This window comes from Brachionichthys hirsutus, unplaced genomic scaffold, assembly GCF_040956055.1.
Source record: "Brachionichthys hirsutus isolate HB-005 unplaced genomic scaffold, CSIRO-AGI_Bhir_v1 contig_1096, whole genome shotgun sequence".
Classification (NCBI taxonomy): Eukaryota; Metazoa; Chordata; class Actinopteri; order Lophiiformes; family Brachionichthyidae; genus Brachionichthys; species Brachionichthys hirsutus.
In genome coordinates this window covers 12461-65209 of record NW_027180502.1, presented here as the reverse complement: position 1 = coordinate 65209, position 52749 = coordinate 12461, and the positions used below count along the sequence as shown (strand labels likewise).

Here is a 52749-nt window from a genome sequence, read left to right as displayed (position 1 = left end):
GCCGCTGGGAGTCTGACCCAAACAGTTAATGAGTTAGAAAGTTCCGAGTCCTGTGAATGAGGCGCGGTAACTGTTCTCCGTGTTCGCGTCTCCCCGGTGCGGTGGCTGGGGCGCACTGCAGGCGCGCACGGCACGGAAATGACAGAAGCGCGCAGAACGCAACGCCAAACACTTTTCATTCAGGGAGTTGAACAACGGAGAGACGCACCTGTACGGATTGAGGAAACGCGTTTTACCCCCGCTGCATTAACAGTTAACTTTGCAGACTGCATTCAAGCAAATTCTGCTTCCGTGTTCATACGGCAAGCAGGAGCCCATTCTTCATCATGGGGAACATTAACCTTTGATCAAAGCTACTGTATTATATAGACGAAAATGCTAATCAATAAAATTGGGATGATTTTTCATCACATTCCTTGAAGTTTGCGGACTTGTATTTTCAGAGGACTTGTTTCACAAGAGAGAACTCTATTTCTTGGTTTCCTTTCCATTACTGACATTCTTCACTGATGAGGTAGATCTATTTCTCTTATGATCCTCTCGGCCTCAGATGTAAATATCTTTAAATAACCCAGTTTATAAAAGGGGACAGAAAAAAACACGAGACAATGTTTCATAAATGTGTCTTTTATTTGATGTTTTTGGTAATTACAAAATGCAGGCACCTTGCAGTCGGCGTTTTTCATTGTCTACTTTTTGACAAGCTTTTTGTAACACCGCTTGCTGCATGCAACAAACAGGGCTAGGCCTACCGGTTCCTTCAAAGCAACCTTTGCAGAACACGCTTCTTCAACTAGTTTTAATCACAACACTAAACATGTGACCAAAATTAACACTGAATCAAGAGGGGAACAAAAAAAGATGTGGAACGTTTGTTAAATGATTCCTGAACTGGAAACTGAACATGCTATGTAAACAATCTTCAGTGCAGTGTGGTTAGTTTTACAAACACAGGATATGATGTTACCCAAAATGCACTGGACTCTGCACGGCAGGGGCATCCTCATCCCTGAGCCAAACTTGTCTGACTGCATACCGGAATGGGACTGGATGTTACAATCCTTTTTACCTTGATAAATGGGTAGTGATTATAGTCATCACAGGGCTGGATAAAAGGGGCTAAGGGTTTCATTGGGGTCATCAGGTGGGCACCCTCCATCATAGGTGTTTCACTGAACAGGCCCACGACACCTCAAGAGGGTTCAGCAGCAACACCTGGCGTCCCGGGTGTGCCCCCCTCTGCCTTACCCCCTTCTATACCCCCTGATGTTGTCTCTGTCATTTTGGAGCCCAGCTGTTGTCTCTCCTCCCGATCCAGAGCCACTGACTTGCTCGTTCAGCAGCACTGGACAGGGCTTTGATGATTTGCAGTTGGGCCTGGCCCCGGATTCCCATGCCCCTGAGGAGACTAGTAGCAATCCTGCCCACAAAGCCTCTGCAGCCCACTTCTACAGGGAGGACTGTGGTCTTCCAGCCCCGTTGTTCAGCATCCGCTGCCAGCTCAACATACCGAAGCTTCTTCCGCTCAAAGGCCTCGCCTATATTATCCTCCCATGGCACTGTGAGCTCTATGATGTAAACGCTTCGAATTAAGGTAGACCACAACACAAGATCTGGCCTGAGGTTGGTCGTGGCAATCTCCACTGGAAAGCAGAGTCTCTGCTCCAGATCAACAAGGAGCCTCCAGTCCCGTGCTGCTCCCATCTGTCCTACCTCTGATTTTGGAATACATCTCTTTTGTTGTTTCTCCCCTTCACGGACAAAATATCCTAATGATGTAAGATGGGAGGAAAGGGGGGGCAGGGCATTGACGACCATTCTTCTATTCTCCAGTGCAGCTGCCAGACACTTCAGGACATGATTGTGCCGCCAGGTGTAATGGCCTTGTGTAAGGCTTGTCTTGCAGCCAACTAGAATGTGCTTCAAGTTTGCTGGAGATAGACAGAGGGGTCATGTAGGATCTTCTCCGTACCATCGGTTGAGGTTCTGTGGTGATGGTAGCACATCATATGTCGCTCGCAGGATGAAGCTGGTTCGATAAGCTTCCATGTCCCACATCTCTCTCCAAGAGAGCTTGCGCTTCTCAACATCTTCCCAACGCATCCATTGACCTTGCTTTCCTTGTGAGACAGCCTTTGCACACCTTGCAGCCTGCTCCTCTCGGCGAACCTCCTCGACCACCAGCCCACGTCACTGAGCTGGAGATGCCTTGCACCAGGATGGTTTACTTTCCTCTAGGCCAGACATGGGCAAACCCAGGCCCGGGTCCATATGCGGCCCGTTGGTCTTTTTAATCCGGCCCGCCGAACTTGTCCAAATTGTATCATTAAATATAATTGTTTATAATTAAACCTTATTCATTTGACCTTTTCTCTGTAATGCTACCTGTAAAAGGCCAACTCCTTTAATGCAATAGCTTTCATGTGTCATTTATATACGCTCACACAAATACTCCATCCATATGTTCTTGGTCCGGCCCCTCTGTCAAATTTTAGAACCTATTGTGGCCCGCGAGTCAAAAAGTTTGCCCACCCCTGCTCTAGGCCAATGCCTCCCCTTCCAATTTGCACATGGCCGACAATATCCCGGTGCTTAACGGCTGATTTAGCCTGGTGTATAGCTACAGTTGGAGTCCACTTCCTCCCAATTGCAATTGCAGGAGCGGTTTGAGCTACACAGGGGTCTCAAGAATCTGTCAGCATCATCTCCAGCCTGACTTTGCTGCTCTTGTATTCCTCTGTGAGGCTACAGAGAGGAAGCTCCAGGATGCCTCTACCATACAGTGCTATGTTGGTAAGGCACCTGGGAAGCCCAAGCCATTTCCTGGCAAAAGAGCTGATGACCCTCTCCAGCTTCTCAACCTTCGAGCACGGTACCTCATAAATGGTTAGAGGCCACATCAGCCGAGGTATGAGACCAAACTGAAGACACCAAAGCTTCAGCCTGCCAGGGAGCATGGTCCTGTCAATGCTCTGAAGACCGCTGATGGCATCCCGTCTAAGCTGCTCCATATCCTTAAGGGTTGCATCGTACCAACGCCCGAGGCTCTTGATTGGCTTCTCTAACACAGTTGGTATGGGCTCCTCGCCGATGTTAAAGCGCTGGCCTGATAGCTTCCCTTTCACCACAGATAAGCTCCTGGACTTGCTCGGTTTAAACCTCATCCGGGCCCATTCGATGTTCTCCTGCAACTTCCTCAGCAGTCGTCTTGTGCATGGAATGGTTGAAGTTAGAGTGGTCATATCATCCATGTATGCCCTAATGGGAGGGAGGCGCAAGCCTGGTTTTAGCCGCTCTCCTCCCACCACCCATCGAGATGGGATAATGACTTCCATGGCCATGGTGAAGACGAGTGGGGAAATGGTGCATCCTGCCATGATGCCCACCTCCAGATGCTGCCAAGCTGTGGTGTACTCTGCTGTTGACAGGCATATCTGCACGTCTCGGAAGTAGGCCCTGATGAGGGCAGTGATAACATCTGGAACTTGAAAATAGCTAAATGCCGACCATAAGATGTTGTGTGGAACCGAGCCAAAGGCATTGGCCAAATCAAGGAAAACAACATGGAGGTCTCTTCCATCCCTTTTTGCAGCCTGGACTTGGTGCCATATCATGCTCAGGTGCTCCATGCACCCGGGAAAGCCTGGCATCCCCGCTTTCGGCACAGATGTGTCAATGAAGTTGTTCACTTCCAGATAGTTAGTCAGCCTGTGAGCCACTACACTGAAGAAGATTTTACCCTCTACATTCAGGAGACTGATTTGGCGGAACTGGCTAATATCCTTTTCCTTTGGGATCAGGATGCTCCCTGCCCTTCGCCAGGCTGTTGGTATCGTCTGCTTCAGCCATACCAGCCTCATCAGTCGCCATAGGAAACGCAGGACATCTGGTGCATGCTTATAGAGTTTGTATGGCACCCCGTTGAGCCCTGGGGAGGATGCTGCTCTTGCTCGGCGTACAGTTCTTTCTACTTCACTCCACTTGGGAGGGCTGATGTCTAGCTGATGTTTTGGAGGATGTAACAGTGGCATGTCATGTGGTAGCGAGACCTGTTCATGTCGGCGGCTGTCGGAGTATGTTTGTGATAGGTGGGCTTCGAGGTCTTCCCTTGTTGTTTGGATGTTTCCATTTTTCTCCTTCGTGAACAGACCCTTTACAAACTTGAAAGGGTCTTTGAAGAAGTTAGCTCTTGCCAATTCCTTCTTTCTACGCCTCTTTCTCAGGTTTTCAGCTCTTCCCAGTACTGATAGCCGGTTCTTAATTTCTGCCTGCAGCACGTTTATGCCCTCCTTCTCTTCCTCTGTGGTTTTCCTCCACTGTTTCTTCAGCTGCCTTCTTTCTTTGACCAGTCAAATTATTTCCTGCTGTCTCCTGGATTGAATAGGGATGGATGGTGTTTTCTTCCTTTTGCTTGCAGCTCCGAAACGTTCAGCTCCATAGTTGTAAATGAGCTCTCCCATTCTATCCAGTTTCTTCACTGCATTTCCACGAAGCTGCTTCAACAGCAATATGAGGTCTGTGTTGACTGTTTCCCATACCTTTTTATCACAGGATTTTGGCCAGTTAATGGGTGACTTCCGCTCCTGGGTCTTCGTTTCTGTTGCATGATGTTGTATGCTAGGCTCATGGTATTCTGCTGTGCTTGATTCCTCCTCCTCTTGGACAGGGGGATTGATGTCCTGCGGACTATGGTTTACGTCCTGCCGCTGAACTTCACTTGACTGACTCGACTTGCTTCTTAAGAAGTAGTGGTCGATTTATTTATTTATTATTTCTGGTTTATTTGAATATGGACAAAGACAAAACATAGACACATGTAGCACAAGTATCTGATGTTTGCATTATAGCGCTTATAGCTGAAGCTAATTTAAAGCACTTGTCCATAGATGGGCTTTTAACACAGATATTCATAAAAACATGGAAAGGAAGGAAAAAATTTTAAAAGTCATCTATGCATGTTTTTATCACACAACTAAAACAATTAAGAGTAAAACAAGACAGTAATAAAAAAAGAAATGTTAGAGATAAAACTATGTTCACATTTAAACATGGGTACAGCACTTTCTTCAAACATTTTTTCCTGCCTTGATGTATCTTTAGGCCTGCAGCAGATGTAACCTTCACCCAGCCACAAATGCAACTCTGGAGCGTTTTTCCTGGAGTAGATGTTGTTTTCTCAGGTAAAGTGCTGATCATCATGTTCCTTGTCGAGTTTTCGTTCCAGGGTCAATTACCGTGTGGTCTGCCATTGAATCATCTTCCGCCCCCGCTCTCGCAGATTCTAGGTTAAAAGCTTTTCAGTCGCAAGAAACTGGAAGATTGATATTTTAACAGGAAATATTTGTAGTTGTTGCACTCCGATTTATTTCCAATTCCATGGAAGCAAGAGATTCATGAGAACGGAGCATCGCTTCAGAATGACATCCCTGAAATTGCATTAACTTCCCTACATCAACGGTGAAGCCACTCTAAAAGAAAAAGAAAAACTCATTTTCCAAATCACATCAGCACTTGAGAATGTTTGGCAGTCATTTTCTTTGTTTGCAGGGACGTTTCCTCAGTTTGAATCCTTGGACAAAGCGATGATGGTGAAACTGACCTCCTGAGGGTCGCGTTTCATGAACGCCTTACAAACCTCGACTGCATCCTGGAGCGCGATCAAACACAGAGAACGAGATTAAATGTGCGGCAGCCCGAAAATAAGTTTTTGTTTAAAATTGCTTGTGTTTTTTTGTGAGGTCTCATCTCAAGGAGAGTATCTTCTGAAGTTTTCCCATGGACAATCGGGAAAGGCTTACGACCATCTAAAAAACAAACAAACAAAAAGAGTTCTTCAAATCACAGCTCGTTCATTCATCTTCCTAATGGCTTTGTCCGGTACCGGGTCGTGCTGGAGCCTATTCCAGAAGTCAACGGGCAAGAGGCGGGGTACACCCTGGACAAGCCGCCAGGTCATTGCAGGGCCACATACAGACTGACAATTATTCACACACGCACATACACGGACAATTTAGCGTAACCAATTCACCTAATTTTGCATGTTTTTGGCCGTGGGAGGAGAGTTGTGCATTTAAAGTAATTCATCATTTTATTTATCACTTACTAAAAAATAAGTGACAAATATGACTCAATATTCTTTATCTTTAATATTCTTAGGTTCACTCACCCAGTTCGTATAAATAAATCCTCCGACATTTACAAAAGCTACAAAATATTGTCATTGTCATGACAACGGCTAGTATATCGGTAGAAACGACAGTGAAGTGTGAGGGTCTTGCTTCGTTGCTGCTCTTTTTAACAATTCAACTTCGAGACAACCTTAAATATGACGATACCGGAAACACCAGAAGTTAAAACGTGACACCGAACGTAAGTAACTCTCCTTTTGCCCAGCAGGGGGCTGAGAAGGGTCGAGCTGGATATTTGTTTGCTGAAGCTGTTGGGATTGATACCAACACTTCCGGTATTTGCATTAAATGAACCCAAATGTATTTGATGCAAAGACTGGAAGTCTTGTTAAGAAGATAAATATATGTTTATGCTAATATCTGCTGTTTGCAATATATCAATGTCAAATAATGATTTAAATGGTGACGACTTTGGTGACAACAGTTGGACTGTTGGACAACTGAAATCCTGGACACGTCCTCACTGGAAGTAAAGCCTTCATGTCAATTCAGGATGTTATCTCCTCTGCCATAGTTAAACAAAATATGCTCTTAATCATCATTTTCTTTTGGGCGGGGGCTCAACCTTTATTTAAAGTTATTGAAAATACTTCTGACAGAGTCATCAACTAGTTAATAAGAGCGTAACGTAAGCTACTGCGGCGTTGGGAATATGGGGCCAAACGGTCCGACCTTTGCCGACAACGCCACTTTAGGACTTGCAACCTAAAGATCTATTTAATTTGTTCCGTTGGTCCCAAACTCGTTTTAGCGGGTTTCCCCACCCACAGTTCCGCTCACAGTGATGACCAGCACGGCATTAGGAATTCAAAACATTTATTTACACTCTAAAAACAAATGAAAAGAAGAGACACGGCAGTGACAGTCTTCAACCAACCTGCCTTCGAGACGGGGAAAACACAAATGAGGACCCGGAACGAGGGAGGGGAAGCACCTATATACGCCCCCCCCCCCCCCCCAATCAGCAGTAAATGGGCCACAGGTGCTCCCTCCCACACCTGCCTGCCCAATTAACCCCAATCATCCGGTTACATTCCTCCCCCCCTCCGAGTTATCGGTGCCCCACCGATAAATCATAACATAAAAACAAAACGGTTCTCAAAAAACAGTCAAAAACCGGGCGTCATCGGAAGTTCAGCGCCTGAGCCCCAGATACACCAGCGTACGCCACAACATTCGGCCCCAAAAGAACAGCCGGAATGACCCTCAGTCTGTTCTTTCCGCTGGTGATTCCCCCAAATGTCTGGCTCTCCCGCTGAGCCTCGCCCGGTCGTTCCCCGTCCTCCGAGGGGCATCGGACACAGCCACGCCGATCCCGCCACGTCGATCCGGCCACGCCGATTCCAGCCACGCCCATCCAGACGCCGATCCAAACGCCGCTCCAGACGCCGATCCAGCCACGCTGCCATGCCGATGTCCACGCTCTGGCCTCGCCTGGGCTGCATCCCCCTCCATTCGCCGACGACCCGCAGCTGCCAGAAGCTGCGTCACCCGGCCCCCATGGTCCCGCAGTTCCTGCTCCACCACTGGAGCGTCCTGGCGGTTGTCCCCCAGGGTCCATGGAAGGGTCGCCTGCAGCCAAAGCCACTGCCTTGTCTCAAAAAAAATAAAGAAAAAAGAAAAAACCCTACCGATGCCGTGCTGGATTGTGATCCTGCCGACAACGCCAAAATGTGGCGTTGGGCATATGGGTCCAAACGGTCCGACCTTTGCCGACAACGCCACTTTAGGACTTGCAACCTAAAGATCTATTTAATTTGTTCCGTTGGTCCCAAACTCGTTTTAGCGGGTTTCCCCACCCACAGGTCCGCTCACAGTGATGACCAGCACGGCATTAGGAATTCAAAACATTTATTTACACTCTAAAAACAAATGGAAAGAAGAGACACGGCAGTGACAGTCTACAACCAACCTGCCTTCGAGACGGGGAAAACACAAATGAGGACCTGGAACGAGGGAGGGGAAGCACCTATATACGCCCCCCCCCCCCCCCAATCAGCAGTAAATGGGCCACAGGTGCTCCCTCCCACACCTGCCTGCCCAATTAACCCCAATCATCCGGTTACACTACGACGTAGGCAGGAAGAAACCCAGTTATTATTACAACGTTTTAAATTATCACTGGAAGGGACGTAACATCAGGCAGGTTATAAGGAACTTTAATATTATTTGGTTTTTGTTCCTTTCATTCAAATCAGTGGTGGTTGCGGGGGGTCATTTAATCCATCGAGTTTCAGTAATAATTGATCATTAATGCAGAATAAAAGCAGGAAGATTCAGTAACTGTCCTTTTGCCCAGTAGGGAGCGCCCTTATATCACCGTCAATCCGGAAATGAGACGAGCCCCCGCGTTGTCAGCGCTCAGGACGCTGATTGGCTGAGCATTGGTTAAACAGAGACTATGTCCCGCCCTCTGCGGACGGAGAGAGAGGAGAAGCAGAGAATGTTCCATCGTCTCATGGAAGAGCTTCAGTCTTTGCTGCTGCGATGATTATTTTATCTTGATAATCTAAAATATCTGTTAAAGTCTGCTTTGTGAAATAATGACACAGATTCCAGAATCATCTGTGTTTCATACATGGGGGGGGTTCAACAACTTGGTTGTGTTTCACTCCCTCGCTGAGTAAATTCTCTCCATCTTCTCTCATCACCCGAAGCGACTGAGATCCAGGAAGGTCAGCTCCTCCGAAGCGTCTCCTCCTGCTACCTGGTGCAGGAGTTCATCGGCGAAGGGACTTTTGGGAAGGTCAACATCTGTGCCAACAGGAGAAAGTGGCAGAGAAGTTTCTGAACAAGAAGAAAGGGAAACTCCACCTGGAAACATCTCCAAGGTCATCGAGCAGTTTGAGCACGGGGGGGGGGGCAACGTTTGTCAAGCGTTCGAGCTGCTCGACGTTAATCTGCTGGACCTGATGGAACGTCGGGACTGGCAGCCGCTGTCCCTGGAAGAGCTCCGGTCAATCGGGCGTCAGGTGTGTGTTGCAATATGACATCAATCACCCTGTTGCTAAGCAGCAGCAGGACACGTAAAACTGTCCCGTCTCTGTCCCTGCAGCTGTGTGTGGCGTTGGACTCCCTGAAGACGCTTGGCGTCGTCCACACGGACATCAAGCCGGACAACATTCTGCTGGTGGACCGTCTGGAGCAGCCGCTGAGGGTCAAGCTGATTGACTTTGGACAAGCCATGGAAGTGTCTGATATCCGGCCGGGGATGATGCTGCAGCCGCGTGGAAACAGGTGACCTGGGGGGGGGGGGGGTTGGTCCTCGCACGCAGCCAAGAGTTTTCTCACCTTTGACCTTCGTCCTCCCACCTCAGAGCTCCAGAAGTGTCCCTCGGCCTGCCCTTCAACGAAGCCATTGACGTGTGGAGCGTGGGATGAGTCCTGGCGTCCCTCTACCTCGTAGAGAACGTCTTTTCCATCGACGGCAACGTGCAGATGGTAAAGCCAACCGCAGCGCACGGCCGAGCCGAGCCGGTCTTCACGCCGGAGACTGACGGGACTCTGTTTGTCGTTTGCAGATGAAGGACATTGTGTCCTTCATCTGGGCTCCTGCTTGCCGTATGAACACGGAAGCAGAATTTGCTTGAATGCAGTCTGCAAAGTTAACTGTTAACGCAGCGGGGGTAAAACGCGTTTCCTCAATCCGTACAGGTGCGTGCGTCTCTCCGTTGTTCAACTCCCTGAATGAAAAGTGTTTGGCGTTGCGTTCTGCGCGCTTCTGTCGTTTCCGTGCCGTGCGCGCCTGCAGTGCGCCCCAGCCACCGCACCGGGGAGACGCGAACACGGAGAACAGTTACCGCGCCTCATTCACAGGACTCGGAACTTTCTAACTCATTAACTGTTTGGGTCAGACTCCCAGCGGCCAAGCTTCGGCCCTATAATCCTGCAGGATTATTATAATGTGCGTGTATTTAGCTCCAGGCTCTGATTCCGTGTCGAGTTGCTTTCCTGAACACTTTGACCTCGATCAGAATCTCCTCCCACAGAGAGAGAAAAATAAACTAAAGGTTTACATATGTATATATTTACACATAAATAAACTGTTGTGAAAAAGGTGGAACACACAACAGGGTTTTGCTCACATTTACATTTCAAATGCCATAATAGTTTTTGAGTTATGCGCGTGGACAGACAAACAGACAAACAAACAAACAGACCCAATTGCAATACCCCCGCCTCCCCTTCGGCGAGGGTAACAACACAAGACAAATGAATGATCGATTATCTCACCTCTGAGATGGGAGACGGGGTGTCGGAGGGCTCAGCGGGGCTGTCGCTAACGTACTTTACTGTTCATGTTGAAGTTCCTGTACACGGTCCGGGCTCCGTACAGAAAGGCGTCTCCACCGTTGGTGATGCAGCCGTCCACCAGGCCGCGGGCGTCCAGGTAGGCGCACAAGGCCTCGGCCTCCCCAGCGGCGGTCACCCAGGGGACGTCCAGGCAGTCCAGCATGGACGAGGACAACGAGGACAACTAGGACAAGACTTTTAGAATCAGACAGAAACCCATGAGGCCTAGCAGAAGGGACAGACAGGACACGGACCTCCCTCAGGACGGCCTTGAAGCGCCCCCTGCTGGTGCTCGTTGGAGCAGAGCCCTCCAGAGCCCCCCCGTATCTGGCGGTTGTCCTCTTCCTCATGGTTTCTGCCTTCAGTCTCTGTTGGCTCTTCTGCAGCAGCTCTCCGGTTATTTGTTTCTTTTATTTCTGGTGAAGACAGCTTCCAGTACTTCGCTTCGTCGTCTCAGCACATACGACACGGGAGACACGTAAATCACTTTACTTCGGTACACCCTCTCTGTGCTCCGCTCATCCAGCACCAACTTGCACAGGGAGGTTCCGCCTTTATTCACTGAACACAACAGAGCGTAACCTTCCGCCCAACTCAGCCGTGGCAAGTAGTGCCAACCTAAACACACATTAATAGTGGCAAACATCGCTCTCAACAGTCTCCTTCAATCACAAACACGGGCTTTACTCCCATCAGCGTTATGGACAACACCCTGAAAAACAAGTTCCTGGACAGGAAGCAGCGTCATCAGAAGCGACGCTCGCATCCCAAGCAGTTGCTTCGTGCGTGATGTCACCTCAGGTGGGGTTTGGTTTACAATATAATATTGTTGATCCATCCATCCATCCATTATCTTCCGCTTATCCGGGGCCGGGTCGCGGGGGCAGCAGCCTAAGCAGGGAAACCCAGACTTCCCTCTCCCCGGCCAATTCCTCTAGCTCTTCCGGGGGGATCCCGAGGCGTTCCCAGGCCAACCGAGAGACATAGTCTCTCCAGCGTGTCCTGGGTCTTCCCCGTGGTCTTCTCCCGGTGGGACGTGCCCTGAACACCTCACCAGGGAGGCGTTCAGGAGGCATCCTAAATAGGTGTCCGAGCCACCTCATCTGACCCCTCTCAACGTGGAGGAGCAGCGGCTGTACTCCAAGCTCCTCCCGGATGACTGAGCTTCTCACCCTATCTCTAAGGGAGAGCCCAGCCACCCTACGGAGGAAGCTCATTTCAGCCGCTTGTACCCGGGATCTCGTTCTTTCGGTCACTACCCAAAGCTCGTGACCACAGGTGAGGGTAGGAACGAAGATCGACCGGTAAATCGAGAGCTTCGCCTTTCAACTCAGCTCTCTCTTCACCATGACGGATCTGTGCAGAGTCCGCATGACTGCAGACGCTGCACTGATCCGTCTGTCGATCTCTCGCTCCATTCTTCCCTCACTCGTGAACAAAACCCCGAGGTACTTGAACTCCTCCACTTGGGGCAGGATCTCCTCCCCGACCTGGAGGGTGCACTCCACCCTTTTCCGACTGAGAACCATGGCCTCGGATTTGGAGGTGCTGATTCTCATCCCGGCCGCTTCACATGCGGCTGCGAACCGATCCAGTGAGAGCTGGAGGGCACGGCCTGATAAAGCCAACAGGATCACATCGTCTGCAAACAGCAGCGATCCAATCCTGAGGTCACCAAACCGAACCCCCTCAACGCCCTGGCTGCACCTAGAAATTCTGTCCATAAAAGTTACGAACAGAATCGGTGACAAAGGGCAGCCCTGGCAGAGTCCAACCCGCACTGGGAATATGTCCGACTTATTGCCAGCAATGCGGACCAAGCTCTGGCACCGGTCATATAGGGAGCGGACACCCCGTATGAGGGGGTCCGACACCCCATACTCCCGGAGCACCCCCCACAGGACTCCCCGAGGGACACGGTCGAATGCCTTCTCCAACTCCACAAAACACATGTGGACTGGTTGGGCAAACTCCCATGCACCCTCAAGGACCCTGCCGAGGGTGTAGAGCTGGTCCACAGTTCCACGTCCAGGACGAAAACCACATTGCTCCGCCTGAATCCAAGGTTCGACTATCCGGCGGACCCTCCTCTCCAGTACCCCTGAATAGACCTTTCCAGGGAGGCTGAGGAGTGTGATCCCTCTGTAGTTGAAACACACCCTCCGGTCCCCCTTCTTATAAAGAGGGACCACCACCCCGGTCTGCCAATCCAGAGGCACTGCCCCCGATGTCCATGCAATGTTGCAGAGTCGTGTCAACCACGACAGCCCTACAACATCCAGAGCCTTAAGGGACTCCGGGCGGATCTCATCCACCCCCGGGGCCTTGCCACCGAGGAGCTTTTTAACTACCTCGGCAACCTCGGCCCTAGAGATAGAGGAGCTCACCCCCGAGTCCCCAGGCCCTGCTTCCTCACTGGAAGGCATGTCGGTGGGATTGAGGAGGTCTTCGAAGTAGTCCCTCCACCGATCTACGACGTCTCGAGTCGAGGTCAGCAGCGCACCATCCCCACCATACACAGTGTTGACCGTGCACTGCTTCCCCCTCCTGAGATGCCGGATGGTGGCCCAGAACCTCTTCGAAGCTGTCCGGAAGTCGTTTTCCATGACCTCACCGAACTCCTCCCATGCCCGGGTTTTTGCCTCAGCAACCACCGTAGCTGCACTCCGCTTGGTCTGTCGGTACCTGTCAGCTGCCTCCGGAGTCCCACAGGCCAAAAGGGCCTGATAGGACTCCTTCTTCAGCGTGACGGCATCCCTCACCACCGGTGTCCACCAAGAGGTCTTGGGATTGCCGCCACGACAGGCACCGACCACCTTACGGCCACAGCACCGATCGGCCGCTTCAACAATGGAGGCACGAAACATAGTCCACTCGGACTCAATGTCCCCTGCCTCCCCCGGTACATGGTCAAAGTTCTCCCGGAGGTGGGAGTTAAAACTCCTTCTGACAGGAAATTCTGCCAGACGTTCCCAACAGACCCTCACAATACGTTTGGGCCTGCCAGGTCTGTCCGGCATCCTCCCCCACCATCGGAGTTGGCTCACCACCAGGTGATGGTCGGTTGACAGCTCCGCCCCTCTCTTCACCCGAGTGTCCAAGACATGCGGCCGCAAGTGAGACGACTACAAAGTCGATCATCGAACTGCGGCCTAGGGTGTCCTGGTGCCAAGTGCACATATGGACACCCTTATGCTTGAACATGGTGTTTGTTATGGACAATCTGTGACGAGCACAGAAGTCCAATAACAAAACACCACTCGGATTCCGATCAGGGGGGCCATTCCTCCCAATCACACCCCTCCAGGTCTCACTGTCATTGCCAACATGGGCAATGACAGTTGAAACATTGTTGATATTATTATTATTATTTTTATAGATGGAGAGAAATAGATTACAGCCGGGGTGTCAGTGGCCTCAGCTGGGGTGTCAATGGCCTCAGGCGGGGTATCCCTGGGCTCAGCCAGGGTGTCACTGGCCTCAGCTGGGGTGTCAGTGGCCTCAGGCGGGGTGTCACTGGCCTCAGGCGGGGTGTCACTGGGCTCAGCCGGGGTGTCACTGGCCTCAGCTGGGGTGTCAGCGGCCTCAGGCGGGGTGTCACTGGCCTCAGCCGGGGTGTCACTGGGCTCAGCCGGGGTGTCACTGGCCTCAGCTGTGGTGTCACTGGGCTCAGCATGGGTGTCACTCGCCTCAGCCGGGGTGTCACTGGGTTCAGCAGGGGTGTCACTGGGCTCAGCCGGGGTGTCACTGGTCTCAGCAGGGGTGTCACTGGGCTCAGCCGGGGTGTCACTGGTCTCAGCCGGGGTGTCAGTGGCCTCAGCAGGGGTATCAGTGGCCTCAGCCGGGGTGTCACTGGGCTCAGGCAGGGTGTCACTGGGCTCAGGCGGGGTGTCAGTGGCCTCAGGCGGGGTGTCCACAATTGGGAGCTCGTGTCGCCGCGCCGCCGCCGTGGGGGAGCCGGAGTGGCTGCTGGAAATGACTCCGGCTTGGTCCCCTGGAGAAGGAGGAGAAAACACGTTCACTCATAAAATTCTTGAGGGGGGGGGGGGAGCACCGGAGCTGCAATAACATAAAAAACACAAGACAACTGAATGATCAATTATCTCACCTCTGAGATGGGAGCCGGGGTGTCAGTGGGCTGAGCCGGGGTGTCAGTGGGCTCAGCCGGGGTGTCAGTGGGCTGAGCCGGGGTCTCCACTGGAGGGAGCTGCGGTTGCCACCACCGCCACCACCACCACCAGGGAGCCGGAGTCGCTGCTTGATTAAACTCCGGCCTGGTCCCCTGGAGAAGGAGTAGAAAACACACGTTCACTCATAAAATTCTTGAGGGGGGGGGGGGGGGGCACCGGAGCTGCAATAACATAAAAAACACAAGACAACTGAATGATCGATTATCTCACCTCTGAGATGAAACACGGGGTGTCAGTGGGCTGAGTCGGGGTGTCACAGGCCTCAGCCGGGGTGTCAGAGGGCTCAGCCGGGGTGTCAGAGGGCTCAGACGGGGTGTCAAAGGGCTCAGCCGGGGTCTCCACTGGAGAGAGCTGCGGTTGCCACCACCGCCACCACCAGGGAGCCGGAGTCGCTGCTTGATTAAACTCCGACTTGGTCCCCTGGAGAAGGAGGAGAAAACACATGTTCATTCATAAAAATAATTGAGGGGGGGGGGGGGGGGGGGGCACCGGAGCTGCAATAACATAAAAAAGACAAGACAACTGAATGATCGATTATCTCACCTCTGAGATGGGAGACGGGGTGTCACAGGGCTCAACCAGGGTGTCACCGGGCTCAGCCGGGGTTTCACTGGGCTTAACAGGGGTGCCAGTGGGCTCAGCCGGGGTGTCGCAGGGCTCAGCCGGGGTGTCACTGGGCTCAGCCAGGGTGTCGCCGGGCTCAGCCGGGGTGTCACCGGGCTCAGCCGGGGTGTCGCAGGGCTCAGCCGGGGTGTCACTGGGCTCAGCCAGGGTGTCGCCAGGCTCAGCCAGGGTGTCGCCGGGCTCAGCCGGGGTGTCACCGGGCTCAGCCGGGGTGTCACCGGGCTCAACCAGGGTGTCACCGGGCTCAGCCGGGGTGTCGCCAGGCTCAGCCAGGGTGTCGCCGGGCTCAGCCGGGGTGTCACCGGGCTCACCCAGGGTGTCACCGGGCTCAGCCAGGGTGTCGCAGGGCTCAGCCAGGGTGTCGCCGGGCTCAGCCGGGGTGTCGCCGGGCTCAGCCGGGGTGTCGCAGGGCTCAGCCGGGGTGTCACTGGGCTCAGCCGGGGTGTCACTGGGCTCAGCCGGGGTGTCACTGGGCTCAGCCAGGGTGTCGCCGGGCTCAGCCAGGGTGTCGCCGGGCTCAGCCGGGGTGTCACCGGGCTCAACCAGGGTGTCACCGGGCTCAGCCGGGGTGTCGCAGGGCTCAGCCGGGGTGTCACTGGGCTCAGCCAGGGTGTCGCCGGGCTCAGCCGGGGTGTCACTGGGCTCAGCCGGGGTGCCAGTGGGCTCAGCCGGGGTCTCCACGGTTGGGAGCCTGTGTCGCCGCTGTCGCCGCCGCCGCCGCCGCGGGGGAGCCGGAGTTGCTGCTGGAATTGACTCCGGCTTGGTCCCCTGGAGAAGGAGGAGAAAACACATGTTCATTCATAAAAATCTTGAGGGGGGGGGGGGGGGGGCACTGGAGCTGCAATAACATAAAGGGGAATTCGTTGCCTTGGTTAAACGATGAATGCAGGAAAATAATGAAGGACAGAGATGAACAACTTAAAAAATCATTTAAAACTGGTCTCACTACAGAAAGACAAAACGTTACATTTTTAAGAAATAAAGTAACTCAAAGTCTGCGAAAGGCTAAAGCAAAAATCTTCATGGAAGCAAAGGGGAATGCAAAAATGATCTGGCAAAATCTGAATAAATTACATAGCAAAGACATTAAAGACTCAAACAAATGTATTGATCTTAAAATGAACAATGCAATGGTAACTAGTCCAACTGTCCTAGCTAATAAGTTTAACTCAGTCAGGGAGATCAGAAATGTTTTCACCTTCTATTCTTACTTCCAGACCAATTAATCCTGCACAGCCTGTTTTTTCTCTACGACGGAAAACAGAGCTGGAAGTTTCAAACATCATTGGCTCACTAAAGAACTCTAAAGCCAAGGATGTCCGGGCTGGATACAAATGTTCTCAAATTATGCAAAGAATCCCGACTCTCACCAATAACATATATGGTTTAGTTTAATTTAGTTTAAGTTATTTCAAACAGCATTTTACACTGTAAAATGTAAATCTAAATTAACCCATTTTAATTTTTCTTTGGATGCAATTCAGTGGATAAAATCATATTTAGAATTCAGGAAACAGTGGTCTGCATTAACAGTGTCAGATCACTATTTAATATTGCATTGCATGTTGGTCGCTGGCAGGTGTAAATACATGCAAAATCATAGAATCACTATAAAGAACCGTTAAAGGTCTTTGATCGAAAACTAATGTCATTCCATGTTTGCGGATGTAAATTAGCATTTTTGCTCAAATCCGGCATATTTACGTCTATTAGATGCGTCTGTAGAGATGTTCATTAACGTGCACTGTCCTTATCAAATAAATAAATAAAACAACAGGATAATTGATTATCTTACCTCTGAGATGGGAGCCGGGGAGTCGCCGGGCTCAGCCAGGGGGTCGGCAGGCTCTTCCGGGATCTCCGCGGGAGGGGGCTGGTGTCGCAGCCGCCGCGGGGGAGCCGGGGTCTCCACGGGAGAGATATTGGATTTCTGCCGCCGCCGAGAGGTCGCTGCCGGGGTTTTCTCTGGCTTGGTCCCCTGGTTATCTCCCCCTACAGAAACAGGATCAGAGTCAATAGGTCTGAAGATTGTACAAGTACAAAAATGAGCTAATGGTGCAAATTACCGTGTGGATCCGGGCCGTCGCCCATCGGGTCACTGTTCCCTGGACATGTGTTGTCCAGGGCCTTTCGCTGCTTCATTGCTGCCTTGTTGGAACGTTTCCTGTTCCGTCTTTTCGCCTCTTCCACATCAAACTCTCTCTCCACCTCTTCCATTGTCTGATTTCTCAGTAACTTTCTATCCATTTCCGGGGTGTCGCAGGGCTCAGCCGGGGTGTCAAAGGGCTCAGCCGGGGTGTCGCAGGGCTCAGCCGGGGTGTCAAAGGGCTCAGCCGGGGTGTCGCAGGGCTCAGCCGGGGTGTCAAAGGGCTCAGCCGGGGTGTCACAGGGCTCAGCCGGGGTGTCACAGGGCTCAGCCGGGGTGTCAAAGGGCTCAGCCGGGGTGTCGCAGGGCTCAGCCGGGGTGTCAAAGGGCTCAGCCGGGGTGTCACAGGGCTCAGCCGGGGTGTCAAACGGCTCAGCCGGGGTGTCACTGGGCTCAGCCGGGGTATCACTGGGCTCAGCCGGGGTGTCACTGGGCTCAGCCGGGGTGTGACAGGGCTCAGCCGGGGTGTCGCAGGGCTCAGCCGGGGTGTCAAAGGGCTCAGCCGGGGTGTCACTGGGCTCAGCCGGGGTGTCACTGGGCTCAGCCGGGGTGTGACAGGGCTCAGCCGGGGTGTCGCAGGGCTCAGCCGGGGTGTCAAAGGGCTCAGCCGGGGTGTCACAGGGCTCAGCCGGGGTGTCACAGGGCTCAGCCGGGGTCTCCACTGTTGGGAGCTTTTGTCGCCGCCGCCGCCGCCGCGGGGGAACCGGATTGGACTCCGGCTTGGTCCCCTGGAGAAGGAGGAGAAAACACATGTTCATTAATAAAACTCTTGAAGGGGGGGGGGGGGGCACTGGAGCTGCAATAACATAAGGGGGAATTCATTGCCTTGGGTAAATGATGAATGCAGGAAAATAATGAAGGACAGAGATGAACAACTTAAAAAATCATTTAAAACTGGTCTCACTACAGAAAGACAAAACTTTACATTTTTAAGAAATAAAGTAACTCAAAGTCTGCGAAAGGCTAAAGCAAAATTCTTCATGGATATCATTGTGGAAGCAAAGGGGAATGCAAAAATGATCTGGCAAAATCTGAATAAATTACATAGCAAAGACATTAAAGACTCAAACAAATGTATTGATCTTAAAATGAACAATGCAATGGTAACTAGTCCAACTGTCCTAGCTAATAAGTTTAACTCAGTCAGGGAGATCAGAAATGTTTTCACCTTCTATTCTTACTTCCAGACCAATTAATCCTGCACAGCCTGTTTTTTCTCTACGACAGATAACAGAGCTGGAAGTTTCAAACATCATTGGCTCACTAAAGAACTCTAAAGCCAAGGATGTCCGGGCTGGATACAAATGTTCTCAAATTATGCAAAGAATCCCGACTCTCACCAATGACATATATGGTTTAGTTTAATTTAGTTTAAGTTATTTCAAACAGCATTTTACACTGTAAAATGTAAATCTAAATTAACCCATTTTAATTTTTCTTTGGATGCAATTCAGTGGATAAAATCATATTTAGAATTCAGGAAACAGTGGTCTGCATTAACAGTGTCAGATCACTATTTAATATTGCATTGCATGTTGGTCGCTGGCAGGTGTAAATACATGCAAAATCATAGAATCACTATAAAGAACCGTTAAAGGTCTTTGATTGAAAACTAATGTCATTCTATGTTTGCGGATGTAAATTAGCATTTTTGCTCAAATCCGGCATATTTACGTCTATTAGATGCGTCTGTAGAGATGTTCATTAACGTGCACTGTCCTTATCAAATAAATAAATAAAACAACAGGATAATTGATTATCTTACCTCTGAGATGGGAGCCGGGGTGTCGCCGGGCTCAGCCAGGGGGTCGGCAGGCTCTTCCGGGATCTCCGCGGGAGGGGGCTGGTGTCGCAGCCGCCGCGGGGGAGCCGGGGTCTCCACGGGAGAGATATTGGATTTCTGCCGCCGCCGCGGGGTCGCTGCCGGGGTTTTCTCTGGCTTGGTCCCCTGGTTATCTCCCCCTACAGAAACAGGATCAGAGTCAATAGGTCTGAAGTTTGTACAAGTACAAAAATGAACTAATGGTGCAAATTACCGTGTGGATCCAGGCCGTCGCCCATCGGGTCACTGTTCCCTGGACATGTGTTGTCCAGGGCCTTTCGCTGCTTCATTGCTGCCTTGTTGGAACGTTTCCTGTTCCGTCTTTTCGCCTCTTCCGCATCAAACTCTCTCTCCACCTCTTCCATTGTCTGATTCCTCAGTAACTTTCTATCCAGTTCTGTAAACTTCATGTCTTAGCTCGTGCGAGAATCTGTCAAATACTAATCGAATACCAATCTAATAACAATATAGCACCTACGAATTTAATAACACAATGAAGTTCTGACAGCCTGAACTGGGCTTTATATAACGGTAGACAGATGTCAGTTGAACATCAAAGCGCCAAGGCTTTGATGTTCAACAACCCCCCCCCCCCCACGCGGCTTGGAGCAGCACGTCTCCAGCGAGGAACATGCAGAGGAGTCCGGCGAGGCGGAATCATGATGGACTCAGGAGAAAAAACTTTTTCCACGCTCACAAACGGCGCTGACACTTTGAGAGAGATGGGCGTACAGGTGCAGTGTGGAGAGGAAGAACGCATGGAGGAGAGACTGGCTGAAGGATGGAAAATCAACGGGAAGAGGAAGAAAGACAGCACGCTGGCTGTAGCGGATCTGAAAGTTATGATTGACTACGTGGAATAATCAGAGGTACATGACAAGTACTTTGTTGAACAGTTATGGACCATGAAAGCGATAATAGTTTAATCTGGAAAAAGATTGCTGCAAGTGTCATGAATTTTTTTAATTAAATTAAGCTGACGGGAAACTCTTGATCTAAGCACAGGTGATTCACACTCGCTAAGACCTTTAGTACATGTTAGTGTAACGTTGGTCGTAGTTAACATTCTGTGTTTGGCTGAAAAGGTGGAAGTTCTGTTTTATATTTGTAATGTTTTTGTTTTGTTTTATCTGAGATAAGCTGTAAATGAATTTTTTGTTTTATTTAAAACATCCAGAGGGGATATTTTTGGACCAGACATTAATTGAAATGGGTATTGGTAAAACATTTGTGAGCTGGTTTCGGACTCTGTATAAAAGTCCAAAGTCAAAAATGATATTGAGAGAGGAGTAAGACAGGGCGACTCTCTCACCCATCCTCTTTGCTCTCAGCATTGAACCTCTGGCGGAGGCCATCAGGCGGGATGTTCGGATTGAAGGGGTCGAAGATGGTGGGAGGAATATCCATAAAATTTCCCTTTTTGCTGACGATATCCTGCTCTTCATAAAAAATCCACTTACTTCAATAACTCGATTCATGCAATGTTTGAAAGACTATGGCGATGTCTCAGGATATAAGATTAATCAAAACAAATCAGAGGCAATGATGGTGACGCGAAAATTGTCTTATTTATTTTTTCCTTTTTATTTATTATTATTATATCTTTTTTATTATTATTATTTTATGTTTATTTTATTTGTCTTTAATTTAATATATTTTTATTAGCAATACATTTTATTTTCATTATTATAATATATAAATATATTGTTTTTGTGTATTATTTGAGCTCATTATTTGCTCACCTACATACCTGTCTCAGATGATGTTTTGTTCCGATTAAAAAATAAAAAGTTCCAAAAAAAAAAAGAAAATGAATCCTGACTGTGGTGATTTAATGTTAGTCAACAGCTTCAGTACCAAAGAGCATGGTGGAATGCTACTGTTCATGCAGCTCCATACATTTTCAGCATGCATTGTGTGTGTATGTATTTAATAATAAAAATTGTTTTTTATCTGGATCGCTCTCAAAATGTCATGGAATCCAAGTTAGACCAAGACCCATTTTCAGATTTTTTGTCAAGATTCATCCAACAGTTTTTCCGTAATCCTGCTAACAATTAGACAAATGACGTAAAATAAATAAAAACAACCTCCTTGCTGGACATATCAAATTAATGCTGTGGCGCCAAGCTTTTACCAGACCTCTATTTATGATAAACAACTTGGTGTTTTGAATTACAGCTGGGGGGACGCATCGAATAGACTCGCTATATCGCGGGTTGTTCCACGTGAGATGTATGAAAGACACATCAAGACCGTCGAGGACAAATTATGAACGTAAATGTTTTAACGCATCGGTCGCTTCATTTCGAAGGGACCGATGCGTTCATTCTAATGTATTACAAACTTCATGATTGATTGATTGATAGTCTTGACATGGATTTCTGATTATTTATTTAAAATCTTTGTCTGGTGGACAATTTAATCATATTAAACTATAAAATATGTCATGTGTAAACTGTTTTTTTTTCATCTTTTTTTTTAAAGTTATTGTAAATACTTCTATCAGAATGATAAACTAGTTAATTATCTTATTCCAACTTTTAAACTGAAGGAAACGCCAAATTCAACCAATCAGCACCTCGCGTTTGGATCAAAGCCCATTGTCATGACAACGGCTAGTATATGATAGAAACGACAGGGAAGTGTGAGGGTCTTGCTTCGTTGCTGCTCTTTTTAACAATTCAACTTCGAGACAATTTTCAATATGACGATAACGGAAACACCAGAAGTTAAAACGTCCACGTCACGTGACACCGAACGTAAGTAACTCTCCTTTTGCCCAGCAGGGGGCTGAGAAGGGTCGAGCTGGATATTTGTTTGCTGAAGCTGTTGGGATTGATACCAACACTTCCGGTATTTGCATTAAATGAACCCAAATGTATTTGATGCAAAGACTGGAAGTCTTGTTAAGAAGATAAATATATGTTTATGCTAATATCTGCTGTTTGCAATATATCAATGTCAAATAATGTTTTAAATGGTGACGACTTTGGTGACAACAGTTGGACTGTTGGACAACTGAAATCCTGGACACGTCCTCACTGGAAGTAAAGCCTTCATGTCAATTCAGGATGTTATCTCCTCTCCCATAGTTAAACAAAATATGCTCATAATCATCATTTTCTTTTGGGTGGGGGCTCAACCTTTATTTAAAGTTATTGAAAATACTTCTGACAGAGTCATCAACTAGTTAATAATAACGTAACGTAAGCTACGACGTAGGCAGGAAAAAACCCAGTTATTATTACAATGTTTTAAATTATCACTGGAAGGGACGTAACGTCAGGCAGGTTATAAGGAACTTTAATATTATTTGTTTTTTGTTCCTTTCATTCAAATCAGTGGTGGTTGCGGGGGGTTCATTTAATCCATCGAGTTTCAGTAATAATTGATCATTAATGCAGAATAAAAGCAGGAAGATTCAGTAAGTTTCCTTTTGCCCAGTAGGGAGCGCCCTTATATCACCGTCAATCCGGAAATGAGACGAGCCCCCGCGTTGTCAGCGCTCAGGACGCTGATTGGCTGAGCATTGGTTAAACAGCGACTATGTCCCGCCCTCTGCGGACGGAGAGAGAGGAGAAGCAGAGAATGTTCCATCGTCTCACGGAAGAGCTTCAGTCTTTGCTGCTGCGATGATTATTTTATCTTGATAATCTAAAATATGTGTTAAAGTCTGCTTTGTGAAATAATGACACAGATTCCAGAATCATCTGTGTTTCATGCATGGGGGGGGGTTCAACAACTTGGTTGTGTTTCACTCCCTCACTGAGTAAATTCTCTCCATCTTCTCTCATCACCCGAAGCGACTGAGATCCAGGAAGGTCAGCTCCTCTGAAGCGTCTCCTCCTGCTACCTGGTGCAGGAGTTCATCGGCAAAGGGACTTTTGGGAAGGTCAACATCTGTGCCAACCTGCAAACGCAGGAGAAAGTGGCAGAGAAGTTTCTGAACAAGAAGAAAGGGAAACTCCACCTGGAAACATCTCCAAGGTCATCGAGCAGTTTGAGCACGGGGGGGGGGGGGCAACGTTTGTCAAGCGTTCGAGCTGCTCAACGTTAATCTGCTGGACCTGATGGAACGTCGGGACTGGCAGCCGCTGTCCCTGGAAGAGCTCCGGTCAATCGGGCGTCAGGTGTGTGTTGCAATATGACATCAATCACCCTGTTGCTAAGCAGCAGCAGGACACGTAAAACTGTCCCGTCTCTGTCCCTGCAGCTGTGTGTGGCGTTGGACTCCCTGAAGACGCTTGGCGTCGTCCACACGGACATCAAGCCGGACAACATTCTGCTGGTGGACCGTCTGGAGCAGCCGCTGAGGGTCAAGCTGATTGACTTTGGACAAGCCATGGAAGTGTTTGATATCCGGCCGGGGATGATGCTGCAGCCGCGTGGAAACAGGTGACCTGGGGGGGGGGGGGGGGGGTTGGTCCTCGCACGCAGCCAAGAGTTTTCTCACCTTTGACCTTCGTCTTCCCACCTCAGAGCTCCAGAAGTGTCCCTCGGCCTGCCCTTCAACGAAGCCATTGACGTGTGGAGCGTGGGATGAGTCCTGGCGTCCCTCTACCTCGTAGAGAACGTCTTTTCCATCGACGGCAACGTGCAGATGGTAAAGCGGACCGCAGCGCACGGCCGAGCCGAGCCGGTCTTCACGCCGGAGACTGGCGGGACTCTGTTTGTCGTTTGCAGATGAAGGACATTGTGTCTCTGCTGGGCCAGCCAGAGGACAAGCTGCTCTTCGCCGGGGTGTACACCAAAGCGTATTTTAAAAGGGCGCCCCTTTTCGCCAGGCCGAGGTGGAGGCTCAAGGTACGCGAGCCGCGTTCCAGTGCGTCTGAATGCATCGATTGTGCTCGACATCCTTTGACGCGATCCTCACGTCTTGTCCCCGCAGACCTCACAGGACAGCTCCGCTGACGTCCCCGTGCGAGGCGGGACACCTGGCGACTGGCGCGGCCCGTCTCTGGACAGCCTGCTGGATGTGAGCGCTCTTTGTTGCAGAACCGGTACCTGTTGATGATCCGTCTCTGAGAGGATCAACTGACCTGAATCCGTTTCCCCATCCAGGTCTATCCGAGAGGCGACCTGGTCCAGTTCTGGGACCGGCGGGCTTTTGTTGACCTGCTCAAATGCCTGCTGCGCATGGACGCCGCTGAAAGGATGTCCGCCAGTGAGGCCCTGCTGCACCCGTTCATATCCATGTCCCACCTGACGGAGGACAGTGACTGCAGTGGACAACCGGAGCAAGACGCTGCTGCTCCAGACGCTCCTCCGGCCACGGACAGTGTTGCTGCTAATGGAGGTACGAGCTCTGACGCTCCGGAAGCTCCTCTGGCCTCAAACGTCTCAGACGATGCTGCAGAAGCTCCGGTCAAGGAAGCGTCTGATGAGGTTCTGGTGGAAGAGCCAGACGGGACTGAACAAGAAGGAGCTTCCAAACGAGATCTAGAAGCTCCTCTGGACTCCACCAGGAGCTTTAAGAAACGAGTCAAAAAGGCGTTGGGAAGCTTTTCCGGCGCTATTTTCGTTGCTTCCGACCAACAACTGTAGAGGACTGAAGTTTTTTTTTTGTTGTACTTTAATCAAATGATGACCAGATACTTCTCAAATCTTTCTCAAGCCCAAAACGCTTTCTGGTCCCCATGGTGCATTATTCATTCACTCCACACTTGGTGGTGGTGAAGCTACTAGTAGCCACAGCTGCCCTATCGCAGACTGACAGGAGCGAGGCTGCCAATTTGCGACATTTCCTGACCACCACCGACATTGACCTGCTCACCACATTCACAGATAAATGTGTATCATTCAAAACAGATAGTGTAGAATTTTATCATTATAATGTTTAATTGATGTACAATTTATATTCTTAAGATTCAAGATTCAAGATTCAAGATTCAAGATACTTTATTGTCATTATGCGAGCATAATAAAACTGTGAGAAGGCCCACGGCTTAAGGCACACATCATAACAAACTAAATTCTCTCTCTTAAGAAACAATATATATACACACAGAGAGAGTGAGAATCACAGGCAGAATAGCAACAGCAGCAACAGGGCCGGCATAAAGTGTCCCAGATCGCTACAAGGGAACGAAGCCTCGGGCCGCAGCGTGTGTACGCGCCGCGATTCCGGAAACGGAAGATGATGTGAGATAATAGTTAATAGACATGTTCTATGTTAATTGCTGTAAAACGAATTTATTTCAAAATTAATATTATGATAATGTTTTGCTTTAATGATCAGTCAATGGGCCCAGTTGTTTCACTAATTTAAAGTGGCAAGTAAGCATTCAGACTACCTCTAAATGTACCAGTCACCGAATCAAAGTTACTAGTTTTTATTGTGAGATCTTTCTGTGACTACCAAATTGCAATTTAATTCTATGGCATTATAAATATGTGTTTGATCACTTGCTTCACTCAGATACTAAATATTTGGAACTAGTTACTCACTCAAATCTTGGCTGTCATTTGGATGAGGGAGGTTTGTCGTACTATTGTCCCTTTGCAATTTTTGAATATATTTTATTTTGTTATGAAATGTAATTTATATTACTTTACTGTACTATGATTGATGGAAGATGATTTAAGACATGTTATAATCCCTCAAACATTAAAAGAAACCTGTGAAAATGATTTCCTTTTGTCAAGGTACACCTTGAAATCCCAGAAATTGTAAATTGACTTTTATTTCCCGTCAGTATACTTTTTATTTAATTGTTTTGCTGGAATCATCCAAATCATAAAACCTTTCCATTACTGTTCCTAATTCAAATTACATTTCAAATACGCTTTTTATATATTTGTTTACCTCCACGCAAAACTCTTGATGGTGTGTCCTGAAGTAGAGGGCCTTTGATGACGCAGCGGATACGCACTTCCCGGAAGTGCAGAGGGGACGCAGGCCCCTTCCATTAAACACAACAGCACACATAAGCATTTACTTATAATAAAGCTGTGTTTGTATGTCATTTCCATGGAGTGCTACCCCGAACACGTATGGAGTGTCTAGAGGAACAGCCGGTCATATACACTATGGAAAACAAGCCGATTGTGACATGTGAGTATTTTTTAAACTGAGACGTGCACTCTTATATCTTTGGTCTTGACACTTAGCAAGTTAGCTAGATGCATTAGCTGCTTTTAGCTAAGCTGGCAGGTACCCTTCACAAGTTGAGAGACGCCGAATGAGGGTGAGAATTGGTATCTAAATTTCTACTTGTCAAGGCCGTAATATTTTCGTATTCACACATTGCGCTGCTGTCAGTGTTAAATGTTCTTATAGAGAACGGTGTCTCTCGGATAGCTTGTAGCTTCACTGGTTAGCAGGCCTAGCTAACAACATAATGTCACTTCTGGCTGCTGCAGTTTTGGGAAGGATATCACCTTCTTCCCTTGTAGGGAATTTCCATATTAGATGGGATTCCACAACGTGTTTACATGCCGACAGAACAACAGGGACGCACCACGTTTAGTTTGTTATTGTAATGACTGATTTCAATTGAACGCATCACAACAGTGACATCACACAACACAGATAAACATGGGCTTAGATTGGCTGGGGCAAAGTCCCGCCTTCAGGGGACAGAATGACGTGAGGACGAAGAAGGAAGCATCTTCATTCCAATGAAGCGCGGGCACGAGAGCTGTGTTGGAATCTCAGCGCTGATAATCTAAACCAATTTGTACTGATCTGTTAATTATATAAATGTCTTAATCTTAACCCACATTCTCCTCATTGATTACGCACCCACTAAGGAGAACAAAGAACCGGAAGAGGGTTTGGTAAAACCCTACACCCTGCTGGCCAGTCCCAGATTATATTGCTAGCAACTCGTGTAGTGGTCGCTAAAACAAGCACGGCCGTCGGGGGCAGTTTGCCATTCATAAATCCATTGAAGGCGTATTGAGGCTTCTTTGGGGGTTATTTTAGGACCCAACTCTGGTCCTTTTTAGGACAGTGTAATCCAAAGGTGCCGCAGTGCAAGAGAAGAATATGCACTATGAGTGTGACGTATAAAACAGAACCATAGTCCGGCAGTTAATTAGTGTCTTTAAAGTGTCTTTAACTACATTGGTGTAGAATTTAAGTCACCTAAATTAAATAAATTCTGCCTTCTCTGACCAAAGCAAAGATGAAAAGCGAGTAAATCCAAGTCTATTGTCTATCCAACCGTTTTAGGTATAACTTACTACATTCTATTGCTGTCTCGCTATCTGTCCAGCCTGTACAGATCCTTCTCTCCCTCTTTACTATCTAACCTGCATACAGGTCATCATATGTCCTGTGTTTGACCTTTGCCTTGGGTCTGATGAAGTGATACTTAATGTCCTGTGTTTGACCTTTGCCTTGGGTCTGATGAAGTGATACTTAATGTCCACATGTTTGCTCCTCTGGCGATTCACAGGATTTTTTGCAAGGCGTATAGTCCCTTGATTGTCCTCAAACACTTTTGTTGTTTGCTCAAAACTGTGATCCATGTCCTTCAGTAGTTGAGTCAGATAGAGCGCTTCTTGAACAGTAGCTGCTAATGCTACATATTCTGCTTCACAGGTTGACAGTGCAACAGTTTGCTGCTTCTTTGTTTTCCATGAAACAATAGCACCGTCCTGACTTAGGCTGAAATAATAGCCTGTAGTGCTCTTTCTGTCCTCAGCATCATTGGCCCAGTCGGCATCTGAGTATCCCATCAACTCAGGCTTTGTGTCACTCTTGTGATAACACAACTCACGGTCCTTAGTCCCTTGTATGTACCTGTACACATGTTTTAAAGCGGTCATGTGCTTCTCCCTGGGATTTGACATGTACTGTGACAGTCTGCTCACAATCCAGCAGATATCTGGCCTTGTACAGGTCATGATGTAGATGAGGCTGCCCAGCATTTCTCTGTATTTTCTCTCATCTGTTTTGTCCCCTTCTGGAGTCAGATCACATTTGGTTTCACTCGGAGTGGCTCTGGCTTTACACTCAGCCATTCCAAATCTTTCCAGTATTTTCCCAATATACCTGGATTGGTTCATTTTAATAGCACCCCCTTTTTGAGTGAAATCAATTCCAATGAAATGAGAGAGATGTCCGAGGTCTTTCATTTTAAACTTACTCTTTAGTTTCTCTTTGACCTCATTTGAACACATTTCACTGCTGGCAGCCACAAGTATACCATCAACCCATACTAACAAAATCACTTTTTCTTTGTCAGACAGTTTAGTGTAAATACAGTGGTCGGCTTGACTCTGCACAAACTCATTCTCGATCAAAAACTCATGGAGCATCATGTTCCAATTCCTGCCAGACTGTTTAAGTCCGTAGATCGATTTGTTCAACTTACACACGAGTTGTACACCATTCCTTTGTTTAACCTGAAAACCTTCTGGTTGGTCCATGTACAGTTCACAGTCAATAGGTGCATGCAAGTACGCTGCCTTAACGTCCATCTGGTTTAGTGTAAGGTCATGCTGTGCAGCGAGTTGCATCAGCACACGTAGTGATGTTAAGTTAGCCGGCGGTGAGAATGTCTCTGAGTAATCAAGTCCCTCCACCTGACTGTACCCTTTTGCTACATACCTGGCTTTGTATGTCTCATTTCCATTGTCATCCTCTTTGAGAGCATAAACCCACCTTCCCCCCACTGTCTGTCTACCCTCTGGTAACGGTACAAGTGAGAAGGTGTCATTCTCTTAAAATGAAGTCATTTCATCTTTCATTGCCTCCTTCCACTTTTCTGATCCTGGTGATGTCATAGCCTCCTTAAAGGTCTGTGGCAGCCCAGCTGTAGCTCTGTAACAGTAGTCAATAGTTAACTCACTGCTCTGCACTGCACACTCATAGTCCTCTAAGTATTTAGGCTTATTTCTGGGTCTACCTGCAGCACGAGGAGTCTGTGTGTCAGGGTCTGGCTCTTCCTCCGTGTCTGAACCTTTAGGCTCTACTTTCTCCGTCTGTGATTGACGCGTTTCACTTGGTATAGTTACCCACTCTACAAAGTGATCCTCCGATTGGTCCGTGTCAGTCTGTGTCTGGCTCTCAGTCACGCTCTTTGTGAAGAATTGGACCAGTCGGTGTTTCTGAACCTTGTTTGTCTCTGGAAAATAGATCATATAAGCAGGTGAATGGCGGTCAAAACCAACAAAGATTCCCTTTCTCCCTTTTGGTTCTAACTTTTTCTTGTTGTGCTCATACACCACACACTCAGTACCAAACTTTCTCATCTTTGACAAATCTGGTCTTTTTCCTGTAAAAAGGAAATAGGGCGTCTCTCCCGTTCTTTTGCAGTAACACCTGTTCCTTATTATTGCGGCTGTCCTAGCTGCATAAGGCCACAGCTCTTTGGGTAAACCTGATTCTATCAGCATACATCTTACCATCTCAAATATTGTACGCCAATTCCTCTCCACTGTCCCATTTTGATGCGGGGAGTAAGGAGCCGATCTCTCATGTTTTATTGCATTATCCCTGAGTAATCACTGGTACTCCTCTGAAACAAACTCCGTCCCATTGTCTGATCTCAGACGTTTTACTTTACCGTAAGGTGCTGTGTCTGCGAGGAACTGCTTCGTTGTCTATTTGTACCCTTCGAATGACTCTGGGTCTGTTGGTCCACTCAGGTCTGTATGTACTAGCTCTAATGGCTTTTTAGCCCTTGCATCACTCTGCCTGTTCCTGCTTTGGGAAAATTTATCCTGTAAACAAGTTTCACATTGGTTAGGTTTGCATGTTTTATCCTGGATCTTCATACCCCTTACAACTGTTTCAAGTTTTACAATATCATCATAGTTGCAATGACCCATTATCTCATGCCAAGTTTTCAGATCAAAAGAAACATTGCAGGTGTCCTCGCTGCTTTCATCTTTTTCTGTTACAGTGTCCACATAGTACAGTCTGTCTTTTACCTTCATTTTGCATGTTGTGCCATCAGGAAAGATCATTTTGTTGTCATCTTTCTCAAAATTGAATCTCGCTCCTTTAGAAGCTACAGCTTCCACAGAGAGGATGTTCTGTGAATATCCTGGGATCAGGAGGGCATTGGTGAGCTTGACACTCACCACCTTTCTGTTGCTGTCAATCAGCTTGATCCGCGCATCCCCCTTTTTCTGGACGCTGCCGGTCGTCCGTGTCCCATCCGCCAGCTGCATGATGTGGTTCCTCGGCCTGAAGGTCTCATCGAATCTGATGAAGGCTCGCTCGTCGGTCACGATGTGGGAAGAGGCACCGCTGTCCACGAGAAGTCCCTGCTGTCGCGTGGCATGGGGCCTCCATTCGCTCCCCTGGAACGCGCATGTTTCCTCTTCTTCCTTCGCGGGTCTGGAGCCATCTTTATCCCGATGATAACCTTGTCCAGTGTCTGCAATGGTGGCCACTTTATTGCTGTTATGTGGACCTGCCCATCTTCTCTGCGTCTTCTTTTCTTTATTTCTGCAATCTCTTACTTTATGCCCCACTTTATCACAAATAAAGCACTTTCCGTTGAAGACATATTTTTTCTCCTTCTCGTTACACTTTGATCTGGGCGTTTTGTAATTAGCCGTCATTACTTCATCAGCCCGGGGTCTGCTACGGTAGCGCGGTGAGCATTCAAATCTTCTCAACCTCGTTTTGAACTCAGAGAAGGTTAGCACTTCACTTGTTTGTGTAACATGTACAGAAAACGGATTGTATTCATCTGTGAGTCCTTTTAGCACCATTGCCAACCTTAGCCCAACTGATTCCGAAACGGTGTCAAGTCGGGGCATTTTGCGTTGACGGTGGCACCACCGGCTTGACCCCCAGATTACTTTTTTTTCGGGGTACGCTAAAAATCGGGGGGCGACCCCCCCGCGTCCGGGGCGGCCCCAGCTACGATCGTGGGGGGTCGCCCCCCCCGCAACGCGCCCCCCCCGGATGGGGGGCCCCCTCAAAATCTATGGGGTTAATGGACAGTTCCGGCTTTCCGACACCAGGGGGAGCATGTGAGGGGGGGTCCCCACTGTCCAAATGGTCCGCAGGTTGTCAACTTACCTCCATCAATGGCTTTTGATGGGGGGGTCTTTTGGGGGGGTCCAAGGTGTCGCAAAGGTATATATTTTGGCAACTTACCTAATGTGTGCCAAATCAATAGGGGTCGGTGGGGGGGTCACTTGGGGGGGTCACTTTGGGGTGGGGGGGTCACTCCGGGGGGGGGTCCAAGGTGTCAGAAAGGTATATATTTTGGCAACTTACCTAATGTGTGCCAAATCAATGGGGGTTGGTGGGGGGGTCACTTGGGGGGGTCACTTTGGGGTGGGGGGGTCACTCCGGGGGGGGGTCCAAGGTGTCAAAAAGGTACATATTTTGGCAACTTACCTAATGTGTGCCAAATCAATGGGGGTTGGTGGAGTGGTCACTTGGGGGGTCACTTTGGGGAGGGGGGGTCACATGGGGGGGGGGTCCCAAGGTGTCAAAAAGGTACATTTTTTGGCAACTTACCTAATGTGTGCCAAATCAATGGGGGTTGGTGGAGGGGTCACTTGGGGGGGTCGCGGGGGGTCACTTGCTGGGGGTCACTTTGGCGGGGGGGGTCCAAGGTGTCATTTAGGTACATTTTTTGGCAACTTACCGAATGTGTCAAATAAAAGGGTCTTGCTGGGGGGTCTTTGCCAATGAGTACCAGGACAAACTTTATATGAATCAGCATCAGCAAATCGAGCCGAATCCAATGGTACCAGTCCCGTGGCTCTACGACAAAGCGTTATATAACCGTAACGGGAGTGTAGTAGCGCCTTATTAAAGCCCCCCTTTGACCCCCGGGGGCAAACGAGGCGCCGGTTAGCATCTCCTAATTGAGACGGACGCAACGGTACCTGTCTTGTCACGGTACGACGCCGCACGGCTGCGTGGCGTGTGAAAAACCTTAACGGAAGGTATTAATTCGCTATTAAAGCTGGCCTTTGACCCCACGGGCAAACAAGGGGTCAGTTAACATCTCCTCGTTCAGACGGACGCAACGGTACCTGTCTTCTCACGGTACGACGCCGCACGGCTGCGTGGCGTGTGAAAAACCTTAACGGAAGGTTTTCATTCGCTATTAAAGGTCACCTTTGACCCCGCGGGCAAACAAGGGGTCAGTTAGCATCTCCTCATCGAGACGGACGCAACGGTACCAGGCACTAAGGGCTACGACCTTCCTGTCAGCCGTGAGAAGCGTTTGAACTTGGTCTTCATGCACCCAGAGCTAAGAGCTGCTCTCTCTGGCTGCAGCGGTCAGCATGTTTACCCCTCTGGGGGGCTGACCTTTAGTGATTTTGACTTGGCTTGGGGGGGGATACAATGTAGAGACCGAGCCGATTCCAACGAGCCCGGGGTCAAAGCTGTGCGACCTTCCTGTGAGCCGTGAAAAATGGGAGAGTTTTTGCTTTTCGGCTAATCAGACAGAAATCCGTGCAGCTGCCAGGTCAAAAGGCCCAGTGAACACACAGGCTTCATGATAATGATGAATATACTTATTAGACAGACTGTAGAGTACAAGTACAGTCACACATGAGCAAGTATTGCAGTACAAGTACAGGCAGGTCATGACACTGTAGGAACCAAACGCTCCTCTCTCTGGCTGCAGGGGTCAGCACGTTCACCTCTCTGGGGGGCTGACCTTTAGGGATTTTGACTTGGCTTGGGGGGGGATACAATGTAGAGACCGAGCCGATTCCAACGAGCCCGGCCTCAAAGCTGTGCGACCTTCCTGTGAGCCGTGAAAAATGGGAGAGTTTTTGCTTTTCGGCTGATCAGTCACAAATCCGTGCAGCTGCCAGGTCAAAAGGCCCAGTGAACACACAGGCTTCATGATAATGATGAATATACTTATTAGATAGACTGTAGAGTACATGTACAGTCACACATGAGCAAGTATTGCAGTACAAGTACAGGCAGGTAGGAACACTGTAGGAACCAAACATGCAGACAGCAGAGAGCAGCTTTCTCTGGCTGCAGCGGTCAGCATGTTCACCCCTCTGGGGGGCTGACCTTTAGGGATTTTGACTTGGCTTGGGGGGGGATACAATGTAGAGACCGAGCCGATTCCAACGAGCCCGGGGTCAAAGCTGTGCGACCTTCCTGTGAGCCGTGAAAAATGGGAGAGTTTTTGCTTTTCGGCCTGTTCACAAATCCATGCATGCAGCACCTCGCTCGCAAGGCCGAGTGAACAGACAGGCCGTACATGCAGGTCATGACCCTGCAGGAACCAAACATGACTTTAGGTGTGTTCTCCTGTCTGTCAGGCATCCAGTGACACCTGGCTTTACATCCTGCCTGCATGGGAACTGACCCTAACAGGCCTGTCAATCACCCCGTGAGCAAAGCACTGTTCTTTGCCTGTATGGTTTTGATCAGGGTTCCACTTTATTAACTAGTACTGGGACAAACAAGGTGTCAATCCGCATCAGCAGATCGAGCCGAATCCAACAAGACCAAGCATGACTTACTACGACCTTCCTGTCAGCCGTGAGAAGCGTTTGAACTTGGTCTTCATGCACCCAGAGCTAAGAGCTGCTCTCTCTGGCTGCAGCGGTCAGCATGTTCACCTCTCTGGGGGGCTGACCTTTAGGGATTTTGACTTGGCTTGGGGGGGGATACAATGTAGAGACCGAGCCGATTCCAACGAGCCCGGCCTCAAAGCTGTGCGACCTTCCTGTGAGCCGTGAAAAATGGGAGAGTTTTTGCTTTTTGGCTGATCACAAATCCATGCATGCAGCACCTCGCTCGCAAGGCCGAGTGAACAGACAGGCCGTACATGCAGGTCATGACCCTGCAGGAACCAAACATGACTTTAGGTGTGTTCTCCTGTCTGTCAGGCATCCAGTGACACCTGGCTTTACATCCTGCCTGCATGGGAACTGACCCTAACAGGCCTGTCAATCACCCGCTAGCAAAGCACTGTTCTTTGCCTGTATGGTTTTGATCAGGGTTCCACTTTATTAACTTGTACCAGGAAAACAAGGTGTCAATCCGCATCAGCAGATCGAGCCGAATCCAACAAGACCCAGCATGACTTCCTACGACCTTCCTGTCAGCCGTGAGAAGCGTTTGAACCTGGTCTTCATGCACCCAGAGCTAAGAGCTGCTCTCTCTGGCTGCAGCGGTCAGCACGTTCACCCCTCTGGGGGGCTGACCTTTAGGGATTTTGACTTGGCTTGGGGGGGGATACAATGTAGAGACCGAGCCGATTCCAACGAGCCCGGGGTCAAAGCTGTGCGACCTTCCTGTGAGCCGTGAAAAATGGGAGAGTTTTTGCTTTTCGGCTGATCAGTCACAAATCCGTGCAGCTGCCAGGTCAAAAGGCCCAGTGAACACACAGGCTTCATGATAATGATGAATATACTTATTAGACAGACTGTAGAGTACAAGTACAGTCACACATGAGCAAGTATTGCAGTACAAGTACAGGCAGTTCATGACACGGGAGGAACCAAACATGCAGACAGCAGAGAGCTCCTTTCTCTGGCTGCAGCGGTCAGCATGTTCACCCCTCTGGGGGGCTGACCTTTAGGGATTTTGACTTGGCTTGGGGGGGGATACAATGTAGAGACCGAGCCGATTCCAACGAGCCCGGCCTCAAAGCTGTGCGACCTTCCTGTGAGCCGTGAAAAATGGGAGAGTTTTTGCTTTTCGGCTGATCGGACAGAAATCCATGCAGCTGCCAGGTCAAAAGGCCCAGTGATCACACAGGCTTCATGATAATGATGAATATACTTATTAGATAGACTGTAGAGTACAAGTACAGTCACACATGAGCAAGTATTGCAGTACAAGTACAGGCAGCTCATGACACTGGAGGAACCAAACGCTCCTCTCTCTGGCTGCAGGGGTCAGCATGTTCACCCCTCTGGGGGGCTGACCTTTAGGGATTTTGACTTGGCTTGGGGGGGGATACAATGTAGAGACCGAGCCGATTCCAACGAGCCCGGGGTCAAAGCTGTGCGACCTTCCTGTGAGCCGTGAAAAATGGGAGAGTTTTTGCTTTTCGGCTAATCAGACAGAAATCCGTGCAGCTGCCAGGTCAAAAGGCCCAGTGAACACACAGGCTTCATGATAATGATGAATATACTTATTAGATAGACTGTAGAGTACATGTACAGTCACACATGAGCTTGTATTGCAGTACAAGTACAGGCAGATCATGACACTGGAGGAACCAAACGCTCCTCTCTCTGGCTGCAGCGGTCAGCACGTTCACCCCTCTGGGGGGCTGACCTTTAGGGATTTTGACTTGGCTTGGGGGGGGATACAATGTAGAGACCGAGCCGATTCCAACGAGCCCGGCCTCGAAGCTGTGCGACCTTCCTGTGAGCCGTGAAAAATGGGAGAGTTTTTGCTTTTTGGCCTGATGCAGCCGGGTCAAAGGCAGAGTGAACAGACAGGCTTTACATGCAGGTCATGACCCTGCAGGTCAAACTGCACATCATACAGCATCAGCGGATCGAGGGGAATCCAACGGTAGCACTCCCGTGTCGCTACGACGCAGCCCGGCCGCGCGGCGGGCGAAAACCGGGAATGCTAAGGCTTTTGGCCTAGCGCTCTCCCAGGTCACCCCGCGCTTTTAAAACGCGTACCGGGGAAAACAGCACATCAAACCACATCAGCGGAAAGAGACGAATCCGACGGTGGCGGCCACGTGTCTGTACGACAAGGCACGGCCGCGCGGCGGGGAAAAAAGTGAAGGTAGCATAGCGTGGCGTTTTAGCACGTGACCTCCCTCTGATTTCGGGGCCAAACGAGGCATCGGCTGACATCTGCTCGTCGAGCCGGATCCAGCGGTGCCGGTGTGCTTTCACGTGAGAGGGACCATGTCGACGTGCCCTCAAAATGTCTGTTTTCCCCTCAAATACGGCCTCCCACCCCCTTTGACCTCGCAGCGCGCAGTCTGCTTTCTGGGCCTCATTTGACTTCCCATGCAGCTGCCGGCCTGGAAACAGCACCGGGGCATCTCCCTGAGGTGTAGAATCAGAATCTGGAGGAAGCGTGTTGCTAGCCCCTCCCACACAGGAAGTAGCCTTCCCTACGGGCCAGTGCCCCCAAACTCTGGATTCCGGTTCGGGGGCGTCAGCCGAGGGCCTCCTGAAAGGGTCAAGTCGTTTGGTGCTACGGGGGCCGAGAGACGCGGCCCCAAAGGTCGCCAAATCCCACCCAAAACGGCCCGCCACGGGCAAACCGCAAGGCCGAGAGAGGTCAAACCAGTGCACAACCACTCCACCTTGAGCAGAGAATAACATATAAAAAATTCAGCCCAATCGCTCCAGAGGAAAGATTGATCATAACCCTGGGATCCACCAAAAAAGGCTGGCTGAGTCTGGTGTGACCTGACACCATCCACAGGTGGCCGGTTGACCCGGGCACCGAAACTTTTCAAACACGTCCCCCAATTCTCATGCAGGGTACCCCAGGAACGCGTCCTGTCGATTTCAGCTGTCTGAGTGTCACGGTATGGGAGCTGCGGGCCCGACCCCACAGGGGTCATGTGTGAGGAAGCCTGGCGCGGGCCCTTCCAGTACGGGAAGGGCCCTTCGCAGAGGGCCAGCTCCACCAAACTCTGGATTCTGGTTCAGAGGCGGCAGACGAGGGCTCCCTGAAAGTTTGAACCCGGTCGGAGCTACGGGGGCCGAGTTTAGCGGGTCCTGTGGGATGAAAAACTTCAAAGAGCAACGCCCCGCCACGGGCAAACGAAAAGGCCGAGAGGGGTCAAACCACCTCAGACCCGGTCGTCCTCCGGGTCAGAATAACATATTAAAATTTCAGCCCAATCGCTCCAGAGGAAACAGAGGTGAGGCAGTGGGTCCACTGCGGCTTCACCTCTGACCTCAGACTGTCAGGAAGTGTCGTTTTGACCCGCCGTGCTCAAAGGTCACGTGAAACGCATGACACGTGTGGTCGGAGTGATTGTGTGAACTGTCAGGTATCCGTTGACACCAAGCACGACCTTCTGGGTGCCCGGGAAGTGACCCCACGGGCCCCTTAATGACCCCCCCTCGCGCTGTAAATCTACCCGCCGCGCAGTGCACCTTTCTGGGCATGGCTTTGAGCAGTGTGCCCCTGTCCGTTTGGGAGGGAAGGTTCCGTTTCCCGAGGGCGAAACGGGACAAACAACACATCAAAACGCATCAGCGGACCGAGACGAATCCAACGGTGGTGGTCCCGTGTCGCTACGACCAGGCACGGCCTCGTGACGTGCAAAAAACCGAAACGGAAGGTCTGAAAACAACAAATATAATTTTAATAATATTATTAAATAGGCCTAATAAAGTAGTTATAATAAGTAAACATTAGAAGAAAGACAAATACATAAATTGGGGACCTTTATTTTTTTTTACATTGTTTTTCAGAGTTAAAGAGCCCTGTCAGCAGCTGTGGGGGCTTTTCACACCCTTAACGAGCGGCACATTCCATTCTCTGTCCTTCCACCCCTCCCCCACAGCCTCTCAGGGGCCAGCACTCTTCTTGGAAAAGGGTTGTTGGTGGGGGGATAGAGTGGGGAGGTCATGTGGGGGGGTCACGTGGGGAGGGGTCAGGTGGTTCCCAATAGGTCAATATCCTGCCAACTTACCTAATATTTGCCAAACCAATGGGGCTTGGTGGTGGAGGTCACGTGGGGGGTGCCACGTGTGTCATAAAGGTCAATAGATTGCCCACTTACCACATGTCTCACAAATCAATGGGTCTTGGTGGGGGGGTCACTTGGGGGGCGGTCAGAAAGGTCAATATCATGCCAACTTACCTAATATTTGCCAAACCAATGGGGCTTGGTGGTGGGGGTCACGTGGGGGGTGCCACGTGTGTCATAAAGGTCAATATATTGCCCACTTACCTCATATACCCAAATCAATGGGTCTTGGTGGGGGGGTCACTTGGGGGGCGGTCCAAAAGGTCAATATCTTGCCCACTTACCTCATATATGCCAAATCAATGGGTCTTGGTTGGGGGGTCACTCGGGGGGCGGGCCTTGGTCCAAAAGGTCAATATCTTGCCCACTTACCTCATATACCCAAATCAATGGGTCTTGGTGGGGGGGTCACTTGGGGGGCGGTCCAAAAGGTCAATATCTTGCCCACTTACCTCATATATGCCAAATCAATGGGTCTTGGTTGGGGGGTCACTCGGGGGGGGGGGCTTGGTCCAAAGGGTCGATAACTTGCCCACTTACCACATGTCTCAGAAATCGACTGCTGTCCAAAGGGTCGATAACTTGCCCACTTACCACATGTCTCAGAAATCGACTGCTGTCCAAAGGGTCGATAACTTCCCCACTTACCACATGTGTCCAAAGGGTCGATAACTTGCCCACTTACCAAATGTGTCCAAAGGGTCGATAACTTGCCCACTTACCACATGTGTTCAAAATGAATGGGTGTCCAAAGGAAGGATAACTTGCCCACTTACCACATGTGTTCAAAATGAATGGGTGTCCAAAGGGAGGATAACTTGCCCACTTACCACATGTGTTCAAAATGAATGGGTGTCCAAAGGTTCGATAACTTGCCCACTTACCACATGTCTCAGAAATCGACCGCTGTCCAAAGGGTCGATAACTTGCCCACTTACCACATGTGTCCAAAATGAATGGGTGTCCAAAGGGTCGATAACTTGCCCACTTACCACATGTCTCAGAAATCGATCGCTGTCCAAAGGGTCGATAACTTGCCCACTTACCACATGTCTCAGAAATCGACTGCTGTCCAAAGGGTCGATAAGTTGCCCACTTACCACATGTGTCCCAAATGAATGGGGGACCAAATGAATGGGTGTCCAAAGGGTCGATAACTTGCCCACTTACCACATGTCTCAGAAATTGATCGCTGTCCAAAGGGTCGATAACTTGCCCACTTACCACATGTGTTCAAAATGAATGGGTGTCCAAAGGGTCGATAACTTGCCCACTTACCACATGTGTTCAAAATGAATGGGTATCCAAAGGGAGGATAACTTGCCCACTTACCACATGTGTTCAAAATGAATGGGTGTCCAAAGGGTCGATAACTTGCCCACTTACCACATGTCTCAGAAATCGACCGCTGTCCAAAGGGTCGATAACTTGCCCACTTACCACATGTGTCCAAAATGAATGGGTGTCCAAAGGGTCGATAACTTGCCCACTTACCACATGTCTCAGAAATCGACTGCTGTCCAAAGGGTCGATAACTTGCCCACTTACCACATGTGTCCCAAATGAATGGGGGACCAAATGAATGGGTGTCCAAAGGGTCAATAACTTGCCCACTTACCACATGTCTCAAAAATTGAGCGGTGTCCAAAGGGTCGATAACTTGCCCACTTACCACATGTGTCCAAACTGAATGGGTACCCCAAGGGCCACCAAATGAATGGGTGTCCAAAGGGTCAATAACATGCCCACTTACCACATGTGTTCAAAATGAATGGGTGTCCAAAGGGTCGATAACTTGCCCACTTACCACATGTGTTCAAAATGAATGGGTATCCAAAGGGAGGATAACTTGCCCACTTACCACATGTGTTCAAAATGAATGGGTGTCCAAAGGGTCGATAACTTGCCCACTTACCACATGTCTCAGAAATCGACCGCTGTCCAAAGGGTCGATAACTTGCCCACTTACCACATGTGTCCAAAGGGTCGATAACTTGCCCACTTACCACATGTCTCAGAAATCGACTGCTGTCCAAAGGGTCGATAACTTGCCCACTTACCACATGTCTCAGAAATCGACTGCTGTCCAAAGGGTCGATAACTTGCCCACTTACCACATGTCTCAGAAATCGACTGCTGTCCAAAGGGTCGATAACTTGCCCACTTACCACATGTGTCCCAAATGAATGGGGGACCAAATGAATGGGTGTCCAAAGGGTCAATAACTTGCCCACTTACCACATGTCTCAAAAATTGAGCGGTGTCCAAAGGGTCGATAACTTGCCCACTTACCACATGTGTCCAAACTGAATGGGTACCCCAAGGGCCACCAAATGAATGGGTGTCCAAAGGGTCAATAACTTGCCCACTTACCACATGTGTTCAAAATGAATGGGTGTCCAAAGGGTCGATAACTTGCCCACTTACCACATGTCTCAGAAATCGACCGCTGTCCAAAGGGTCGATAACTTGCCCACTTACCACATGTGTCCAAAGGGTCGATAACTTGCCCACTTACCAAATGTGTCCAAAGGGTCGATAACTTGCCCACTTACCACATGTGTTCAAAATGAATGGGTATCCAAAGGGAGGATAACTTGCCCACTTACCACATGTGTTCAAAATGAATGGGTGTCCAAAGGGTCGATAACTTGCCCACTTACCACATGTCTCAGAAATCGACCGCTGTCCAAAGGGTCGATAACTTGCCCACTTACCACATGTGTCCAAAATGAATGGGTGTCCAAAGGGTCGATAACTTGCCCACTTACCACATGTCTCAGAAATCGACTGCTGTCCAAAGGGTCGATAACTTGCCCACTTACCACATGTCTCAGAAATCGACTGCTGTCCAAAGGGTCGATAAGTTGCCCACTTACCACATGTGTCCCAAATGAATGGGGGACCAAATGAATGGGTGTCCAAAGGGTCAATAACTTGCCCACTTACCACATGTCACAAAAATTGAGCGGTGTCCAAAGGGTCGATAACTTGCCCACTTACCACATGTGTCCAAACTGAATGGGTACCCCAAGGGCCACCAAATGAATGGGTGTCCAAAGGGTCAATAACATGCCCACTTACCACATGTGTTCAAAATGAATGGGTGTCCAAAGGGTCGATAACTTGCCCACTTACCACATGTGTTCAAAATGAATGGGTATCCAAAGGGAGGATAACTTGCCCACTTACCACATGTGTTCAAAATGAATGGGTGTCCAAAGGGTCGATAACTTGCCCACTTACCACATGTCTCAGAAATCGACCGCTGTCCAAAGGGTCGATAACTTGCCCACTTACCACATGTGTCCAAAGGGTCGATAACTTGCCCACTTACCACATGTCTCAGAAATCGACTGCTGTCCAAAGGGTCGATAACTTGCCCACTTACCACATGTCTCAGAAATCGACTGCTGTCCAAAGGGTCGATAACTTGCCCACTTACCACATGTCTCAGAAATCGACTGCTGTCCAAAGGGTCGATAACTTGCCCACTTACCACATGTCTCAGAAATCGACTGCTGTCCAAAGGGTCGATAACTTGCCCACTTACCACATGTGTCCCAAATGAATGGGGGACCAAATGAATGGGTGTCCAAAGGGTCAATAACTTGCCCACTTACCACATGTCTCAAAAATTGAGCGGTGTCCAAAGGGTCGATAACTTGCCCACTTACCACATGTGTCCAAACTGAATGGGTACCCCAAGGGCCACCAAATGAATGGGTGTCCAAAGGGTCAATAACTTGCCCACTTACCACATGTGTTCAAAATGAATGGGTGTCCAAAGGGTCGATAACTTGCCCACTTACCACATGTCTCAGAAATCGACCGCTGTCCAAAGGGTCGATAACTTGCCCACTTACCACATGTGTCCAAAGGGTCGATAACTTGCCCACTTACCAAATGTGTCCAAAGGGTCGATAACTTGCCCACTTACCACATGTGTTCAAAATGAATGGGTATCCAAAGGGAGGATAACTTGCCCACTTACCACATGTGTTCAAAATGAATGGGTGTCCAAAGGGTCGATAACTTGCCCACTTACCACATGTCTCAGAAATCGACCGCTGTCCAAAGGGTCGATAACTTGCCCACTTACCACATGTGTCCAAAATGAATGGGTGTCCAAAGGGTCGATAACTTGCCCACTTACCACATGTCTCAGAAATCGACTGCTGTCCAAAGGGTCGATAACTTGCCCACTTACCACATGTCTCAGAAATCGACTGCTGTCCAAAGGGTCGATAAGTTGCCCACTTACCACATGTGTCCCAAATGAATGGGGGACCAAATGAATGGGTGTCCAAAGGGTCGATAACTTGCCCACTTACCACATGGCTCAGAAATCGACCACTGTCCAAAGGGTCGATAACTTGCCCACTTACCACATGTCTCAGAAATCGATCGCTGTCCAAAGGGTCGATAAGTTGCCCACTTACCACATGTGTCCCAAATGAATGGGGGACCAAATGAATGGGTGTCCAAAGGGTCGATAACTTGTCCACTTACCACATGTCTCAGAAATCGATCGCTGTCCATAGGGTAGATAACTTGCCCACTTACCCCCAAGTGACCCCCCCCACCAAGACCCATCGATTTGGGTATATGAGGTAAGTGGGCAAGATATTGACCTTTTGGACCGCCCCCCCAAGACCCATTGATTTGGCATATATGAGGTAAGTGGGCAAGATATTGACCTTTTGGACAAAGCCCCCCCCCCCCGAGTGACCCCCCAACCAAGACCCATTGATTTGACATATATGAGGTAAGTGGGCAAGATATTGACCTTTTGGACAAAGCCCCCCCCCCCCGAGTGACCCCCCAACCAAGACCCATTGATTTGACATATATGAGGTAAGTGGGCAAGATATTGACCTTTTGGACAAAGGGCCCCCCCCCGAGTGACCCCCCAACCAAGACCCATTGATTTGACATATATGAGGTAAGTGGGCAATATATTGACCTTTTGGACCAAGGGGGCCCCCCCCGAGTGACCCCCCAACCAAGACCCATTGATTTGGCATACATGAGGTAAGTGGACAGTTTACTTTACCTTTGTACAGCTGGGACCCCCCCCCCGCAAAGATTTCGCCCATATGAGGTAAGTGGTCAGTTTAAGGACCTATTGTCCCCCCCCCCCATGAAAAAAGAGAAAACGAGCTTTTGGTGCCACCTAGTGTATTTTTCATGACAGCGCAATAGGGGCGTCATTTGCGTGCAGGATACATTGCAAATTGACGTCGAGAAGTCCGACGGAGGCTCAGGCAGCCCTTCGCCTCAATACGGGTTCAATTGGCAACCTACGGCCATTCATTTTTTGTCCAAAACCCCCCTGGTGAGCTTACCACCAAAAGTGCATCGCTGAGGGTCTCTTTAGCTCTGTTTAATGCGGCCACTATCTTCTCCACACGTGCTAGATAGTCCGCTAGCTCTTCACCGTCAGCCATTAGCATATTGGTTAGCTCTGTGTACAGCCCGACAATTCGCGGCTTTTCTTCTGACTCAAAATGACGCCTCAATATTTCTAGGCTTCTCTTGCCATCATCCGGCGCTTCATAGAGGATTAGCACAAGTGTCTTGTCGTCCAAACAACCACACAGTTCTGCGTATGCTAGTTTGTTTTTCCTACCCGTCTCGGCAACTTCATGTGCGTTAGCTCCTGCCGCTAGCCCACATCCAAGGATAGCGTCTTTGAGGTGGATGGTTTTCAAGTACACTAAAAACCTTGCCTCCCATATATGGTAGCGTGACTCGTCTCCGTCGAAGCGTGGCGGTAGCCCCCGTCCGTGCACCGCCGTACCTAGCCTGGGCCCATAACCTGTTGGCTCTTCTGTAGCAGCTCTCTGGTTATTTGCTTCTTCCATTCCTGGTGAAGACAGCTTCCAGTACTTCGCTTCGTCGTCTCAGCACATACGACACAGGAGACACGTAAATCACTTTACTTTGGTACACCCTCTCTGTGCTCCGCTCATCCAGCACCAACTTGCACAGGGAGGTTCCGCCTTTATTCACTGAACACAACAGAGCGTAACCTTCCGCCCAACTCAGCCGTGGCAAGTAGTGCCAACCTAAACACACATTAATAGTGGCAAACATCGCTCTCAACAGTCTCCTTCAATCACGAACACGGGCTTTACTCACATCAGCGTTATGGACAACACCTTGAAAAACAAGTTCCTGGACAGGAAGCAGCGTCATCAGAAGCGACGCTCGCATCCCAAGCAGTTGCTTCGTGCGTGATGTCACCTCAGGTGGGGTTTGGTGACCCTCCCCATCATGGCCTGGACGTGCTGGGCCTCGCACACCCACAGACTCAGGTCCACCGCCAGCGTCTGTCCGCTCAAACCGAAGAGCAGAACCGACTCGCGAGCCGGTTCGATAATGGACCACAGGGCGTGGACACCCATAACGACCGCAAAATGCGTTTGGACGGAATTTCACGCAGCATCGAACAGAAAACAACGTATATGTTTATAATAAATGGATGAAACCATTAAAAACATTTTTTTCTAAATGTAAGACAGATAGCTGCGTCTAATACTTCAAATAAACAAGGTGGGAAGAAAGGAGACGATCGTACGATGTCGCTCGGTGCCGGACATTTTCAACCTATTACGTCACATAAAGGCCAGCCAGGACATATTTGTATTCTTTTTTTAATAAAGTTTTATTTCAAAACGAATAGTATACAGTATACAAAGCACGTATAACGACTACATAACAATTGTCAGGGGGTAATATGCAACAACATTTCATACATTCTATCACTTTGTAGGTGATACAGATATTTAAAGTTTCTGAAGTCTATTTGATCCGCTAGCCAGGACATGTTGCTATGGATACAAGGCTGCTGTCGTCAGACAAGCGACGCTTTTGAGAAAATATAAAATAAAAAAGAAAATATTGTTTACAATATAATATTGTTGATCCATCCATCCATCCATTATCTTCCGCTTATCCGGGGCCGGGTCGCGGGGGCAGCAGCCTAAGCAGGGAAACCCAGACTTCCCTCTCCCCGGCCACTTCCTCTAGCTCTTCCGGGGGAATCCCGAGGCGTTCCCAGGCCAGCCGAGAGACATAGTCTCTCCAGCGTGTCCTGGGTCTTCCCCGTGGTCTTCTCCCGGTGGGACGTGCCCTGAACACCTCACCAGGGAGGCGTTCAGGAGGCATCCTAAATAGGTGTCCGAGCCACCTCATCTGACCCCTCTCAACGTGGAGGAGCAGCGGCTGTACTCCGAGCTCCTCCCGGATGACTGAGCTTCTCACCCTATCTCTAAGGGAGAGCCCAGCCACCCTACGGAGGAAGCTCATTTCAGCCGCTTGTACCCGGGATCTCGTTCTTTCGGTCACTACCCAAAGCTCGTGACCATAGGTGAGGGTAGGAACGAAGATCGACCGGTAAATCGAGAGCTTCGCCTTTTGACTCAGCTCTCTCTTCACCATGACGGATCTGTGCAGAGTCCGCATGACTGCAGACGCTGCACCGATCCGTCTGTTGATCTCTCGCTCCATTCTTCCCTCACTCGTGAACAAAACCCCGAGGTACTTGAACTCCTCCACTTGGGGCAGGATCTTCTCCCCGACCTGGAGGGTGCACTCCACCCTTTTCCGACTGAGAACCATGGCCTCGGATTTGGAGGTGCTGATTCTCATCCCGGCCGCTTCACATGCGGCTGCGAACCGATCCAGTGAGAGCTGGAGGGCACGGCCTGATAAAGCCAACAGGATCACATCGTCTGCAAACAGCAGCGATCCAATCCTGAGGTCACCAAACCGAACCCCCTCAACGCCCTGGCTGCACCTAGAAATTCTGTCCATAAAAGTTACGAACAGAATCGGTGACAAAGGGCAGCCCTGGCAGAGTCCAACCCGCACTGGGAATATGTCCGACTTATTGCCAGCAATGCGGACCAAGCTCTGGCACCGGTCATATAGGGAGCGGACACCCCGTATGAGGGGGTCCGACACCCCATACTCCCAGAGCACCCCCCACAGGACTCCCCGAGGGACACGGTCGAATGCCTTCTCCAACTCCACAAAACACATGTGGACTGGTTGGGCAAACTCCCATGCACCCTCAAGGACCCTGCCGAGGGTGTAGAGCTGGTCCACAGTTCCACGTCCAGGACGAAAACCACATTGCTCCTCCTGAATCCGAGGTTCGACTATCCGGCGGACCCTCCTCTCCAGTACCCCTGAATAGACCTTTCCAGGGAGGCTGAGGAGTGTGATCCCTCTGTAGTTGGAACACACCCTCCGGTCCCCCTTCTTATAAAGAGGGAGCACCACCCCGGTCTGCCAATCCAGAGGCACTGCCCCCGATGTCCATGCAATGTTGCAGAGTCGTGTCAACCACGACAGCCCTACAACATCCAGAGCCTTAAGGGACTCCGGGCGGATCTCATCCACCCCCGGGGCCTTGCCACCGAGGAGCTTTTTAACTACCTCGGCAACCTCGGCCCTAGAGATAGAGGAGCTCACCCCGAGTCCCCAGGCCCTGCTTCCTCACTGGAAGGCATGTCGGTGGGATTGAGGAGGTCTTCGAAGTAGTCCCTCCACCGATCTACGACGTCTCGAGTCGAGGTCAGCAGCGCACCATCCCCACCATACACAGTGTTGACCGTGCACTGCTTCCCCCTTCTGAGATGCCGGATGGTGGCCCACAACCTCTTCGAAGCCGTCCGGAAGTCGTGTTCCATGGCCTCACCAAACTCCTCCCATGCCCGGGTTTTTGCCTCAGCAACCACGGTAGCTGCACTCCGCTTGGTCTGTCGGTACCTGTCAGCTGCCTCCGGAGTCCCACAGGCCAAAAGGGCCTGATAGGACTCCTTCTTCAGCCTGACGGCATCCCTCACCACCGGTGTCCACCAAGAGGTCTTGGGATTGCCGCCACGACAGGCACCGACCACCTTACGGCCACAGCACCGATCGGCCGCTTCAACAATGGAGGCACGAAACATAGTCCACTCGGACTCAATGTCCCCTGCCTCTCCCGGTACATGGTCAAAGTTCTCCCGGAGGTGGGAGTTAAAACTCCTTCTGACAGGAAATTCTGCCAGACGTTCCCAACAGACCCTCACAATACGTTTGGGCCTGCCAGGTCTGTCCGGCATCCTCCCCCACCATCGGAGTTGGCTCACCACCAGGTGATGGTCGGTTGACTGCTCCGCCCCTCTCTTCACCCGAGTGTCCAAGACATGCGGCCGCAAGTGAGACGACTACAAAGTCGATCATCGAACTGCGGCCTAGGGTGTCCTGGTGCCAAGTGCACATATGGACACCCTTATGCTTGAACATGGTGTTTGTTATGGACAATCTGTGACGAGCACAGAAGTCCAATAACAAAACACCACTCGGATTCCGATCAGGGGGGCCATTCCTCCCAATCACACCCCTCCAGGTCTCACTGTCATTGCCAACATGGGCAATGACAGTTGAAACATTGTTGATATTATTATTATTATATTTATAGATGGAGAGAAATAGATTACAGCCGGGGTGTCAGTGGCCTCAGCTGGGGTGTCACTGGCCTCAGACGGGGTGTCCCTGGGCTCAGCCAGGGTGTCACTGGCCTCAGCTGGGGTGTCAGTGGCCTCAAGCGGGGTGTCACTGGCCTCAGGCGGGGTGTCACTGGGCTCAGCCGGGGTGTCACTGGCCTCAGCTGGGGTGTCAGCGGCCTCAGGCGGGGTGTTACTGGCCTCAGCCGGGGTGTCACTGGGCTCAGCCGGGGTGTCACTGGCCTCAGCTGTGGTGTCACTGGGCTCAGCATGGGTGTCACTCGCCTCAGCCGGGGTGTCACTGGGCTCAGCAGGGGTGTCACTGGGCTCAGCCGGGGTGTCACTGGTCTCAGCCGGGGTGTCACTGGCCTCAGCAGGGGTATCAGTGGCCTCAGCCGGGGTGTCACTGGGCTCAGCCGGGGTGTCACTGGGCTCAGGCAGGGTGTCACTGGGCTCAGGCGGGGTGTCAGTGGCCTCAGCAGGGGTATCAGTGGCCTCAGCCGGGGTGTCACTGGGCTCAGGCAGGGTGTCACTGGGCTCAGGCGGGGTGTCAGTGGCCTCAGGCGGGGTGTCCACAATTGGGAGCTCGTGTCGCCGCGCCGCCGCCGTGGGGGAGCCGGAGTGGCTGCTGGAATTGACTCCGGCTTGGTCCCCTGGAGAAGGAGGAGAAAACACGTTCACTCATAAAATTCTTGAGGGGGGGGGGGCACCGGAGCTGCAATAACATAAAAAACACAAGACAACTGAATGATCGATTATCTCACCTCTGAGATGGGAGCCGGGGTGTCAGTGGGCTGAGCCGGGGTGTCAGTGGGCTCAGCCGGGGTGTCAGTGGGCTGAGCCGGGGTCTCCACTGGAGGGAGCTGCGGTTGCCACCACCGCCACCACCACCACCAGGGAGCCGGAGTCGCTGCTTGATTAAACTCCGGCCTGGTCCCCTGGAGAAGGAGTAGAAAACACACGTTCACTCATAAAATTCTTGGGGGGGGGGGGGGGGGGGGGGGCACCGGAGCTGCAATAACATAAAAAACACAAGACAACTGAATGATCGATTGTCTCACCTCTGACATGGGAGACGGGGTGTCAGTGGGCTGAGCCGGGGTGTCACAGGCCTCAGCCGGGGTCTCCACTGGAGAGAGCTGCGGTGTCCACCACCGCCACCACCAGGGAGCCGGAGTAGCTGCTTGATTAAACTCCGACTTGGTCCCCTGGAGAAGGAGGAGAAAACACATGTTCATTCATAAAAATAATTGAGGGGGGGGGGGGGCACCGGAGCTGCAATAACATAAAAAAGACAAGACAACTGAATGATCGATTATCTCACCTCTGAGATGGGAGACGGGGTGTCAGTGGGCTGAGACGGGGTGTCACAGGGCTCAACCAGGGTGTCACCGGGCTCAGCCGGGGTGTCACCGGGCTCAGCCGGGGTGTCACTGGGCTCAACCGGGGTGCCAGTGGGCTCAGCCGGGGTGACGCAGGGCTCAGCCGGGGTGTCACTGGGCTCAGCCAGGGTGTCGCCGGGCTCTGCCGGGGTGTCACCGGGCTCAGCTGGGGTGTCGCAGGGCTCAGCTGGGGTGTCGCAGGGCTCAGCCGGGGTGTCACCGGGCTCAACCAGGGTGTCGCCGGGCTCAGCCGGGGTGTTGCAGGGCTCAGCCGGGGTGTCACTGGGCTCAGCCTGGGTGTCGCCGGGCTCAGCCGGGGTGTCGCCGGGCTCAGCCGGGGTGTCACTGGGCTCAGCCAGGGTGTCGCCGGGCTCAGCCGGGGTGTCACCGGGCTCAGCCGGGGTGTCGCAGGGCTCAGCCGGGGTGTCGCAGGGCTCAGCCGGGGTGTCGCAGGGCTCAGCCGGGGTGTCACTGGGCTCAACCGGGGTGCCAGTGGGCTCAGCCGGGGTGTCGCAGGGCTCAGCCGGGGTGTCGCTGGGCTCAGCCAGGGTGTCGCCGGGCTCAGCCGGGGTGTCACCAGGCTCAGCCGGGGTGTCGCAGGGCTCAGCCGGGGTGTCGCTGGGCTCAGCCAGGGTGTCGCCGGGCTCAGCCGGGGTGTCACCGGGCTCAGCCGGGGTGTCACTGGGCTCAGCCGGGGTGTCACTGGGCTCAGCCAGGGTGTCGCCAGGCTCAGCCGGGGTGTCGCAGGGCTCAGCCGGGGTGTCACCGGGCTCAACCAGGGTGTCGCCGGGCTCAGCCGGGGTGTCGCAGGGCTCAGCCGGGGTGTCGCTGGGCTCAGCCAGGGTGTCGCCGGGCTCAGCCGGGGTGTCACCGGGCTCAGCCGGGGTGTCACCGGGCTCAGCCGGGGTGTCACTGGGCTCAGCCAGGGTGTCGCCGGGCTCAGCCGGGGTGTCGCAGGGCTCAGCCGGGGTGTCACCGGGCTCAACCGGGGTGTCGCCGGGCTCAGCCGGGGTGTCGCAGGGCTCAGCCGGGGTGTCGCTGGGCTCAGCCAGGGTGTCGCCGGGCTCAGCCAGGGTGTCGCCGGGCTCAGCCAGGGTGTCGCCGGGCTCAGCCGGGGTGTCACTGGGCTCAACCGGGGTGCCAGTGGGCTCAGCCGGGGTCTCCACGGTTGGGAGCCTGTGTCGCCGCTGTCGCCGCCGCCGCGGGGGAGCCGGAGTTGCTGCTGGAATTGACTCCGGCTTGGTCCCCTGGAGAAGGAGGAGAAAACACATGTTCATTCATAAAAATCTTGAGGGGGGGGGCACTGGAGCTGCAATAACATAAAGGGGAATTCGTTGCCTTGGTTAAACGATGAATGCAGGAAAATAATGAAGGACAGAGATGAACAACTTAAAAAATCATTTAAAACTGGTCTCACTACAGAAAGACAAAACGTTACATTTTTAAGAAATAAAGTAACTCAAAGTCTGCGAAAGGCTAAAGCAAAAATCTTCATGGAAGCAAAGGGGAATGCAAAAATGATCTGGCAAAATCTGAATAAATTACATAGCAAAGACATTAAAGACTCAAACAAATGTATTGATCTTAAAATGAACAATGCAATGGTAACTAGTCCAACTGTCCTAGCTAATAAGTTTAACTCAGTCAGGGAGATCAGAAATGTTTTCACCTTCTATTCTTACTTCCAGACCAATTAATCCTGCACAGCCTGTTTTTTCTCTACGACGGAAAACAGAGCTGGAAGTTTCAAACATCATTGGCTCACTAAAGAACTCTAAAGCCAAGGATGTCCGGGCTGGATACAAATGTTCTCAAATTATGCAAAGAATCCCGACTCTCACCAATAACATATATGGTTTAGTTTAATTTAGTTTAAGTTATTTCAAACAGCATTTTACACTGTAAAATGTAAATCTAAATTAACCCATTTTAATTTTTCTTTGGATGCAATTCAGTGGATAAAATCATATTTAGAATTCAGGAAACAGTGGTCTGCATTAACAGTGTCAGATCACTATTTAATATTGCATTGCATGTTGGTCGCTGGCAGGTATAAATACATGCAAAATCATAGAATCACTATAAAGAACCGTTAAAGGTCTTTGATTGAAAACTAATGTCATTCCATGTTTGCGGATGTAAATTAGCATTTTTGCTCAAATCCGGCATATTTACGTCTATTAGATGCGTCTGTAGAGATGTTCATTAACGTGCACTGTCCATATCAAATAAATAAATAAAACAACAGGATAATTGATTATCTTACCTCTGAGATGGGAGCCGGGGTGTCGCCGGGCTCAGCCACGGGGTCGGCAGGCTCTTCCGGGATCTCCGCGGGAGGGGGCTGGTGTCGCAGCCGCCGCGGGGGAGCCGGGGTCTCCACGGGAGAGATATTGGATTTCTGCCGCCGCCGCGGGGTCGCTGCCGGGGTTTTCTCTGGCTTGGTCCCCTGGTTATCTCCCCCTACAGAAACAGGATCAGAGTCAATAGGTCTGAAGATTGTACAAGTACAAAAATGAGCTAATGGTGCAAATTACCATGTGGATCCGGGCCGTCGCCCATCGGCTCACTGTTCCCTGGACATGTGTTGTCCAGGGCCTTTCGCTGCTTCATTGCTGCCTTGTTGGAACGTTTCCTGTTCCGTCTTTTCGCCTCTTCCGCATCAAACTCTCTCTCCACCTCTTCCATTGTCTGATTCCTCAGTAACTTTCTATCCAGTTCTGTAAACTTCATGTCTTAGCTCGTGCGAGAATCTGTCAAATACTAATCGAATACCAATCTAATAACAATATAGCACCTACGAATTTAATAACGCAATGAAGTTCTGACAGCCTGAACTGGGCTTTATATAACGGTAGACAGATGTCAGTTGAACATCAAAGCGCCAAGGCTTTGATGTTCAACAACCCCCCCCCCCCCCCCCCCCCCCACGCGGCTTGGAGCAGCACGTCTCCAGCGAGGAACATGCAGAGGAGTCCGGCGAGGCGGAATCATGATGGACTCAGGAGAAAAAACTTTTTCCACGCTCACAAACGGCGCTGACACTTTGAGAGAGATGGGCGTACAGGTGCAGTGTGGAGAGGAAGAACGCATGGAGGAGAGACTGGCTGAAGGATGGAAAATCAACGGGAAGAGGAAGAAAGACGGCACGCTGGCTGTAGCGGATCTGAAAGTTATGATTGACTACGTGGAATAATCAGAGGTACATGACAAGTACTTTGTTGAACAGTTATGGACCATGAAAGCGATAATAGTTTAATCTGGAAAAAGATTGCTGCAAGTGTCATGAATTTTTTTTTTTTTTAATTAAATTAAGCTGACGGGAAACTCTTGATCTAAGCACAGGTGATTCACACTCGCTAAGACCTTTAGTACATGTTAGTGTAACGTTGGTCGTAGTTAACATTCTGTGTTTGGCTGAAAAGGTGGAAGTTCTGTTTTATATTTGTAATGTTTTTGTTTTGTTTTATCTGAGATAAGCTGTAAATGAATTTTTTGTTTTATTTAAAACATCCAGAGGGGATATTTTTGGACCAGACATTAATTGAAATGGGTATTGGTAAAACATTTGTGAGCTGGTTTCGGACTCTGTATAAAAGTCCAAAGTCAAAAATGATATTGAGAGAGGAGTAAGACAGGGCGACTCTCTCACCCATCCTCTTTGCTCTCAGCATTGAACCTCTGGCGGAGGCCATCAGGCGGGATGTTCGGATTGAAGGGGTCGAAGATGGTGGGAGGAATATCCATAAAATTTCCCTTTTTGCTGACGATATCCTGCTCTTCATAAAAAATCCACTTACTTCAATAACTCGATTCATGCAATGTTTGAAAGACTATGGCGATGTCTCAGGATATAAGATTAATCAAAACAAATCAGAGGCAATGATGGTGACGCGAAAATTGTCTTATTTATTTTTTCCTTTTTATTTATTATTATTATATCTTTTTTATTATTATTATTTTATGTTTATTTTATTTGTCTTTAATTTAATATATTTTTATTAG

General features: G+C 50.1%; 1 protein-coding gene across 1 annotated transcript; it reads right to left on the bottom strand.

The window, feature by feature from the left end:
- Positions 1-10417: 10417 nt before the first annotated feature.
- On the bottom strand, positions 10418-44272 carry LOC137915674 (flap endonuclease GEN homolog 1-like). Its single transcript, XM_068758820.1, is given in 5 exon segments — positions 10418-10423; positions 10477-10676; positions 10732-10847; positions 11131-11208; positions 44112-44272. Coding segments are annotated over 5 exon segments (561 nt in total).
- Between the last annotated feature and the right edge of the window lie 8477 nt (positions 44273-52749).